This window comes from Dermacentor variabilis, chromosome 1, assembly GCF_050947875.1.
Source record: "Dermacentor variabilis isolate Ectoservices chromosome 1, ASM5094787v1, whole genome shotgun sequence".
Taxonomy (NCBI): Eukaryota; Metazoa; Arthropoda; class Arachnida; order Ixodida; family Ixodidae; genus Dermacentor; species Dermacentor variabilis.
Window position 1 is genome coordinate 236973769 of NC_134568.1, and position 62027 is coordinate 237035795.

The following is a 62027-nucleotide window of genomic DNA, read 5'->3' on the forward strand; positions in this document are numbered from 1 at the left end:
AACACTGTCAAATGCCTTAGAGGCATCCATAAAAAGGGCACATGCTACCCGGTTACGGTCTAGTGTCAAGTTTAAAAGATCAGAGAAAGCTTCTAACAGTGTTTGTGTACCCTTCCCCTGTACGAATCCATACTGATGTGGTGATAATACACTATGCTTATCTAGAAACTGTGTTACCGTAAAAGCCACATGTTTTTCTAATATTTGAGCTATACAGGGAATTATCGAAATAGGCCTGTAATTTTCAATACTATTGTGTGCACCTTGCTTGTGAAGCGGAATTACAATTGCGGTTTTCATATCAACTGGAATCGCACCACTTTCCAAAACAAAGTTTAGAAGGGATAGCAACACATGTTTAATTGCATCAAAATTTCTCTGAAGTTCACTGACAGAAATTTTATCGAAGCCAGGTGATTTGTTCGTCTTAAGATTGAAGACAATGGACCTTAATTCTTCAAGCGATAGTAAAGGAAGATATGCGGAATCTAGCAAGCTATCTGTTAAAGTACACACCGATGGTGGCCGTGTCCTCGATCCCGAGACACTTGAAAAGAACTGATTAAATAAGTTTGCCACAGTTTCGGCGTCTGCAGCAAAATAAGATGAAAGACGCTGTTTAGGCGTTGAAATGTTGCCGCCTCTAAGATTATTGATTAGGGACCATGTTTTCTTTATGTCAGATCGAGCTTCTTGAAATTTCTTTCTAAAATAAACGCGCTTCGCAAGTCTGATCATTGCATTCACCTTGTTTCTGGCACATTTATATCTTAAGCGCGTGTCGTTGCAGTTTGACGACCGCTTGGCCTTGGTCCACAACAAGTCTTTTTCCTTTATAGCGGCTAGGATTTCACTGGACATCCATTTCTGGCTCAGGTTACGTTGCCTGATTTTGACAACGCGTGTTGCCGCCTGCCTAAAAGCATCAAACGCAGCTACAAATTCGCGGTACATGTTTTCCGGTGGCACAGTGCATAAAAAATTATCCCAATCATTTTTCTGGACTAGTTTATCGAAAAGCCTTGGGTCAATTATACAAATTTGTTTGACAGAGTTAATAGCCTCCCATAACAAAGGATTCACAGTCTGTTTCAGTGAACAGCAGACAAAGTAGTGGTCAGAAAGCTTAACCTGTGCAATAGTAATTTTACTTCCAGATTATGGGCTCTAACATTTACATGATCAATGCAGGATGAAACAAAACGTTGAGATAGGAATTCTTCGCGAGTTGCTGCATGGATTGTCATTTCAATTCCCCATTTAGATAGTGTATCTAAATAATCAGCAACTATTCCTACTGTTGGACGTAACGTATCTATATTAATGTCACCTGTGAGGCAAATACAGTCAACGGTTCCTAAACGTGATAACACGGAGTCGAACTCAGCCAAAAAAAGACGCCTGTTACCACATGGGGGACGATATACAGAAAGCAAGGCCAATGAAAATCGAGGATTAGATAAGCGGAGAGTAACAGTTTCGGCGTGGTCGAAAGGCAAGTGTAGTTCGGAGACTGACCAAGTCTTTTTTACGAAGACAGCCACGCCTCCACCCTTCCGGACTGGACGAAAAAAGGAGAATGATTGATAGTCCGGTAGCGCGAAACGAGAAAACAGACTTGGCGAGATATTTATCTCAGTGAGTACGATGACATCAAAAAGCAGTGGAACAGAAGATAGAATGGCTACTAAATGGTCCCAGTGCTTACGAATGCTTCTGATGTTTACGTGAGTAACATGAAAAGCGTCGTTACCCGGATAACAAAAGAACCGCGAAACTTCTAAAAGGTCATTGCAAATCTTGAAAGTACTACCCATGACTAAATAATCCTCTCAATGTCCAATTTTCTATTAATTCGAATGAGTGGAGCGCCGTCTGCTTTCCTTGCAAACACCTTGCCATTTCTTGTCCAGACGTATTTGAAGGACATTTCCTTTGCTTTAGTGCGAGCTAGCCAGAACAGTTCACGATTAACCCGTGTGAGGTTGTCATTGAAATACAACCGTGGAAAATCATTATGAACTAATCCTGGCAAGTTTTTAGTGATCGAAGCCATTGTTCCTTCGCTTCAACGGAGCACATCTGGACAAGAATAGCTGGTGCAGTATTGTCCCTACTGGGTAGACGGTGGATAGCAGAGACTTGAGTTGCCGCAAAGTTAGGTACCTCAAGTTGTTGCGCAAGATCACTGAGGAAGGATTGCAAGTTTTCCTTTGGCTTGCTTGGAAATCCGTGGATCTCGAAATTCTTTCTCCTACTATACTGCTCCATTTCATTCATTTGCTCACTTGTTTTATCGATCAGGTCTGACTGGAACTCGACGGTAGAAGACAGCGAGTCAACCTTGGAACGTAATTCCGCCACCTCCGTCTGATTTTTGTTGACTTCGCCAATACCGAGTCATATTTTGTGAAAAGAAATTCTATTGAAGTCTGCACTACCTGTATCGCGTTCTCGATCTTTCCAACTGAGCCCTTAAATGTAAGAAGTTCCTGTACTTTTGTGGCGAGTATTTCTATGCTAGATGCAAGTCGGTCTAGTTTTTCATTTACAGCAATAAATTGCTGTGCAAACGATTCTTCTTTTGCTGTCTGTGTCAAGTCTCCTTGTGTGCTTTCTGCCGGTCGACATGTTTGGCACAACCAGGTTTCACGTTTAACTGCACTCATTTTTGCGTAGCTGTTTTCAACTACTGTAGAGCATCGTTTTCCAAGGTGCAAACCTTCTTGGCAAGCTGAACATGTTAAAAATTTTGCATCCAAAGGTAACGGCTTAGAGCAAGCAACACAATCAGAAGGCATTTCTGTGCAGTCAGTGGCAAAAACTTACAATGATAAAATAAGTAACAGCAAAAGGCTCACCTGCCGAAAGGCATGAAATGATTAGCTCCGGGAACGTATTTGCCGCTGACTGCAAAGAAGCCGAGCGATGCTGTTCCTTAAGTAGGCATTCCCAAGCGTCTGGGGTGCAGGCTAGGTGATGTGCTGACGAGAGGGTGATAGCTTGCGGACGAAAATTGCAGACGGAAACACGCTGTCTGCGCAGACCCTGCGCAGATCCAGGTTCACCGATGCCAGCGGCTGCACTGCCCGTGTCTCAGTGAAGCGTCCGATGACCGCATGCAGCACCTGCCGAAAGGCATGAAATGATTAGCTCCGAGAACGTAGTTGCCGCTGACGATATTCTTATATAATTGCTATCGCAATAATATAAGAATATCCGGCAACTGAAGCGTCCCATGGCCCATTACTTTCCGCAAAAGAAGTAACGAAATCGAACTTTCACCATGCGACAATTCGCTGCGCCGCAACAATGTGCGTTTTTGTGTGTGTGTGTGTGTGGGGGGGGGGGGGCACCGAAATGAAGAAACGCAAAGGAAAACATGTTGGCCACAATCCAATGCCTACTTTGGGCACCTAATGTGGCTACCGAAGGAATATCGAAGAAAACGTGAGACGTTTGGTCCACAGAGAACCATACGCATACTGCTCGGTATCCTACACCGGCGAGACAATTTAAGACTTTCCGGAGAGGTTGCGCTCAAGCGAACGGGTTGAAATACATCGAGTCCCCACAGTGATGGCGGCGAGCGACCATTGTTTCTTTTTCTCGTCTGCTAGTCAGAAGGCGTCCAAAACTCTGCCAGGCGAAAATCCACTCAGCCAGACAAAAGCGAACGCGCACCGAAGTGCGCCACGCGGTGGTCGGGACAACACGAGAAAAACGCATGCGCTCTGGCTGGCTCTGGCAGCCCGCGGGTAGCGAGAACAAGAAAATTGAAGAAGAGCTCAATGTGTACTCGCTAATAAAAGTCAACGTAAAAAAATAAATAAGAACGTAGTTACCTTTTGTGACTTTAGTGTCTTGACATGGATGCTTTGGCGCAGGTGAAAAAATTTTGATTTTTTTCTGTGACATGACGATGCTAATGAACCACCACAACGCTTCGTCTCATCGGACCTCGATGCGTGCTTTGTCAACGTGTCTGATAGTGTGTTGATTTGGCTTGTCTCGTTGTATGTTCCGATGTGGGACTTTAGAAAAGTCAATGCAGCTTTGGCGTCAAATGTATATAACATTAAATCCACAAGGTTCTGGAATTGAAAATCTGAAGCACGACTTTAGAAATGTCAGTGCAACTTTCGCATCAAAGGTTTATGAGAACTTTATACCCATAATGTTTCGGAATTTAAATCCATGCGCTCCGTAGATTCCGCGGCCTCCGCGAGGTGCCGCTACGAGCCCGCACGCCATCAAAACGCCCTTGAAACTTCTTGCTAGGATGGGGCTCCTTGCTTTATGTGACTCCCGGTGCATGGGCGTTGCCACGAAATCCAGCCCGAGTTCGCAATGTACGCTCTGAGATGTCTTTTCGAGCTTGAAAAAGACATTCTAGACAAGATCCAGAATGATTTCCGGCGCCGGGGGTTTTTTTGGTCGGCGGTGCATGGAGAGCAAGAAAAAATGGGGGGGGGGGGTGAATACCCCCCCGGCTACGCCCCTGCAGGGAGAATACCTAGTTAATTTACTGTTTCATTATCTATCATTTTACAAAATTCCAATTTACGTTAATTTCTTATTTATTAATTTACAAAATTCCAATTAAGTCGATTAAAATCTATTTCCTTCTGGCTCGCTTTCTTTTCAAAGACACGTTTTCCTACAACCGCCGGCTCTTCGGCCAATCCCCCACAGTGGGTACGCGCCATGGATGCAAGCAAGGAAGCAAGGCTGACGTGGATCGAGGTATGGAGCGGCGGAACACCACTGGAAGAGAACAAGCCAGAGGGGCGCCCGAAGACTTGGCGGAAAGGGGGCGAACCGGTGCCATCGGAACCGAAGACCTGAGCCAATGCCTTTCCTGAGCAGGAGAACACCAGTGGCATTGCACCAGTCTGGCTTTATCATCCACGCCCCGCAGCTGTGCCCGCTGTCTCTGGCAAAGGCTCGCTCCGAGGACATCGGCCCTGTCCTACGCTACGGGAACAACCTCGCCGGCGGCAACGCTCAACAAGCCAGGTCTACTCTACGAAGACAAACCCTCAGCAGAGATGCCAGTAGCCCACCGGGCCATACGAAAGGACTACCCCGAAGCAGACATATAAGTGCCCCATGCCACTTCACTTATTGGGACACTTAGCGTTAAGTGAGAACTGGATGGTTGAAGAACTCGTGAAAGATATTAGCGGGAAAGGAAGACACCAAATTCAAAGTGTAACCAGTTATGCGGGTTTATGTAGGTTTGATGTGCACTTATGTATTTTGTGGTAATGTTATAAATGTGTTTTGTGTGCCTTTAGCTGTATTCATGTCTCGTGAGCCGGGAACCGTGACACGTTGATTGCGCGTCTCGCCTGACTTGCATCTCGTCGTCTGCGCCAGCGTGCCTACGCAGAGTCGCAATTACCCTGGCGGCGCCCTTGCGGTTGCCGATTTCAATGCATGGGCGAGTTGTTTACATTAACGCTATGGTTGCGAACTCGCCTTTTGCTAGCAAAATACACAGCGGATATGAATACAGCCTGCCACCGCTGCAACGCCGCTGAAAAGTCCAGTTCCTATGTCGTCCTGGAACGCACGAATCTCCAACCCAAGGCTTCGTGAGAGGCAGACGACGACAATGCGCTGGCACTCGCGTTGGGCACTCTAGTTGGGATTTCACAAACCCAGCGATCAACCCGACTGGAATACAGTGGGGCTCTTTTTTATTATTTTTTTACCCAGACTTTGTGCAGGCTCGTGTAGTCGAGTGTAGTGCCGGTCAGAGGCTATGTGACGTTGTGTACTGCGCTTGGCTCGCTGGGCTGTAGCCAATCAGAGCGCACAGCGCGTCGTCTTCCGCATCAGCAGACGAAAGGCGCCCGACTCCGCACTTCTCGTGACTGTGAACTTACTGGCTGCGTATATCCACTTGCCTGAAACTAAACGCCAATGTACTACGAGTTTCCTTTCATCAACAAATATAGACAAACTGCAGCGAAATACATCGCGAATGCGCAGTGCACGAAGACAACTTCTCAATTCGAATAATACAGCGCGTAGTCTCAAACAGCGCGCACCATTTGTGAGTAAAATTATTTTATCTTCTTGGAAGATTAGTTCACCCGCGTAAGTTTCTTTAGGTTTTTTCACCGCGTAGTTTTTCTCATCGCGCGTGCGCGCTGCGCCAGCCATTGTGAACATGGAGTGCGGTGCGCCGTAGGTTCTTTTATGTGTTTGCACGCACGCAGTCTTGTCCATACTTTGAGTACGCAAGTATATGCCAGGACGTATATAAATTCCACTTGCAAGACAACAGGTCCTTGGCCTCGTTTTATTGACTTCCGTTTCCGAAAACACATATTTTCGCATAACTTGGTATGATTCACGCTCAGAAAATGAACAAAAGTGAAAAATGCATGACATGTACATGACTACTAAACAACACAAAAGTTCACAGACAGTGAAAAAAAAAAAACTCGCGAAAACGCGAAAGGAAGGTCGTTTTCATGTACACACATATAAAAAAAGATTTTATATAATGGCCGAAAGACCAAAGCGTAGAAGAGCTTCTGATATGCTCACCGAGATATTGCACAAAACTGGACGACCTGTATGACATAGTCATGACAACTAAAAAAAAAGGAAAAGTCACTGGTAATGTAACAAACAATGACACGGAACATACCTAAAATATAGAATAAAATGCTAAGATTGTCTTATTGACAGTCATACAAAAAAAAAGCAAGAATTTCAATAGTGTATGAAATGCGTGACACGTTTATTACTACTGAACAAAATTAAAAAGTCATGGCAGAACAAAAGTAACGTTGTACTAAAAACGGAAATACACATTATCACATTATTTTGCACTTGGCCACAAAGTGAGTAACGGTGGCAAGGGATAGCAGAAGGTAGTCAGCTTTTACAGCAGCACATAGAAAACATTTGCGGAAAGGCCTATTCCTCAATCAAAGACCAGGTGAAATAGGTGAACAACACGACTTTTCTTTCACCCCAAATGCAATGCTTAGCAGTAAAATCACGTCACTTAAGGTGAGTGAACTGCTGGGCTAGTTGGTTATCGGACATAATAAGCGAGTTTTGCGCCAAAACCACACAAACAAGAAAACACCCGTGTTGTCTCCTTTCTTGTGTGTGTGGTGTTGGCGCAAAACTCGTTTGTTATGTCACTTAAGGCACTACGTCATGCCTCATGGGCACTCCTTTATGTAATAAACACGAACTGCAAAAATCTGCAGACAGGACGCTTGCAATGCTCATGCTTTCAAGAAGAAAAAAAAAAGCGTATCATGCCTACACATGAAGGTTGTTCGCGCACTTTTCCTATCGGCAGTTACTGAGATGATACATAAACACGAACAGTAATTTTTCAGCTGTTAGTACGTGTGTAGAACGGTGGCACACAGAAAAAGCACTGAGAGCGGAATAGAAAGCTGGGCGAGTTACTGAAGTTGCAGAATGAGACTTAACACGTCTTCTTAACACGTACGTCTCAAAGACTTATGATACTGTCGTTCGGCAATGAACGCGGTTTCGGGAGAGCACGCACACTTTTCCTTTGTATCACAAATCCACTGGGCGACCGCCAATGACGAACACGAACAAAAGAGGCAAACAAAGCTATTCGCTCTAAACAAGGCTAGTTAGCAAGCACAAAATGCAGAGAGTTGCTTTCCTAAGATGAGTTTTCACGCTCGAGCCTCAAATTTTGTCAAAAGGAATGCGCTGAATATTCAAGGTTTCGTAATCACGTTTTCGCACGCAGCCTCGCATGCCTGCGAATTCAAGCCTGTTAACGTACAATACGATTAAGTGCACCAAATACGACCGTGTACTGCTTATATAAACAAAGTACACGTCACGTAGGAGTACATATATACTATGCGAGACTCGCAACTACCTCGTATAGTCGTGTGGAGAATGTTGGTCTGAAATTCTTCCTCCCAATTCGATGAATCCATGTCTTTCTTAACCCGTAGCTCTTACCGGACGGTGTTGAGAAGAGGTTCTTGTTTTTCTGAAACTATAGTGGCATACGAAGGCGTACCAGGTTATAGTGATAAAAAATGCCGTGAAGCGACGTCCCACTTACCACAAAACTTAGTTCAAGGCGTTCGCAAACCGAACAACACCGAGTAGCAACGGCTCCAACATGCACTCCTCGCCACTCCGTAGACACTTCTCAAGCGAAAATGGCGCTGAAGCGCGACTGTAAGCAAACGAAGCCGGCGCGAGGGCCCACGTGATGCCATTAGGCCAATAGCGACGCGGCGTCTGCCTCTGCCAGTGAGCGCGAGAAGGAGGCAGCATTATTCAAAGCGTGGCGCTACTTTACGAAGTTTAAGAGGTTTTAATGCCACCGAAGCGGCGGAGTTTCCGAGGCTGGGTAGCGCCGCTTCCTGTCAAAATACGTTTCGCGCACAGTATCTACACACGTCTACCCCAACTAGCACGGAACCTTACGCCCATTCTATCGCCAACGTGTCAATAAGTGAATGGGCGCATACTTGAATATATGCACACCATATACACACAATAAATGACGGACTACCCCGATAGCGCACTAATGGTCGAAACTGAGTGTTTTGTGACGGTCCACAAGAGTAAGCGAGTTACTGGCGACAATACCTCTTTGCTGGGTATTTCGATGTACACAACGACTGGGTTTAAAGCCTTGCGCGGAGCAAGATCACACCCGCGAGCGATTAGGCAGAAATAATCAGATAGTAACCGCAACAAGGAAATAGTAAATTTCCTTGGTGCGGTTACTATCTGATTATGGATGTGAATGTGACAAGCCGCTGCTTCAAAATATTTGCCAAGTAAAGAACGAAGAGCAAAAGACTAATCCTGACTCAATTCATGGGCAGGAAGTTTGGATAGCTTAGAATACACATTAAGCCTCGCTTTTAAGACAAGCACTATATACGCTGCTCTCGTCGTTTGGGCATAGTTTAAGCAGCTTCCAAAGCCCTTTTGCATGTCATATGAAGCTTTGGCCAAAGTTTCGTGTCGTCCACCCAGTCACCGCCTTAGCGATAACTCCCGAAACAGAGATTTGCTAAGGCGCAACGGCGTCATACACACCCATTGTAAACGCGGAGGCAACAGAGGCACTTGAGGCAAGCAATGCACGCGTCACCACGTGATCAAACATGGCAGCGCCCAAGGGATCGCCGCGAAGAGGGTCAATATCAGCGCCGACTGTATCAGACAAAATGGCGCCACGCGTTGGCAACGCCAGCCTGCTCGTTTGTCGACTGCTGCCTACACTCATCGAAACTGCAGTGTAGAAAGCATTGGCATAGCCAAGGGGGGGGGGGGGTCGAACCCCCTTTTTCCCAAGGTACAGTGGCTAGAATAGCCACTGTACCCAAGGAAAGAGTTTCAGGAAGTGGGCTCCGAAAGAACGACACGGATGAAAGGGAAATTCTGAAGGGGGAGGAGGAGGTTGTCATGGGGCGCTGAGCCGTGCTCCCTCAAGGGCTGCAGAAGATAGCACCAACTTTTCCTTTTCACATCGAACCACTTTTCCCTCTTATGTCACCGGACCTATAACTTAAAGGGACACTAAAGGTTAATATTAAGTCAACGTGGACCTTTCAAATAGCGTCCCAGAAACCTCGAAACGCTTGTTTCCTGCGAAGAAGAGACCTATATTGAGGGAAAATGCGTTCTGAAGCGTCCGCGTATCTCTGGCGCAGCTCAAATCGCCCGCCCTCCGATCGAGGAGCGGTGACGTCATGGTCTCATAGTGACGTTTCGCCATCGGTGAGTAAAACGGCGCCCGGAGATGGCGCTACGGCTTTTTTGCGCAAAACGCAAACGTGCGGCCAGAAACAGAGCCGACAGCCGCGCGAAAGCGGAACTATGGTGGCTAGCGAAAGGGAAAGCGCGCGGCGATAAGCTGGTTCTTTATTTTGTGGCGACACACTCCGCGCATACTTCTGCACACCCTCCGTCTTCTTATCATCTGGCCCGGCATAACACAGCTGCACGCTGGACTGCATGGTCGATAAAACATAGCGCCACCGCCACGTCACCCGAGGTATGCGTCACCGACGGTGGCTATAAAAACAGGCTGCCTGGCTGAGAAAGACCGCCTTCTACCTTCCGCTATACTGTGACGAACGTAGCGTTGGTATGCCCGTCCGCTGCCATCGTTAGTCGAATAAAGAAGGGTTACGTTTTTATGTTGGGATTCGTCCTTCGACAGACACGACATCCCACATCTGGTGACCCGGACAACGAACAACAACGCATCGCCATGGACGAACAAGACGCCCTTCAACGACAGCTGGAACTTCTCAACAGACAGCTTCTCACGCAGCAAGAGGTGATCCAGAAGCAACAGCTTCAGGATTGGCACGACCACCTCAATGGTTCCGTGCAGCAGCATCCTGCCGGCTCCGTCGAGGACGTCACAACCCCGGCAGATGGCATCCCGCACGCTGCCCCGCACGGCGTCTGGCGTGTCGCTGTCAAGCTTCCGCCGTTTTGGGCCGACTCGCCCGAGGTATGGTTCGCCCAAGTCGAGGCCCAGTTCTCCCTCGCGCACATCACACAAGACCGGACCCGCTATGATTATGTCGTCGCCCACCTCGCTGCCCGCTACGCCAGCGAGGTCCGGGATATCCTTGCCAACCCACCAACGGCCAACCTTTACGAACACCTCCAGACGGAACTCATTCGCCGCCTGTCACTCCCTAAAGACCAGAAGGTGCGACAGCTTCAGTCCGCAGAACTTGCCGAGCGCAAGCCTTCGCAGCTCCTCCGCCACATGCGTGCTCTCGCGGGCAACATGGAAGTCCAGGATTCCTTACTGCGAGCACTTTGGCTTCAACGACTTCCACCGCACGTCCAGGCAATTCTGCAGGCTCCAGCTTACGCTACCTCTCGACCAACTCGCCGAGATCGCTGATCGCGTTATCGAGATCTCTTTGCCGCCGTTGTCGCCCACCGTCCAGGCTGTCGCCGCACCGCTGAACACCATAGAGCTTGCGCGGCGTATCGACGATATCAACCGACAGCTAAGCTCCATTCAACGAGGCCTGGATCAACACTTGCCGACGCGCCACTCGCAAAGCCGTGGCCAGAACACTATCCCGTCGCAGCAGCCTGGTGACGACGACCGGTGCTACTACCATAGACGCTTCGGGGACAGAGCACGGCTATGTCGACCAGCCTGCTCCGCTAGAAATCAGGGAAACGCCAACGGCAGCTCGTAGCCTCGGCTGCGAGCTGCCGACCTGGAGGCCGTCGCATCTTCGTCACCGACCAAATTACAAAGCAGCGGTTCCATGTCGACAGCGGTTCCGACATTTGCTGCCACCCGCGAGCCCACCTTCAAGGTCCCCGTCCTTCTACGTCTTTCGAGCTCAGCGTGGCAAACCGGTCCACTATCATAACTTACGTCTCGCTCCGCCTGCACGTCCAGCTTAAGAACCTACGCCGTGACCTTCATTGGAATTTTGTCATCGCCGACGTCACAGAGCCAATCATCGGCTCAGACTTTTTGGCGCGCTACAACCTCCTTCCGTACTGCCGCCACAACCGTCTCATCGACGCGACAACGGGACATTCTGCGCCAGGACAGCGAACGACTACCCACCAGCTGTTACGTTTCGCCTACGACGCGCGGTAAAGCCGGCGCGGATGCAACGGACGCCGGGGCTTCGTTCAAAGCGGCAGACATTTTGGCCCGTTCGGCGCCGCCGCTACGCCTCCCTGCCAAGCGCGTCCAGGCATGTTCTAATGCCACGTGTCTTCATGTGCGTGTGTGTGTGTATGTGCATGTTGGTGCCCACGCTTGTCGAAGCGCGGCAGCCGGGGAGAGGAGCTCCCCCCCCAACTGTGAAGCGAGGGGTCTGACCGGCGCCGACACGACGTATGAGCCACCTTCTCTTCCCATTGTGCCCCAGCGGCGCCGGCACGACGGCTGCGCCACCTTATCCCATTGTGCCCGAGCGGCACAGTCACGTGCTCGTCTATAGAGGGGTTCCTTCTTGCCCTCAACTGCGAGAGTATAAAAGCAGCTGCCCCCGGACGCCAAGAAAGGGCTCCGATTTCTTCTGTTGAGTAACGTGCTCTCCCGTCTCTCTACTTCGGTAGACCTGACCGCCAACTCTTTGCGATGTTAGAATAAACAAGTTGTTTTGTTGTTACCAGTCGACTCGTGCTTTGCCGGGACCTTCGGATGCTTCCAGTTGTACCCCAGGCCGCCAGGCCAACGCTACCCTTGGGGCTTGCGACCCAGGTGCAACAACGGGCGTCAGCGCCGAGTTCCCAACAACTCGTACCAGCGGTGCGATTCCAATAACTGTCTGCCAGCGGTGAGATCGCGACAAGGGAGGCCAGCAGCGAAGATATGCAGTTGACTGTATGCTGAGCAGCTCAACGACCATCCGGGAGCAGTGCAACGAGCCCTGTGTGATGACTGGTTGCCTGCAGCGGAACGACTGCGCTGAATTCTTGGCTGCGAGGTTTGGTGAGTGCGGGACTTTCTTCTTCTGAGTTTTGCCAGGCTTTTGTTAGTGTCAGAAACAGAGCTGGTAATTGTGGTTGTCGTTGCTGCCGGGTTAGTTGCGGCAAGACAATAATAGGCAGTAGAGAAAGCAGCATTCAGAGCAGCCATGGATTTGGAGTCGTTGCGCAAACCGAAATTGCTGGAGCTTGCAAGAGAGTTGGGTCTGGATGTCTCAGACAAACTCAGAAAACCAGAACTGCTAAAGGCTATTCTTGAGTTAGAAGCTGAGGATGACGAGCTGTCGGAATGCCTTGAGACCATTGAGGAGAGGGCAAAAAGACATGAGCGCGAACTTAAAGAGCAAAAAGAGAGACAGGAGCGCGAACTTAGAGAGCAAAAAGAGAGACAGGAGCGCGAACTTAAAGAGCAGAAAGAAAAAGAAGAGCGCGAACACGCTTTGGAAATGAAGCGTCTCGAGGTAGAGATGGAACGCGCTCGTAATGGAAGACAGGCACACGGTGCAGGAGAACGCGTATTGTTCAAAATGACTGACCTGATGCGGCCGTTTAAGCTTGGAGAGGACATTGGTTTGTTCCTGGTTAACTTTGAGCGAACGTGCGAGAAGCAGGGGTTCTCTCGGGAAACGTGGCCACAGCGCTTGCTCACTTTGTTACCCGGCGAGGCGGCCGACGTAGTCGCTCGCTTGAATAGAGAGGAGGCAGAGGATTTCGACAAAGTGAAATCGAGTCTGCTAAAGAAGTACAGGCTGTCAGCGGAGGCGTTCCGTCGGAAGTTTCGGGAAAATGAGAAAGTCAAAAGTGAGTCATATACAGAGTTTGCGTACAGGCTTATGTCAAACATGCAGGAGTGGCTCAAAGAAGAGAAAGCGTTTGGTGACCACGATAAAGTTCTGCAGTGTTTCGGGCTAGAACAGTTTTATAGTCGGTTACCGGAGAACGTGCGGTACTGGGTCTTGGATAGGCCAGACGTTAGTACAGTGGCTAAAGCCGCTGAGCTAGCCGAGGAGTTTGTGACGCGTCGGGCTCGCGGAGCTAAGGACGGTCAAAAGGGTGAATTTGGCTCGAAGTTTGAGAGGCCGAAGTTCACGCCCATGAGAGAAAGGGGCGACACGCGTAGTGCGGATGAAAGGAGACGGCGGAGACGGCGGCAAAACGAACGAAAGGAGACGGCGGCAACCGAAGCCGAACGCAGAAAGCGGTTCGAGACGAGGCAAGCGCGCGTTTGTTATACGTGCCAGAAGCCGGGTCACTTTTCGGCGCAGTGTCCGGAAACAAAACCAAAAGTTGTGTTTTTGTCAATATGCAGCACTGACGAGAACATGAAGCTTCTCGAGCCTTACATGCGAGACCTCCTCGTGAACGGGAAAGAGTGCCGAGTGCTTCGCGATTCCGCAGCTACGATGGATGTAGTTCACCCCTCCTACGTAGAACCCAATATGTTCACGGGCGAGTGTGCATGGATCAAGCAAGCCGTGGAAGCTCATAGCGTGTGTCTGCCGGTAGCAAAGGTGCTTATCGAAGGACCTTTCGGAGCGCTTGAGACGGAGGCCGCAGTGTCATCTATGCTGCCTCCCCAGTACCCGTACCTATTTTCGAACAGGTCCGATCACCTCCTGCGCGAGAAGGGGCTTTTGTTTGGTGAGGCTAGCGTTCAGGCCTTAACCAGATCGAAGGTTCGGGAGCTCGCTGCAAAGGCGGTAGTTGCGGGGCCGACGTTATCAAACAATGAAAAAGGGTCAGAGGCGCAGCAGGCCGATATTCAGAGCACGCCCGAACTGAATAAAATTGAGCCTGTAGCGTTGAAGGCGCCAGATACTGGAGAGGAAATGCCCGATAAGGGAAAGTTAGAAGAGCTATCTGCAGATTTGCTCATCGCGCCTACGTCAGACGGACTTAATAGGTTGCTAAAAGTCATCCGGTCGGCTTTGATAGCCGAGCAAAAGAAGGATGGCAGCCTAGAAAATGTACGCTGCATTGTCAAGGAAGGTATCGCCAAGAAAAATGCTCGTTTTGTGGAAAGAGGTGGAGTCCTGTACCGGAAGTATCTAGACCGCAGAGGAGTGGAGTTCGATCAGCTGATCGTGCCTCAATGCTATCGTCAGGATCTGTTGCGCTTGTCGCACGGGGGTTCGTGGTCCGGACACCTAGGAGTTAAGAAAACTAAGGACCGTCTCTTGCAAGAGTACTATTGGCCAGGGTGTTTTCGGGACGCAGACCACCTCGTGAGGTCATGTGACACCTGTCAGCGGGTGGGCAAACCAGGGGACAAATCGAGGGAGCCGTTGAAGTTGGTACCTATCATTACGGAGCCTTTTAGACGGCTCGTTATTGATACAGTGGGACCTCTGCCGGTAACAGCCACGGGGTACAGACACATTTTGACTGTGATCTGCCCAGCGACAAAGTTCCCTGAAGCAGTGCCGCTTAAAGAACTCAGCTCAGTTGAGATAGTCAATGCACTACTGTCCATATTTGCGCGAGTTGGTTTTCCTGCGGAAATCCAATCAGATCAGGGCACAGTGTTTACTAGCGCTTTGACGACAACTTTTCTCGAAAGGTGTGGGGTAAAGCTGTTACACAGCTCAGTGTACCACCCACAGTCGAATTCCGTTGAGAAGCTCCACTCCGTCATGAAGCGCGTGTTGAGAGCATTGTGTTTTGAACATCAAACTGACTGGGAGCTGTGTCTGCCTGGGGTGATGTTTGCATTACGGACCGCGCCGCATGCGGCTACGGGGTTTTCGCCAGCCGAGCTGGTGTACGGTCGCTCGCTGCGATCTCCGCTTCGCATGCTTCGAGAATCGTGGGAAGGCAGGGGCGACGACCCAGTCGTGGTGGAGTACGTGCTTAAGCTCCTCGAACGCTTAAGAAGGGCACAGGAGTTGTCAGGTGAAGCAATGGCAAAGGCCCAGCAGAGGGCCAAGGTTTATTATGATCGGACAGCCAGGGCCCGTCGTTTTGAGGTGGGCGATGAGGTCATGATATTGCGCACATCGCTAAACAACAAACTAGACGTGCAGTGGGAGGGCCCAGCACGAATTGTTCAGAAACTGTCGGACGTTAACTACGTGGTGAGTCTGCCAGGAAAGCGGAAAGCACAGCAAGTTTACCACTGTAATCTGCTCAAACCTTATAGACAAAGGGAAGCAGTGGTGTGCATGATGGTAAACGTTCCTGAAGAGCTTCCGGTCGAGCTTCCGGGACTAGGCTCAGTGAGGAACAGGGAAGACACCGGTCAAGTCATTAGTGACCTTATCAGTAAAGCACCGCTGTCGCCTGAGCAGAAAACCGAACTACACCAGCTCTTACAAGAGTTTCAAGGTCTGTTCTCTGAGAGGCCTGGTAGGACATCTGTCCTTACTCATGACATAGAACTTACCTCCCCAGAGCCAGTACGATCCAAGGCGTATCGGGTGTCACCCCGCAAGAACGATATTATGGAGGCTGAGGTAAATAAAATGCTACAGCTCGGTGTTATTGAGGCAGGTGAGAGTGATTATACCTCCCCTTTGATTTTAGTTGAGGTACCGGGCAAGGAACCTCGTCCTTGCGTCGACTACCGCAGGCTTAATTCCATCACTAAGGATCAAATTTATCCGATCCCTAACATCGAGGAGCGCCTTGAGAAAGTTAGTAGCGCTCAGTTTATTTCCACCCTAGATCTTGTCAGGGGTTATTGGCAGGTTCCACTTACAGAAGAGGCTAGTAGGTATGCGGCGTTCATTTCACCAATGGGAACATTCCGTCCTAAAGTGTTGAGTTTTGGTTTGAAGAACGCGCCATACTGCTTTTCAAGCCTCATGGATAAAGTGTTGCGGGGACAGCAAGAATTCGCTTTACCGTATCTAGACGACGTAGCGATATTCTCCGCATCCTGGTCTGAGCATTTGGCACACTTGCGGGCAGTGCTAACCCGCCTGCGCGAAGCGGGCTTGACAACCAAGGCTCCCAAGTGCCAGTTAGCACAGGCCGAGGTTGTCTACCTCGGTCACGTGATTGGTCAGGGTCGTCGCCGCCCCTCTGAAATAAAGGTGGCCGCTGTGCGAGACTTCCCGCAACCGCGCACGAAGACCGATATTCGGTCGTTCTTAGGTGTCGCCGGCTACTATCAGAGGTACATCCCCAGGTACTCTGATATCGCGGCTCCCCTGACGGATGCTCTAAGAAAAAACAGAGCCCCAAACAGTCGTCTGGGACGAGACAAAGGCAAAAGCTTTTAGCGCCCTAAAGAGTGCCCTAACAAGCCAGCCTGTGCTACGATCGCCCGACTACACAAAAGGGTTCGTTGTTCAGTGCGATGCTAGTGAGCGAGGCATGGGCGTTGTACTGTGCCAACGGGAAAATGGAGAAGTAGAACACCCCGTCCTGTATGCTAGTCGTAAGCTGACCAGTCGTGAGCAGGCGTATAGCGCCACCGAGAAAGAGTGTGCGTGTCTCGTGTGGGCCGTTCAGAAATTGTCATGCTATCTAGCCGGCTCAAGGTTTATCATTGAGATGGATCACTGCCCTCTCCAATGGCTGCAGACCATCTCTCCCAAAAATGGCCGCCTCCTGCGCTGGAGCCTCGCTTTGCAACAATATTCCTTTGAGGTGCGTTACAAAAAGGGGAGTCTCAACGGTAACGCCGATGGCTTAAGTCGAAGCCCTAACGTAGGAATCAGCCTCAAAATTGTTTGTTACTGATGTTTTTCTTCCTGAGGCAGGATTTTTAACATATTGCTTTTGTTTAGTGTTTCAAAGTGATGATGTGCTTTCTAGTGGAATTTTCCAATTTGTGGACGCGTTCTGAGTGCTGCTAGACTACTGTAAGGAACTAGGCAGTGGTATAAAAGGGGAAAGAGCCTGGCAGGGCTTAGTGAGGGTTGTGCCGTGCTTGCTGACTGAGCGGTTGAGTTTCAGCGTAGTTCTAACGCTTGCCGGGAACGAGAACAAAAATGTGAACTCTCCCGAAGTCACTTTGCAGTGTCCTGTGCGAACCTGAACGAGAGAACGAGGCCTTCTCTGTGCGCTGCGCTCAAGAAACGTCGAGGGACGCCCGACTTCGGTTATGAGCATCATCGAGCGACATCCCTCCGGACAGCGGATGCAGTCCCCTGACCATCGGGATCTCCTTCCCCCGGCGGGGCGGTCTGTTACGTTTCGCCTACGACGCGCGGTAAAGCCGGCGCGGATGCAACGGACGCCGGGGCTTCGTTCAAAGCGGCAGACATTTTGGCCCGTTCGGCGCCGCCGCTACGCCTCCCTGCCAAGCGCGTCCAGGCATGTTCTAATGCCACGTGTCTTCATGTGCGTGTGTGTGTGTATGTGCATGTTGGTGCCCACGCTTGTCGAAGCGCGGCAGCCGGGGAGAGGAGCTCCCCCCCCCAACTGTGAAGCGAGGGGTCTGACCGGCGCCGACACGACGTATGAGCCACCTTCTCTTCCCATTGTGCCCCAGCGGCGCCGGCACGACGGCTGCGCCACCTTATCCCATTGTGCCCGAGCGGCACAGTCACGTGCTCGTCTATAGAGGGGTTCCTTCTTGCCCTCAACTGCGAGAGTATAAAAGCAGCTGCCCCCAGACGCCAAGAAAGGGCTCCGATTTCTTCTGTTGAGTAACGTGCTCTCCCGTCTCTCTACTTCGGTAGACCTGACCGCCAACTCTTTGCGATGTTAGAATAAACAAGTTGTTTTGTTGTTACCAGTCGACTCATGCTTTGCCGGGACCTTCGGATGCTTCCAGTTGTACCCCAGGCCGCCAGGCCAACGCTACCCTTGGGGCTTGCGACCCAGGTGCAACAACGGGCGTCAGCGCCGAGTTCCCAACAACTCGTACCAGCGGTGCGATTCCAACACAGCCAAGCATCAAAGTGCTCAGCGTCGAACATAATTCAATGTACCACGCCATCCTGCCGAATTTCCCGGTTTGACGCGCCCCAGCGGGTTGCCACGTGACGTGCAGCACACCACCTTGCACTACATCCGGACCACCCCAGGCCCCCCGGTTTTCTGTCGCGCCCGTCGCCTTGCCCCGGACCGCATGCGCATAGCCAAAGCAGAGTTCGCAGCCATGCTCCAGGAGGGAATCGCCCGCCCCTCCGACGATCCATGGGCCTCGCCACTTCACCTCGTCCCTAAGAAGACCGAAGGCTGGCGGCCCTGTGGGACAACCTTGCCCTCAACGCCCGCACAATTGCGGACAGGTACCCCGTTCACCACATACAGGACTTCGCCCATCGCATTTCCGGCTGCCACGTTTTTTCCGTGCTAGACTTGGTCAAGGCCTACACGCAGATACCCATCAATCCGCACGGTCGCCGTCCCGAAAACTGCAATTATTACTCCTTTCGGCTTGTTCGAGTTTCCCTTCATGAGCTTTGGCCTGAGGAACGCTGCACAAACCTTTCAACGCTTCATCGACGAAGTCGTCCGCGGCCTCGACTTCTGCTTCGTCTATCTTGACGACATATTGGTCTTTTCCCGCAACGCCGACGAACACCACTGCTTTTCGTTTGCTTTTCCAACGCCTCGATGACCACGGCCTTCTCGTCAATGTCCCAAAGAGCACGCTCGGTGCTTCAGTCGTCAAATTCCTCGGCCATGAAGTTTCTTCAGAGGGAACGCGACCCTTACCTGAACGCATCTCAGACATGCAAAATTACCCTCAACCAACCACCGCTAAAGACCTTCGCCGTTTCCTCGGCATGCTGAACTTTTACAGGCGTTTCTTGCCACACGCAGCCGAGTACCAGGCTCCCCTCCATGATGCCTTGGCTGGCCTATGAGGAAACCAACCCGTCACGTGGACACCGGCTTTAACGGAACTTTTCGAAAAATGCAAAGCTACTCTTTGCACCGCCAGACTTCTCTCCCACCCTGTGCCAGACGCTCCCTTGGGGCTCTTCACGGACGCCTCTAGCATCGCCGTAGGCACCGCCCTTATGCAGCACGTAGACAACACCTGGCATCCCTTGGCGTTCTTCTCCAAGAAACTCTCAGCTCGCAAAACGACCCCTTCTGCGGCCAGTCCCACCGATGAAACCATGACCCCCGCGCCGTCGAGTTCGCCAGCTTACTACAGAGAACTTCTGGCGATATACGAAGCAGTTCAGCACTTTCGCCACATTCTCGAAGTACAACACTGCACTATCTTCACAGACCATAAACCTCTGACCTACGCCTTCTCTCAGCGCCGCGACAAACTCCCGCCGGTCCAGCAGAACCAGCTCTCGTTCATCGCCCAGTTTACCGCCGACATCCAACATGTCAGCGGGAAGGACAACGTGGTCGCCGACGCGCTTTCACGTGTGGCAGCTATTAGCCCTTCGCAGATAACAGCTGATGTCCTCGCCGAGGCTCAGACTACGGACGCTGAACTGCAGGAGCTTCTTAAGGGCGGGTCCTCGCTACAGCTGCAGCAAGTCTCCATACCTGAATCGACAAAGACTATCTACTGCGACATATCAACAGCAAGAAGCAGGCCTTACGTGCCCCTTTCCCATCGCCATGGCCTCTTTAACCAGCTACATAATCTCAGCCATCCCGGCATACGCGCCTCTGCACGCCTCGTGGCTGACCGCTATGTCTGGCCCTCCATGCAGCGGGATTGCCGCACCTGGGCGCGCTCCTGCATTAAATGCCAGCGCGCTAAAGTCACCAGGCATGTCACTTCACCACTCGGCGCATTCCCCCAGGCCTCTGGTCGGTTTCAACACGTCCACCTTGACATCATAGGGCCCTTGCCTCCAGCTAGACGCTATCGCTACTGCCTCACCGCCATCGATCGGTACACTCGATGGCCTGAGGCATGGCCCCTCGAGGGAATCACTGCGGAAGACGTCGCCTCGGCCTTCTTCGCCGGCTGGATTGCCCGCTTCGGGCCCCGTCGCCGCGTCGCCACCGACCAAGGACGACAGTTCGAATCGCACCTTTTCCGGCTACTCGGGCTGACCATCGGGTTCGAACGCTCGCGGACCACCAGCTACCACCCATGCGCCAACGGGATGATCGAACGTTTCCACCGACAGTTCAAAGCAGCCATGATGCGCCACCCGGACTCAACCTGGCCTGAAGCCATCCCAGCCGTCACCCTAGGTCTTCGCGCCGCCTTCAAGCCCGACATTCAGGCTACACCCGCAAAGCTCGCCTACGGGGAACCCCTCCGCCTCCCAGGCGAATTTCTCGCTGCACCGCCATCCACCACCGCGACGTCAGATCCCACCGATTTCATCGCCCGGCTCCGACGCACTATCGCTGCCCTCAGCCCGTCACCTGCAGCTCACCACTGTAAGACCGGCCCCTTCGTCTTCAAGGATCTGGCAACGTGCTCACACACTTTTCTTCGCGACGACACCGTCCGCCGGCCTTTACAGCCACCTTACAGCGGACCCTACCCAGTTCTCCGTCGCGACGGCAGAACCTTCACCCTGCGCATTAACGGGAACGCCGTCCGCGTCTCTATCGACCGGCTGAAGCCGGCCTACACAGATTCCGCCGAACCAGGGAATACCAGTACACCCACAGACGTCCATCCACGACGGCCAACATCGCAGCCTGCTTCTGTCACTACACGTAGCGGACGTCGCGTACGCTGCCCATATTTTTTCAAGCCCTGAGGGCTCTCCACTCCGCGGGGGGGGGGGGGGGGGGTGATGTGGCGACACACTCTGCGCATACTTCTGCGCACCCTCCGTCTTCTTATCATCTGGCCCGGCATAACACAGCTGCACGCTGGACTGCATGGTCGATAAAATATAGCGCCACCGCCACGTCACCCGAGGTATGCGTCACCGACGGTGGCTATAAAAACAGGCTGCCTGGCTGAGAAAGACCGCCTTCTACCTTCCGCTACTGTGACGAACGTAGCGTTGGTATGCCCGTCCGTTGCCATCGTTAGTCGAATAAAGAAGCGTTACGTTATGTTGGGATTCGTCCTTCGTCAGACACGACATCCCACAATTTTACGACGCCAACAACAACGCTCGTTGGAAAGGACGGCCCTGACAACGACACATTGGCTCGCGCTGCCGACGTCGTTGCGTTCTACTACGACGGCAGTGTGCTTTGAAAGGCACTCCACACGACTTCAGTAAGTCGGTTTTGAACTCATAATCCTCTGGACGAAGGTGCAGCGAGCACACTATGCGATTTTTCGGCTCTTTGCCAACTCGCTGTGGCAGAGGTACGGCATTTAACCACTTCGAACGGAGAGGTTTACTCGTTGGCACACAGTGATAAGTGTCGCTGGATTCGCCGTTGCAACTGCCCTTGGCCAAGTTCCGCGGACCGCTCGCGCATCCCACGGCACCGCATGGACGTGCCATTCTCGCTGCACGTTCCAAATGCAAGTTTCGCAAGTCAGCAGAACCAGTGCAGCACGACGCGATAACGAAACGACTGAAACTCCAAAGCGCGCGCGGCGCAGAGTCCAGCGCACGGAGTCGAGCTAAAACGAAACCTTTCGACCACCCATACTACTGAAGGGTAATGTCAAAATGTTATTTTTTCTTAGAATCGAACAGAAAGACACGTAGCATTTTCTTCCGTCTTATAACCTAATGAAATTGTTTTTAATACGAGTATAGTTGAGTACTAGTGACATAAATTATGAGGAGTGCCTTCGTCATCGGGTTAGTACCGGAATGTCGCTGGGGGGTTCTCAAATCGTGTCTTGCATCTACCTCAATTTCTCGGTTACTAAAGCTCTGTTCGTGATTGTATTGACGCCTTAGATGTTCTAGAGCATTGCTTTGTCACTTATATTTAGCTTGACTTCATAGTAACCTTTAGTGTCCCTTTAGGTACACTCTAGTTTCGTTGCTGCTATGGAAGCCACGTTTTTCCTGGTTGAGTATTTGCGTCTGCTGAAGAACAAGCTACTATTGAGTGCGCATGTATAAGCAGCTGGCACAATTTGTAGCGATGAAGAGGTTGACGACGGTGGCGATCAAGTGGGTACGTGCCGTATGTTGAAGCGGCGTCCTTCTCCCGACCTGGATAGTGAGCAGCTTTTCCTTTTAAACGAATTGTGTAAGCGAAAGAAAAACAATGTTTATGAAGCTCCTAAGCCGCAGGCGCTGGTGGGTACGCCCTATTAAAACATCACTAAAACTGGCGTGCGACATTGCTCCGCAGATCTACCAACGCGCGGTAAAACAGGAAAGCGCCTATATTGACGGCGCTTTGTTTCGTCACACATTGCCCATCCCACATCGCGCTGATCGCTGCGACTCAGCGACCGTGCGACCAACTTGTTGGAATACAGTCGCGGAGAGCCCACCATATGGCTCTTTATTCTATGAGCCCACGACGTCGCGGCTGTCGCTGACTGCGTCATGGGAAACAGCCTATTCCTAATTCAGTGTTTTCACAGATAGTTTCCGCTGTCATCGAGCGATGTGTGTTCATGTTTACCTGTGCGCGCGTGACACCGTGCTGGTTAATTTCGTTAAAACACGTTGACGGGCTGGTTTGTTTGAATCCATGATAGTCCTGTACAAGGACGTAGAAAGAAGCAGACACACAAAGACAGCGCTGTCTCCCTGTGTCTGTTCCTTTCTACGTCCTCTTTGGGTCACGCTTACATATTCTATCATTGTTAATTAGTAAGCAGATGTTTACAACATTACACGGCCGATAAAACTGCCTTTACTTCGTACAGCTATCTACTAATTTGCTATCGCAATCGCCGTGCTTAGCCTTCCGGGCGGAACTGCGAATTTATTCATCCTCTTTCATTTTCATCAACTTATCATTTCCTTATTTCAATTAAGTACAAGTAATTTCCGCTGTGTTGTCCTTGGCGTCCTTGTTTGTTGGCTTCTTATTCTATGATTAATACATATCGGGCCCCTAGGATAACCTCCTTTCTTCTCGATATATATATATTGTCACGTGGTGGCGACGTTGAACACAGTAGAAATACTGTGAAGGACAAAACTAACTTTTATTGGGCGGACCTGTGCCCACAAAAACGGGCAACACTTACAGCACAACGATAGCGGCGACCACGGTCGGCAATCGTCGAAAATCTGATCAGCGGGTCCAGCGTGTCGGCTTTTATACAGCAGTCATCGAATGTTCCAGACTAATCGTTGGGACCCGCGTGCCTTCTACAAAGTTCTACACCATTCGCGTCACGCGACGAAACCAGATAACACAAGGTTTGGCGACAACAGACAGCGGATAGAAGCATCGATAACTTTCCAGAAACTTCGGATACATGCAGGCGCGTCCCGCGCTGTGCGATAAGATTTGTTAAGCGGCGAAACGTGGTCGCCCGATAAATATAAGTACACGTATATATATATATATATATATATATATATATATATATATATATATATATATATATATATATATATATATATATATATATTGTGTGTGTGTGTGTGTGTGTGTGTGTGTGTGTGTGTGTGTGTGTAAAAAGAGAGAGGTGAAGGAATGGTCGTTGTCGGAGGACCCCCCCCCCCCCCCCCCCCCCCCAAGTTCTGACTCCGCGCATCTCCGGTAGGATGAAACTTGGATATGAGCTCCAAATTATGGAGAAAAAGTGTAAGAAGAAAACTAGAAAACGCGTTTCTGGTGGCCTTTTTGCCCGTTTTCTTGGCCACTCGATCCACTCGGCTGTTTTCGAGTGCTCGAGTCGCTGTTTCGTAACCTCAACGGCTTTTCAGTTACAGTAGCACACTAGGGCTCTTTTTCTTTTTACCTACACTGGCTACACGAGCGTAAATAGTGTCATCATCATCATCATCAGCCTGGTTACGCCCACTGCTGGGCAAAGGCCTCCCATACTTCTCCAACTACCCCGGTCATGTACTAATTGTGGCCATGTTGTCCCTGCAAACTCCCACCTATCTTTCTGCCGCCCCCTGCTACGCTTCCCTTCCCTTGGAATCCAGTCCGTAACTCTTAATGACCATCGGTTATATCTTCCCTCCTCATTACATGTTCTGCCAATGCTCATTACTTTTCTTGATTTCAACTAAGGTGTCATTAACCCGCGTTTGTTCCCTCACCCCAATCTGCTCTTTTCTTATCCCTTAACGTTACACCCATCATTCTTCTTTCCATAGCTCGTTGCGTCGTCCTCAATTTCAGCAGAACTCTTTTCGTCAGCCTCCAGGTTTCTGCCCCATACGTGAGTACTGGTCGGACACAGCTGTTATACACTTTTCTCTTGAGGGATAGTGGCAACCTGCTGTTCATGATCTGAGAATGCCTGCCAAACGCGCCCCAGCCCATTCTTATTCTTCTGGTTATTTCAGTCTCATGATCCGAATCTGTGGTCACTGCCTGCTCTAAGTAGATGTATTCCCTTACCACTTCCAGTGCCTTGCTACCTACCGTAAACTGCTGTTCTCTTCCGAGACTGTTAAACATTAATTTAGTTTTGTGCAGATTAATTTTCAGGCCCACCCTTCTGGTTTGCCTCTCCAGGTCAGTGAGCATGCATTGCAATTGGTCTCCTGAGTTACTAATGGCGTTTTTCACTGGTCGATCTGGAGCGGCCGCCGAAATCCTGGAGCGAGCGCTCGGGTTGAGTTCCAATCAGTCGGCCGAAGTGAACGGACGTGTCGTCGGCGCGCTCCGCAACCACCGAGACCTTCACCGACCGCCCTTGACCGCCCTTGCCCGGGCCGCTTTCGCCGGGAGTCGTATGGGAAGCGGCTTTCTCGCCGTTTCCCACCGACCGGGGGAGGCCGCCAGGGGGCCGGCGAGTGCGAACGAGCTTCGCATCGGCTCTGTACAAACACGGTGATTTCGTTCGGATTTCCAACCACGCAGTGCCCATCTTTTCACTACACCGTTCGTCAAGTATGGAGGCCCAAGTGATCGGAGAGACCATCGACCCAAAGGACTATGATCCCAGGGACTGGAATCATATCCTGAGCCTACCCACCCGTGAGAAAGGAACACCGAAAATCCAGGACCAGGCGAACGCCGCCACCGGCTCGCGACCTGCGGATTCCGTACACCAAGCGTCCCAGCTGCGCGCGACGCGTCTCGCGGCCCAAAGGTCGCAACGCCAGCCGCGTTTGCCTGAGGATACCTACAAGATAGTGTTTCGTTCAACCGGGGGACTTGCCTTAACCGACCTTCAACCGCGCCAGCTTCGCCTGGCCCTGCTAACTGCAGCCAATGACCTCCAAGCACCAGACGCCACCAGCTTGATTATCCACCCCCTCAACAATACCTGCACGATGAGTACCCCGCATAAAGCCGACGCGCTACGCCTGGTCGCCATCCAGCAACTCTCCATCCGAACCCAAGTCTACGCCGTCACCGCCTACATCGCACCCCCGGATAGTGCAGCAAGAGGAGTAATTACTAACGCCTACTGGGAAGAAACCCCAGCACAGATTCTGGACGACCTCATCACGGGCAACCCTAGCATCCCCATCATTGATGCACGCCGCATGGGACAGACCCGTTCGATCCTTATCACCTTCCGGACGGGTCCGGTGCCCCGAACCATCTCCTACGGAGGCGGGCTCCACAGCTGCAGTCTGTACAGAGGACACCTGGACGCTTGCACAAACTGTAGAAAACCATGGCATCGCGCAGATGTGTGTACCCTTCAGCGTACGCACAACTGTTCAAGATGCGGTATCCCGCACCCCCGAGAGGACACCCCGACATGCACCCCAGCCTGCATACTCTGTGGAGGCGCCCACATGACCGGTACTAAAAGCTGCAAAGCGAGGGGACGCCGCTCACCGCCCGCGTCACGACAACAGCACATCTCCCGCACACCGGAACGAGACGCGGACCGCTCCAGCGTCCGTCGCTCCAGCACGTCTCGCTCATCGTCTCGTCGCCGCAAGGACCAACAGCCTCCACAGCTTTCCTGGGCGGACAGAGTAGCAGACAAAAGACTGAACGTTCCCAGCAAGGCTTCAATCCCCCCGCCCACACAGGAGGACCCCCGTGACCGGGAGCTCCAGGCCCTGCGAGAGGAGGTGAGTCGTCTTAGCTCTCTCATCAAGACTCCCACCTGTACCCCTCTACCGCTTCCGCCAATCGTCCCTCCCACCCAACCCACGCCGCTACCCCAAACACCCAGTGAAAACATGGAACAATCTGACTCCCAAACCGCCACCTCACCCCCACCCAAGAAAAAACGCACAACAGAGCACCCACCCGTCACCCAGACCGACCTTCAATCTCTAGAGGCCCGCATGGACGCTAAACTCGCCGAAATGGACGCGCGTCTAGAGGCAAAATTCACTCAGCTCACCGACCACCTATCTCAACGCTTTGAACAACAAATTGAAACGGCATTTACGCGCATGGTACACACCCTTGAGATGGGCCTTGCACGGTACGACACCCGCCTCCAAACAATCGAGCAGGCCCTTCCCTCGCTGCAGCTGCCCAATCGCCCCTATCAATCCCGCCCACCTACCCCACAGAACTCCCTACCCAACCCACCTATACTCACCCCACCCAAGCTACAGTATGGCGGGGCTACCACCTAATTCTTTATCAATTCTGCAATGGAACTGCCGCCGCTTCCGGGGCAAGCGCGCATCCCTCCAACTCCTCCTCCCCACACTTCCCACACCGCACATCCTCCTCCTTCAGGACACACATGCCCCTGCCACACTTCCCAGTTACACATCCGCGCACTCGGACGCAACGAATACACCCAGGGCTTCCACACTCATACATCGCTCCATTACACACCAAACGCATCAGATCACCTCAGAGACGCCCTGCGTGATCACAGAAATCATACAACATACACACTCCACACCATCTACTTTTATTGCAAACATATACCACTGTTGCGTTTCGCCTGCGACGCGCGGTTTTGCCGGCGCGACTGCGGCGGGGCGGCAGACATTTTGGCCCGTTCGGCGTCGCCGCAACGCTCCCGCTGCTGCGTTTCGCCTGCGACGCGCGGTTTTGCCGGCGCGACTGCGGCGGGGCGGCAGACATTTTGGCCCGTTCGGCGTCGCCGCAACGCTCCCCGCCAGGCGTTTCCAGGCGTTTCCAGGCATGTTCCGATGCCACGTGTCTTCATGTGCGTGTGTGAGTGTATGTGCCATTGTGCCCGAACGGCGGCGATGCGACAGCAGGGGGTCACCCTCTCCTTCCAGTCATTGTGCCCGACCAGAGGCGCTCCGAGAGCCGAAGTTACCTTCTCCTCCCAGTCTTTGTGCCCGACCGGCGGCAGTGTGCGTCACCTTAGCCCATTGTACAATCACGTGCTCGTCTATTGAGGGGTTCCTTCTTGCCCTCAACTGCGAGAGTATAAAAACAGCTGCCCCCGGACGCCAAAAGGAGGGCTCCGATTTCTTCTGTTGAGTAAAGTGCTCTCCCGTCTCTCTACTTCGGTCAACCTGACCGCCAACTCTTTGCGATGTTAAAATAAACAAGTTGTTTTGTTGTTACCAGTCGACTCATGCTTTGCCGGGACCTTCGGATGCTTCCAGTTGTACCCCAGGCCGCCAGGCCAACGCTACCCTTGGGGCTTGCGACCCAGGTACAACCACGGGCGTCAGCGCCGAGTTCCCAACAACCGATGCCATCGGTGGGATCCAAATACCACCCACCGTCTCATCCGATGGCTTCATTGGAAACGCTACTGCGAGATCTCCATCGTATTGCAGGCAAGCATCCATTGATAATCGGAGGGGACTTCAACAGTCAGCATACTGACTGGGGCTACCGCACCACCACGGCACGAGGACGACGACTCTGGTCCTTGGTACAAGAGCTCCGCCTCACAATACACAACTTTAACACCCCCACGAGAATTGGCAACAGTGTCAGCGCGGACACCAGCCCGGACTTGACACTGAGCCGCAACGTTGCGGGTATTACGTGGAACGCAACATATCACACATTAGGGAGCGATCATTACATCCTCTACGTTACAGTACCCTACAAACAAAGAACGACCCCTCACCTAACACACAAACTCACAAACTGGGATGCAGTCCGCGCTGCACGGGCGGCCCTTCCTGACGCTTCCATTACAAACATCGACCAGTGGGTGGCATCACTCATGAACGATGTCTCCGCACACACTCGAACCCTTGACACCACACCAGATACGCCCACCCTCGACACTCACCTGGCGCACCTATGGGAGGCCCATCATAGCATCCTAGAGCGCTGGAAAGGGCAAAAGCTCAACCGGACCCTTAAAAAGCGGCTAGCTGCACTGCAAACAAAAATTACTGAACACTCTGAGGAGCTCTGCCGATCCAACTGGGGACAGACTTGCGATAGTATGGCTGGCAATCTGTCTCCAAGCGCAGTTGGCAACTCTTCCGTCACTTAATTGACCCCACGCAATCTAAAACAGCCACACAACATCACGTCACAAGCCTTATACACAAGACCAACCTTTCTCCCGACGCACTCATCGACATACTTAGGAACACACACACAACTCCCGGTACCTCAAACCCCCTGCCCCCCTATGCAGGCACGCCGAATGCCAATCTCGACGCGGAGATTACGGAAGCAGAAGTCAGAGCGGCCCTCCTAACTCTCCGCTCTAATTCCACTCCAGGAGTTGACCGTATCTCCAATAGCATGCTCCGCAATTTGGACGATCGGTCGATTGCCCAGCTCACGGAGTACTTCAACACATGCTGGCAGGAGGGCACCCTTCCGCAATCCTGGCGTCACGCCAAAATCTTATTCATACCCAAGCCCCACAAACCCCTTACACCTGCAAATCTTCGCCCCATCTCCCTAACCTCATGCCTGGGCAAGCTTTTGGAGCATGTCGCACTCGCCCGACTCACACAACACATGTCGGAGCACGACCTCTACCCGCACAGCATGGTGGGCTTCCGTCCCCACCTGTCGGCACAGGAAGCCATGCTCCAGTTCACACAGGATATTTTCGACCCTCTCATACCGGGCCACACAAAAGCCGTCCTCGCCTTGGATCTCTCCAAGGCCTTTGATCGCGTAGACCATCGAGCGATAATGGCGGCGCTCTCCCCCTTGAACATAGGTGAACGTATGTACACCTATATTCAAGCATTCCTTACTAACCGCACAGCCGAAATTCACTTCGGTCCCCACACATCCCGCCCATACACCCTTAGTGGGATTGGCACCCCCCAGGGATCTGTCCTCTCACCTTTTCTCTTCAATGTCACTCTCATTCCCCTTGCCCGCAAACTACAAAACATCCCTCACCTTCGGCACACACTCTATGCTGATGATATCACTCTATGGACTACCCATGGCAGTGATGGAGACATAGAGAACACTCTGCAGTCGGCAGCTACCCTCACCCAAACACATGCACGGAGTATCGGACTCTCATGCTCTCCGGAGAAGTCGGAACTACTCATACTTCGCCCCACAACCCGAAACTGCCCCACCACCCCTATAACCGTGACACTGTAAAACCGGTACATCCCTGAGGTACACACTCTCCGGGTACTGGGCCTCCACATCCAAAATGACGGGAAAAACACTCTCACCATCCACAAACTCAAGCGGACGGTGGTGTCGATATCCCACCTAATCCGCCGAGTTTCTGCACGCCACCGGGGTATGAGGGAGCATGACTTATGTCGTCTCATTCACGCCTTCGTCCTCAGCCGCTTTCTCTTCACGCTCCCCTACCTTAAACTCCAGGGCAGAGAAATCTCCACCCTGGATGCCATGATCCGAACAGCATTTAAGACAGCACTACACCTACCCCTAAATACCTCCACCGAGAAACTCCTCCAGCTAGGCCTACATAACACGATAGGTGAGCTTATTGAGGCCCACAGACAGACACAATACATACGTCTCGCGAGAACCACCACCTGCAGACACATACTACACACCCTCGGTATCAGGATACCAGCCACGGATCCCACACAGCTCCAGGTGCCCCACCACATTCACCGCGAACTTCTCATTAAACCTCTCCCTAAAAACATGCACCCCACCTACCATGAACCCCGCCGCAGAGCTCGCGCACGGGCGCTCCACAAACACTATGGCACGGAACCGGATGCTGTGTGGGTGGATGCCGCATGCACAGGTGAGGACGCGGTTGTTGCCATCACGAACCCCTCCCTACAACCGATTACCACCCTTCACATATCCCCAACTGCCACTTCGGAGGAGGCTGAAGAGGCTGCCATTGCCCTAGCTATTACGCGCACGGAGGCCGGGTATATATTATCAGACTCTAAAACTGCGATACTAAATTTTGCTCGCGGGAGAGTTCACGTCCCTGCATTTCGCATACTGAACTCTCTCGCTGCATACCCGCCCCGCCACATGGAGCTCATATGGGTGCCTGCCCACTCTGGGAATCCTGGAAACGAGGCTGTCAACGCTTTAGCCCGAGGTTTTCTCAACCGGGCAACGGCGGCCTCCGATCCAGGGTTCTCACGGGAGCGCATGCATTCATTCACTGAATTGACGCAAGCCTGCAAAACTGAGCATCGGCTCTACCCCCCACCCCATCCCTCCCTCGACAATTATCACCAGACACATTGGAGGCGGCTCCAAACACGCACCTTACCCTCCCCTTATATACGCTCGCGCTATCACCACGTCCACACCGACCCCTCCTGTACCCTCTGCCACCACCCCAAAGCCACTCTCGATCACATTCTTTTCCTCTGCCCGGCGGATCCTCCCCCGCGGGGCCTGGAGCACCTTACTACTTGGGAGGCTTGGGAGACCCTACTGCGCTCCGAGGACCCGGCCAAGCAAGCCATCGCCACAGGCCGGGCTGCCAGCGTCATGAGCCTCCGGGACATGAACGTTTGAGTGCAGTGGGGCCGTGCGGGGGCCCAAGGACCTGCGTGTCCGCAACTCCCCTGTGTGCAATAAAGTTATCACCACCACCACCACGCTCGGGTTTCAGGAATCCGAATCGGCCAGCGGAGCGCAAAAACGCTCCGCGGCGGATCACACAGGAAGTCTGTGTACACGTCGCACGAACCGGTTCTGAAAACCACGACGTGCTGAAAACCATGCCCTACTTCCGTTCTGTACGTTTCCACGGCAACCAAACTCGCCGTCCCCCGTGTGTAATTTGACCGTGGCAGTCGCATAGCCCGTCATTTCCATGTCGCGCCAGCAGGGATTGTGCATGGACAACGTGCATAGAAGTCTTCGTACAGCACCTGCGTCACTTCGTAACCGCTGTCGTCGGCGCTCTCGTCACTAAACGCGAGCGCTGCAGCAGCACCGAACGCAGCCATCTTGCGAAGCAACACAATGTTGTGCGCACCATAGAGTTTCCTACAAAATTTTGTAGGAAACTCTATGGTGCGCACCAACCGGGTACCGATTTCGCTTGAAGCCGAAAGTGACGCGAACTATTTCCGCCCGAATCCGCGCCTCGGCGGCGGAGCAAGTCAGAGCGATCCGGCGCGGAGCGAGTTGATCCGAAACGACCAGTGGAACGCGCGAACCCGCTCCAGATCGACCAGTGAAATTCGGATTCGTTGCCACGGAGCAAGAAATCCTGCTCCGAATCGACCAGTGAAAAACGCCATAAGCAAGGCAATATCATCAGCGAATCTCAAGTTGCTAAAGTATTCTCCATCAACTTTTATCCACAATTCTTCCCACTCCAAGTCTCTGAATATACCTCCTGTAAACACGCTGTGACTAGCATTGGAGAGATCGTATCTCCCCGTCTGACGCCTTTCTTTTTTGGGATTTTGTTGCTTTCTTTATGGAGGACTACGGTGGCTGTGGAGCCGTTATAAATATCTTTCAGTATTTTTTACATATGGCCCATCTACACCCTGATTTCGTAATGCATCCATGACTGCTGAGGTTTTGACTGAATCAAACGCTTTTTCGTAAAAAATTAAGCTATATATAAGGGTTGGTTATATTCCGCACATTTCTCTATCTCCTGATTGATAGTGTGAATATGGTCTACTGCTGAGTAGCCCTTACGGAATCCTGCCTGGTCCTTTGGTTGACAGAAGTCTAAGGTGTTCCTGATTCTATTTGCGATTTGTAAATACTTTGTAGGCAACGGACAGTAAGCTGATAGGTCTATAATTTTTCAAGTCTTTGGTGCCCCCTTTCTTATGGATTAGGATTATGTTAGCTTTCTTCCAAGATTCCGGCACGCTCGAGGTTATGAGGCATTGTGTATATAGGGTGGCCAGTCTTCCTAGAACAATGTTCCCACCATCCTTCAACAAATCTGCTGTTACCTGATCCTCCCCACCTGCCTTCCCCCTTTGCATAACTCCCAAGGCGTTCTTTACTTCTTCCGGCGTTACTTGTGGAGTGTAGGAAGTCGCCATTCTTTTCTCTAGTCTAGCTCCGCCCACCTACACGAAACCATTTTTTTATAGCTGAACATTACGCTTCTACCAGTGCCCCGTTAAAAAAAGGGGGGGACGGTACAACTATCATCATCATAATCGGTGTTTTGATTTTTCGATTCAAAGGGGGAATGTGGCCGCAAACATCATCATCATTACACCAGCGTTGGCGCGCGGCATGCTGCGGCTAAAGCAGCTGTGTTCTGTGGTGCGGCCGTGACGTTTAAATTTCGGGAGCTGAAAAGCGCCTTGCGTGGAAACCGTTTTAACTTGGTTTGCTTGATGGTTTAACAAGCACAGCAAGACAGGCTTCTGCATGGATTTGGCTATGGAAGTTGCCATTAAGGGTAAGCTGTTCCCAGTGTCATTGAACACCTGACATTTTTGGTAACCACAAAAACGCTCTTACTCTGCTTTTCTTCCCCCCCCTTCTTTTTTACCGTTCTTTTGTTACTTTTTTTCTTTAGAACATTGAATCGCGGTGCTATGTATTCTTTGATGTAAGCTTCTTTTTCTTTCTTTTTTCTTGATAATTTCAAGTTTAGGGTGTTTAACGGGTGGTACCAGGCTTGCATGATTACGGGTTACAGCTTTTGGTGTCCCTGTTGCCCTTTTGATGTCTTGAAGGCGCTGCCAAATTATGCCTATACCAAATAATAACACGTTGTTTAATTGTACTTGCGCAAGTTCTCACTTCCCTCGGGGCATGTCAAAATACAGCTAGTTTAAACGAACACCCAGCAACGAAAAAAGCGCCCCGGGACTTGCACAACACCATTCAGAACCTTGCCCAAAAATGTATTCAGCAGAAAAAAAAATCCTCGTGCCACTAACTCCAAGGCTGTACATGTAAATCTACAAAAAACAAATCTTCCTGCGAGGATTTTCGATCTTGTTATTCTGTGTTTGTACATTGTACTGACTAATTTTCTCTGATGCTCTTTCTTACCTTCTGTTGTAGCTGTCACGCTCGGCTGGAACCCTGAGGACTTCGACAGCTCTGGTAATCAAACAGTGTTTGACGAGCTAAAGAAGTTAGCACCTCACTTTCTCACATCCAACACCTACGAGAAGTTGAAGGAGGTATGTCGCTGTGTGGGTGGGCTGCTTAATCTCCTTTATTCAGCTCACACATATAATAAATATTTGTTATGGTGCTCTGCGACCTCAGATGCCTTTGTGTCATAACATGTAATATAATCGATCAATTTAAGGGAAGACCATAGGTAGGTGAAATGTGAGATTCTCTTGGCATTCAGCAGCATTGATCTGCAGGTTCACAGCATGGTGCTCGGAGCACATAACAAAGAGCACCGTAACTGCAAGGATGTAAAATTATATTGCTTGTGACTTCGTACTGTTTGCTTAGTATTCATGCATTAAGCCAAGTAATACACCGAGTTGTGTGCCAGGCGAGTGCACAGGCATCAGAAGTACTAGCGCAAGGGCAACAGCAGTTACTTGAGATTGTCTTGGCATTCAGCAGCATTGATCTGCAGGTTCACAGCATGGTGCTCGGAGCACATAACAAAGAGCACCGTAACTGCAAGGATGTAAATTATATTGCTTGCGACTTCGTACTGTTTGCTTAGTATTCATGCATTAAGCCAAGTAATACACCGAGTTGTGTGCCAGGCGAGTGCACAGGCATCGGAAGTACTAGCGCAAGGGCAACAGCAGTTACTTGCTTGCCTGTAATGCCTGTATAGACAGTTGTCACCACAGGCATAGGGGCACTTAAGTAGCATGTTATGTAGACCACAGAATCTTGCCTGCTTACGCTTATGGTTGCGGAGGTAACCTCATACAGCGACCGATAATTATCAAAATGGGTGTCACAAGTTTAAGCTTCAGGTGACTTTGAACCTTTTCAAAGGTGCCCCACACTTACCCAGTTTTAATTATTTTACCCATGTTATTTTGTGTTTTAAAGGCTGAAGTTATTGCCACAACTGCAGAAGAACGATATCATCAAGCTTCTTATATGAGGACTGTGTGGAGAGACATTCGACAGTCTTGCCAAAGAAAAAATTATCCACTATTGCTGATCGACAAAAAAGTATGGAAATTAAACCATTTTCTTCTTAGCATAATGTGCATGGTAGTGCTACTTGCCTCTGCATAATGTAATGAGGGCATTAGCTTGAAAGAGTAATTTAATACGTAATAGTGTGAATTATTGAATCTATGCCTATATTCACTAGTGTTAGATATCTAGAGAAGCACATCACACTGATTGCTGCAATCTTGCCTTAAAGCAAGATTGCCAGGACAATGTGACAATATTATTCCAATCCCATTCCTTCTTGTGCTTCGTCAGTGGCCCAAGTGCTGCTTCACTCATATTCCCACATTGTCACTGGGATCAGCTTGGGTGCAGAAATGAGTAGAATCAAGTGAAAGGAATCCTTACATTATGCATATTGTCATCACTTCTCTTTAACATCGGCTTACGTAGAATGGTCCTAGACTTACAGAAAAACCGGGACCTTGGCTGCACCATATATACCGACGACATTACACTCTGGGCCTGCAAAGGATCCTGCGGAAACTGACAGGACACGCTTCAACAGGCCATCAACACCATTGAAAGCTATATGAGGCGAGCAGGCATCAGGTGCGCTCCAGCGAAATCTGAGTACATTCATATTAGACCTAGACATACCCGAGCGACCAGGGCTCCAGATCTGCAGCTCACCTTGGAGGGAGAGCCCATCAAGAGGGCATCCCACGTGCGCGTATTGGGAATGTGCATCAAAGAAACGGGCAGTGTCAGCATAACGCTCTCCAATCTCGGATGCACTGTTCGGAGCGTAACCGGGCTTATTAGCAGAGTTGCACGCAGCCGAGAAGGCATGACCTAAGCAGACACCATGCAACTAATAAACGCCTTCGTCATGAGTCATCTAACGTATGCCCTGCCTTTCCAAACCACGCGACATAACGACATTGAACATGCAGACAAGTTCATAAGAATCGCCTGTAAAGCAGCACTCGGCCTGCCTGAAAGCACAAGCACGATCCGACTACATGAATTGAGAATAATGAACACATTTGAGGAATATGCAGCGGCCACACTAATGGCGCAGTGTGAATGGCTAAACACGACACCTCAGGGACGCTCGGTTTTACAAAGACTTCACTGACACCACAATATTGTAGCGACGAAACAATACTACTGCCATCCGAACTCCGCGAAAGAATCCATGTGGCACTAATCCCCCGTCACATGCATCCAGTCCAACATGCGGCACGGAGACGCGCGCGGGCAGCCATCTTACGAAGGTGGCAAAGCGATCCAGATACTTACTTTACAGATGCGAGTTCTTATCACAGGAATACAGGCACCCACAATAGATTTGCAGCAGTCGTGACTAGCCAAGGACGAACAACTACAGCAGCATCCATACACACGAAATCAGTTGCAACAGCCGAAGCTGTGGCCATAGCGCTGGCCATACGCACCGCAGAAGCTAAGGGCCAATCAGCCTACGTGCTGACAGACTCGCAGAACGCCTGCTGCCTCTTCCTTGGGGGGGCTTTACCAGGCTGTGTCTTCCGCATCCTTGGAACGGAACTCACTATGGATCATTGCTTGACCTGGTGCCCGGCGCACACAAGGATAGCGGGGAACGAACAGGCAGACCGCTTGGCTCGAGGCATGAGAGGCCAAGCCGCGGGCCACACCGCCCAAGAGAACACCTCGACACCCGGTGCGCCAAGAGAAATCCTCGAATTACGACGACTAAGTAGGCGATCCAAAGCCCCTCCTCACTCAGACCTAGACAGGAGGCAAGCATGGGACTGGCGCCACCTCCAAACAAACACTTTCCCACGTTTATACAGGCTACACCAAAATGTACCCAGACAAATACAGCAACAAATGCCCGTGGTGCGAAGAAACACTTACATTGGAACACATAATATTAATGTGCGCGTTATGCCTGCCGGCTGCCACCTCGCCGCTGCTAGACAACACTCTCCATAACGGGTCGTGGGAGGCGCGACTCGCGGAAGTGGAATTGGAAGCCAACTGGCGACCCTTGACCAGGCCCTGCGAGCCGCTGTAAACAGTGGGGCCTTGGAAGAGGGGCTCCACCCACAATAACCAAACAACCTCTACTACAATAAACGTTTCTCTTTCTCTTACATTATGCATACCCAGAGCAGATATATTGTACATACTGTGCATATTGGAAAATTTTGTGCACAATTTTTGCAAAATGCTTTGTATATTGTGGAAGAGTACTGTGGTATGCGGACAGAATCTGTAATATCTAGCCTAGCTAACCACATATCTAGCCTAGCTAACCACGAGGGCTGTTATATGTCAACAGGTAGGTTTTTTTTTTCCTTTCTTGCATTTCTAATGCTTGTTTAAACCTGTGGTAGTAAAAAATTTTAGAATAGTTACATATGCTTTGTGAGGTCTTGTGCATTACAAAGTTTTATGGACGTGCCTGGCATTCTTGTCTAAGTGCATTCAGCCATCTGATGATCAAATTTTGTCTTATTGTCTGGGCTGCTTACCCAAATATTATGTTCTTTGTTTATGTGCCCCCTTAATATAACAATATAACAGCGTCGGATTGAAGAGTTCGCGGAACAAAAATATTTAGGCTGATGTTATATTTGTCTCCAGAGTGTCTCAGACTCGCCAGAAATCAGACCCGGTTGCCACTTTTGTTATTTGGACTTGCCAAAATCAGACATTGTTAAACTTGCTCAGACTTGCGAAAATCATAGTTGACAAGACTCACTCACACTCACTCAAACTCACAGAATGACAGGCTCACTCTTAGACTAATGGATTCACCGGCTCACTCGTACTATTTTGATTCAGATTTGGTGGCTTGTAACTTGTCTGGGCTCGGATTCACCAGAAGGGTACTTGCTCAAATAAAAAGCCAGATCTATACATAACCACGTCATAATTGCTGAGGTGCATTGGTTAGCTGCAAGTGCAACATATCTGTTGTGTGTGTGTTGGGAACTCTGGAGGCAGGGAATGCATATGTTAAGTACTGTGAAAAACGTATAGTATTGTTTCAATAGTATCTTTTAATTGGCGTGTTGAACTGTATTTATGCACTGAAATTCTTGCACAGCTTACTGTGTAAACTGCCACAAGTGTTTGTTTTATTCAGGTTACTCAGGTCTCTGGTTCCAGTGAATCCAGTGGTTCCACTAGTGAATATGTAGCCATATTCACTTTGGATATGGGCTCAGCCTTGCATGCAGTCCCTTGGACAAGAGAAACATTGAAGTCTTATGTAGTTAAAACTTGAATTCACTCAGAGTTGCACCAGCTATGATTCACTGGGTCTCACTCCAACTCAAGCTCATGCCCACTTCAACTAGTCTCGACTCGTCCTGAGTCAGACTCGCGCTACTCTTATATGATTCATTTGGGCCCACTCAGACTCGCAGGGCTCATTCAAGCTCAGACCCATGTTTGAGCGAGTCGATTCGAGGAAATTTTGGATGTGGGTATATATTCCTCTGTGTCTTTCCAATAAAACTCTTGAGTGCCCGTATTGTGCAGTCAGAGCTTTGTCCTTGTCAGAGTTGGAACTTGCCTTTACTGACCTCATTTAGCTAATATGTTAGGCAATGTGTTTTTTTCTTGGCAAGTGTACCAAGAACATCATTTATCACAGTTTTTGTTTGTCATTCTTATTATACTAGCATGCCGAAAATGTGTTAGTCATTGCTCACTGAAAGTGATTTTCTTTATAGTATTTTGGACAAGTTGAGAGGCTGCAGGCCAAAATTTTGCTTTCTCAAGATCCCTTGGGAGGTCTTCTGGGTTCGGAAGATCCTGGACTAGAGTTGGCAAGTAGATTTTATTTACACTTTGAACTTCTGTGCCATTTTGGGTTGTCATTGTTGGGCCTTGTCACATGCTGTGTCATATATGACACCGAACTTCTAACTTGACGAAAGTGAGAGGGAATGAAATGCTACAAATTTATCCTTAATCTGTGTCATATCTATACTCCATTCCATACGTAACAGTCAACACTGTGGAGGCTAGAGAGACTCCTTACAATGCGGGGGGCGGGGGGCTTTGTTTGCACTTGGATATAGTTTCGTGTTTCTTGACCGCAGTTGTGTGCAACAGTTTTTTATATAGGCTTGATATTGAATGAAACAAGTTTTAACCCTTAGAAACAAACACACTGTACTATACTACGGCTGTTAATGCATTGTTTTAGATAATGTTTTTTTTTCCTTGTTATTTTATTTGCAACCTGTCGCGAGGAGCCTCACGTGCATGCTCGCGTGAGCGAATGCTGCTCGAAGCATGGACGGAATGCTCAATGAAGCATAGTCAAAACGCACGGAGTGATAACTTTCCTTGATTGAACTTCTTGTGTAGCTTCCTCAGCGTTGACTGCTACGTATGGAACGGAGCATAGCAGTCTAGCGACATCTAGTATCGTATCCGTAGCAGCTAAAACTAGAAAGAATTCTACTTTCTTTTTCTAAAATGTGTTTGGTAGTAGCTAGGCATGCGAAAAGTTGATGAAACTTAAACTTTAAAGTATTTACAGCTGAAAATATTCCCCCTATGTTACTCTCACTGCATGTGGTTGCTCTTTATCTGTCTGTTGTAATATTTTGAATGCAGAAAACCTTTGACTATGCGAGACACGCATTTATTTTTATCACATATGGTGCAGCATACATTTGTGGGTAACTTTTTTTGGCACAGGAAACAAACCAGTTTTGTTGGTAGAAGGCAAATTTAGTAGTACAGTATAATGTATTTACATGATGTATCATCTTTAGAGCCGCTACTCTGCTGTTTATATATAAAGAAATATGGGCACCAGCAGTTGTGATGGTAAAATGACGTGTGGAACCCACCACATTCTAAAAACTGATAGCAGCAACAGAGAACTGCCATTGAAAATGATTTGTGCTCCAGCTTTTAAAGGCTACGCAAAGTTGGAAAGCCACATAAAAGAACATGTATTAGGAAGTCTAGCTCTGATATCGAAGCCATCTTCCTGGCAGTCAAGGCTGTCATCAATTTTTTTACAACTATGTACTAGCTGAAGCTGTGCAAAATAAGTGCCTTTTGAAGTGGAGCTTTCTTTGCCTCTTTCCCCCACCTCTCGGGTGTTGGCTGCTTGCATAATTGGCTGGTCCGAGGTCTAGTGCAAACCAGTACCGGTTAAAGTGCAAAACGAGGTGGCCTGGGGCAGCAGGTGAATTACATAGATACAGATGTGAGCTCCGACACAAGCACACCTTTGTCATCATATCACCATCATCATTCCTTGGTCATAATTTTGTTGCCTTCATTCCCATCATTTTGATTCCTTTGTTGTTGTGCTACTGCCATCATTCCGTCGTCTTCACTTTATTGTCATTGTTCAGTCATCAATACATGTTTTTGTCATTATGCTGTCATCAATTCATTATCATCCCATCGTCATTTGGCCGGCATAATTTTATCGTCGTCATTTCTATGTTGCCATGCTGTCATCATCCTCTTGCTGTCTTCATTCCATAATCATCAATCCATCTTCATCATTCCATTGTTGCTCTTCCTTCCTCATTATGCCATCAACATCATTCCATCGTCGTTGGTCCATTGTCATCATGCCTTGGTCATTATGCTGTCAACATTCTGTTGTCACCACTCCATTATCATCATGCCTTCGTCATTGTGCTGTCGTTGCCACAGCGTTGTAATCATGCTACCATCTTTCAGTCGACATCATTCTGTTGTCAGCAATCAGTGTCGTCATTCCGCTGTTGTCATGCCATCGTCATCATGCCGTTCTTTTCACATCATATGTTTCCTCTGGTGTGCCACAGGGCAGTGTCCTCAGTCCACTACCTTTCCTGATATATATTAATGACTTACCAAATAACATATCTTCTCATGTGCGGATTTTTGCAGATGATTGTATAATTTACCGAGTAATTGCTAGTACTGATGACCACATAAAAATTCAAAATGATCTTGACCTTATTAGCAGTTAGTGTAGCACCTGGCCAACGTCGCTTAATCCAGGTAAATGTGAAGTAATGTCTTTCACTCGCAAACATTTCCTTTCCAACTTTTCATAGTATATTAATTACAATCCTGTGTCTGTAGTTACTTCTTTCAAATATCTAGGCGTAACCCTGGCATCAAACCTTTCCTGAACTACACATATCAATAACATCTGCGGAACTGCCTCCCAATACTTGGGATATTTACACTGGAACCTCCGTGAGACGCTGACTAATGTCCGCAAGTTAGCCTATCTTACATTTGTTCGCCCTAAACTTGAATTTGTTTCTTCAATATGGTCCCCTCATTACATTTATTTAACCACTATGCTAGAATCTGTTCAGAATAGAGCCGCTCGATTCATCTCACAAAATTACAACTGCAACAAAAGTATAACGCAAATTAAAAACAATTTATCAATTCCTTCTTTGAACATTCGTTGTGATGTAGCACTTTTATTGCTGTTTCACAAGTATGTTCACGGACCAAGGCCATCACCAATAGTTCTGCAAGTTTCTCCAGTCACCTCACGAAAATTGCATAATCATCTTTCTTTAATGCGCATCTATGGTAAAACAGACTCTCTTAACTCATCTGCGCTTCTACGTGTCATCCGCTTGTGGAGCGACCTTCCCGATATCCTGGTAGCTGAAGCTAACAAAGAAAAATTCCGCCACGACATAAGCATTCATTTCTTACCTTAAATAACTTCTTGTGTGCATTGCTTCTTGTATGCCTTCTTTTTTTCTTTTTTGATCTGAGGATTCTAGAGTTATTGTAAACTTGATTCTTCCTTGTATCATTATTAACAAAGTGTTTTGTGTTCTCTATAATTGTATGCTCTTTATACTATGTAAGATTTTTTGAAGCTTCCCTTACCCAAGCCCATTATTCGGGCCTGTAAGGTATTTTGAATAAATAAATAAACAAATGAATATTGTCATTCCTTCATTGTTATGCATGGCATCTGCATATTGGAGCACCACAAGCTTACTATGAGTGAGGCATTTCCCAGTGAAAATAAGTCTACGTTGGCCGTGTCTTTTGTGCTTGGAAATGGTTGCTAAAAAAGAACAGTGTTCCTCGCAGATATCAATGAAAACGTCGCCTAAACCAATTCTCACAGGGCATGGGATCTGCATATATGTATATATTTTTTTTCTACACTTTTTTGTACAAACGTTTCTATTTTTGCAACTGTTATATATTTCACCAGTTTTCTATAATTAAATGTGTGTTTTTGTAGTCACTAAATATAATCATGACTGCTTCATGTGTAATAAATGATATGTGTAAATTTTGACTTGGTCATAACCGTGCATTTTATTTTTTGGAGAACTGGAAGTTTGGGCATTTTGTTCAAGTTTTGTCACACAAAAATAATGATTCATGCAGTATGGGGTGAAAAGACAAGCTGCAACTAAAGTAACTTTCTTACCTTTATTTTTTAGGTTTTCATAGATGAATTACATCATGCAATTTCAAAACATCTCGAGCACCATCAGTCAAGGTTGTTACACTGTTTGGATTATGGTGAGACCTTTTTCACAAATTGAGCTCTTGAAAAAAGAAAGTTGTGCCATCCACATAAAAGTAGAAATAAGCTATAAAGGAAACACATGGTAAGTTCCTTAGAAAATATATAAATATAAACACATTTGTGGGCTTATGCTTTCTTTTTATGTTCGTGTCAATTTCCTATATTGAAACTTCTGGTGAACTTCCTAAGGAACCTTTCTTGTTTAATCAAATATAGCTCAGTGTGATCTGATTTAAACATCTTGTGATACTCTCAAACTGCAAATAGTATTTGTTTACATAGCAGTGAAGCCTGGATATTTGTTTTTCATGGAAGAATGTTAGAAAAAATAGTCCACTTCTTTCATTTTTGTTGGATGCAGACATACGAGTGATGAGTGAATGAGGTAGTCAGGATGTTAAAGGCTTATTTTATGTCAACCAGGAACCTACACATCATATTCCTCTTTTTATTCTTTCAAGCTGTCACGAATGCAGGTGTGGGAATTGCAGTCCAGTCCGTGTGTGCACATGTTGATGGCATCAGAAGGTCAATTTTCATGCTGAGTCTCCAGCGTGTAGAGTGCCTTCGTAAATTTGAGAAGGTTTGTGCCTTTTATTTTTTTCTCATATTTTAGTGCTGCAGAATCAGTGGTGTTGGCATAAACATTTCACCCAGTTTGTGACTGCTGTTGTAAAAATAACACAGATTGTGCGATGTACTGCTGCAGTATGCTGAAAATGTTAAGGTAAAATTTTTAGTTTGCTTGCCTGTAGTATTGGAAAGTGGACTGCCTGCTTGTTTCTTTCCTTGTTTTAATAGCATGAAAATTTTCACTATTGTTTTTTGCTGCTGCTAGAAAATAGCAGTGCACACAAAAGTGCATGCCTGAGCCCATTGATAAATTAGTTGCAGAACCTTCATTTTCACCAGCCCTTGTCCGTTTATGGTTGTAAAGGTGCTGTGTAAAAAATCCAAATTAATGTACTTAATGCACATGTTCATAAACATTACCACTTGCAGAATTGTAGAAAAAAAAAGGAAAGGAATGTATTGTGGTCATGTGTCGGTCTTTTATTAATAATTGTGTTAAGATGGCAACCACAGGCTGTTTGTATAAGAGCTGCACCCACTTTACTATAGACCCTTTCACTGTTTATAAACATAAGCCCCGGACGGTTTCCGGTTTTGTTCATTGACTTAGCCTGCTAAATTTAGCGAGCAAGAAAGGCATTGGCTGCAATATTGACTAGCAAGAGTGCGTTAAAATCTAAGTCGCAGATTTTCAACACTTTCCCTCTGTACATAAGAACAATTTTACAAGTGAATGTTGCCCTAAGTTACACGAAATTTATGTATTTGTCTTGAGGCTAACGTGGATGTCTTTTATCTGACAACTTAAAAATAGACTTTCTGCCAGTAAAATAACTTAAAAACGCGCTTTGTGTTTTGGTGCATTAGGCTGATAAGGCCCGTGACCGGAAGTTTCTTGGGGGCGAGCTCTCGCTGCAGCTATCGCGCGAGTGAAACTATCTATACACAGAAGCAGTACCAATGCTGTAGGAAAATTGCTAAATTATCATTCTTTCTCCCTTATTAAGTGAAAATTTCCGTCTGCAAAAAACTGAATGCTTTGTTCAAAGCATTTATGGTGTTTCTGGTGTTTGGTTAACAGTAAAGCTTCTTGGCCTTGCTTACAGCATGGCATCTGGTAATATTAATAAACGGATGTACAACTGAAGGCAGTGGATGCCTTGTGAAGCCATTAGAAGGCCCATAATTGTATTTGTTCCTTTGCCATGTGAAATGGAATAATTTACTTTCGGAGAAAATGTGCTTATGTTGAAGCATGCAGACCTTGGGCCTATTATCAGGAACATGTGAGTGCATTATTATTAATCATTGAGAGGCTCTAATGCAGCTTTCTTGTCACCTATTCAGTGGACCATTTGCCTCAGTATACTAGTTAGTGACCCCGGAGGTAAGGATACAATGACTAATACTGCTTACATCAATGCACTGGTGTATTGTTAATTGTTTGTGATCAGTACAGAAATTTTTGATGTTCTTCTTGCAAAATAAATGCGGCACAACTAAATAAATTATTTTCAGTAGTGGCATCCTTCATTATATTCACATGCAATGGAATTTGTACAACCCTGGTATCAGTTATACTTGCATAAGCTGCCCTTTCAGGTGTTAAAAGCATTCAATACAAGAAGTTTGTCATTGCCTGAGCTGGATGAAGCAGAGCAATTATTTTTCTTCAAGCTGGAGATGGCTATCGACATGTACATCAACTTTGCGTAAGTAATGTGCGGGAATATAATTTCAGCAGGTTAGTAAAGTTAACTTTCTGAGCCATAAATAGACTGAAAATGTCCAGGTATCATTGAACTTTAGATATCTTTCCTCACAGTTTATGACCTAGCCTCTTGCAACTGTTGATACAATGTGGGAAATATTTTTACCCACGGTGTAAACTATTACATCAGATAAATAGTTGTAGCATGCTTTATAAATAGGAGACTAGTTTGAGGCTCTTCTGGTCATAAAAGAGTAACTGATTGCTGCGGTCCTTCATGTTGATTATGAAGTGTTTGCTGAATGACAAGTCATAGGCATGCCTCCTGTAGCATGTGGATTACTGCACTTCATTTTTCGCTGTACATTCATGTGACACACTTCTCACGTAAACGTTGTGCAAATAATAATATAGCAACTGTGTACCAGTGTGTTTTCTGCAGATATTCAGTGCACACAGTTGCATGTACACATGCCACATACGCAGTATTGCATGCACCCTGTGAAAGTAATTAGCTAAGGCATTTTGCAGGTTTGCTGTTTATGTTAGCCACATTGCAGTGGAACTAAACCACAATGACGCTTAAGTGCAGCGGTTTCGAGGCACTTTGAACAACCTCAACTATTTAGATGGAGGCCTACACCACAGTGTTCTTAAAGGACCCTTCACCAGGTCTGGCCATTTTGAGCTGACAAGTGCAGTGCATACAGTGCACGCCAATTATCGTGTATGCTAAGTATTACATCCCTACGCGCCACAAAAAGAGCCTAAATTTCAAACCAGATGCCGTTTGCCCTTCTCGCAGGCACAAGTGCACCTACATATATGGAAGTGCTGCGACGTAACTTGCAGTGACACGTGACCTCTAGAAATATTCAAGACAAGATCAGTTATTTGTTTAATCTGTTGCTTCAATAGATGAATTAAAGTTTAGAGAAGTAATAAAATCTACAAACAGAATGTCGGCATGTCTATTTTACTTCATACTGTAGCAAGAGAGATGTACTTCCATTTCATCTGCTTGTTGCCACGTTATGCAGTCGCGTGCACAGAGAACAAAACATGTCATTTTATACTGTGTTCCAGCACCGCGATCATGCTCTTTCATTCTCTCACATCTGCCTCAGTGCGTGTGATTGTGGCACTGACTTGTACTGCTAGTCAGGTGTTCTAGTGCAAAGTGCACAAAATTGTCTGCTGCGCGAAACGAGATAAACACAACAGCTCGCGCGTGAGACCATCACTGGAAGTGCGCTCCTCAGCAAAAACGTGAGTGAGAGAAAAAAAAAAGAAGGCGGTGCCCATCCTGCGATCCTCTGGCTCCGGTATGGGAAAACGCAGGGAAGGAATTTCGCATGCGGAGGCTAGACGGGGCAAGTGGAGAGAGTGTCCATGCTGGCGGTAATGCTCGCCTCCTGAAATTATGGGTTCGCGGCACTACAAATATTTTTGTCTCTGCTATTAATGAACTAATTTGAAAAACTATTGAGGTAGAACACTCCTTAGAAGGCACATAACGGCTTGCAACTTATAGCCAAAATTTGCTATGTGTCCTGGTGAGGGGCCCTTTATACAGGTATACCTGTGCGTGTGTGCATTTGTGCATGCGTTTTTGCAGTGCAGTGCCATCTGCACTGCTAAAGCTGCCTCATTCGACAAGATGAGAGGTGGGCAAGGTGAGGGGCATCCTCTACGTTCTCGGAGAAGTGATCTAATCTGGGCTTATATTGTGTGGAATGTCAAGATGCACAGTGCGAGGCAGGAGGAAGCTCGATGTGCACCGGCATTCAGCAACATGGTCATGGTGTAGCCTTTATCTATGGCACTGGTCTAACTGGCATGCACATCAATGGTTTGTGATACTATGCGACCACCAACACAGATAATTGTGATGTCTTCTGGTACCTACTTCAGGGTTGTGCGTAGCACACGTTTCGAATTGTCATATCATAAGAAGCCAACAAACACTGACACCAAGGACCACATAGGGGAAATTACTTGTGCTTAATAAATGAAATAAAGAAACGATAAATTAATGGAAATTAAAGTGGATGAAAAAACAACTTGCCGCAGGTGGGAACCGAACCCACAACCTTCGCATTTCGCGTGCGGTGCTCTACCCATTGAGCTACCGCGGCGCCATTTCCCCATCCACTTTCCTGGGGTAGTTATGTGCCCTAGTAGAACCCTGGGAGTGTTAGCCAGCGCCACCACTCACAGACCTTGGCGGCGGACATGGAACGTCCTTTGCGTCCAAATGTCCGAAATGCGTCCGAACGTCCAAAATGCGAAGGTTGTGGGTTCGGTTCCCACCTGCGGCAAGTTGTTTTTTCATCCACTTTAATTTCCATTAATTTATCGTTTCTTTATTTCATTTATTAAGCACAAGTCATTTCCCCTATGTTGTCCTTGGTGTCAGTATTTGTTGGCTTCTTATGATATGACTAATAAAAATCGGGCCCCTCTGCTAACCCCCTTTCTTCACGTTTCGAACTGGTCACATTAAAATTAAATCATTCGCTATTTGCTTACATACTCAAAAATTTGAGGCTTTCATGCTGCTACTACAGAATCAACAACAACATAATAAAGCAAAAAGAGTGAAGCACAAGAATTTTATGTTAGTCAACCTTGAAAAGTACATTATACCAATATGGCTAGACTTGATGTTTTGATTTTGGGGCCATTTATAACTCGTAGATCCCACTGAAATCTAGTTGAACATACATCCTACCACAACAATATTAAAAGTCAGCTATTAATTGCCAGCAACGGCTGGCTGGCCTGTTCTTTTTCATGAAGTAGTGTACAATGTGGTGCACTATTAAATGGAACCCCAGCTTGTGTTTGACTATTTAGTAAAGCTGAAATATGGTATGAAGGCCTGCAGGTTATATTTTTTTACATGGATGTCTGCCTACTGCATCAGCAAATTTGCTTAAGATAAATTCAAGGAAATGTTTATACTGGATGTATTGCCGCTTTGGTGTCCCCTTGAAGAGTTGACTGTATGGTGTGTAGGTGTGAGAACATGACATTGTGCACTTATTGGTCTGAAAATGATTCTTCAAGAACAGTGCACATAGTAACCATGCATTTCATCTATTTACAACTAAAGTTTTCTATTACATTTTTAGAGAACTGCTAGAACTGGAATATTATTCCACATATGGAGATAGCCATAAAACAGGCAGGGGCATGCAGGTGGTCATCCCTAATATGCAGTGAGTACCTTTGAAGATATCTTTGGTGATGAACTTTATAGCAGTACTACACAACATGTCGCAGCAGGTTTGCTGTTTGTGGTAACCACATTTCAGTGAGACTAAACCACAATTACACTTAAGTGCTGAGTATTCAGGGCACCTTGAACAATCTCAACTAGTTCTATGGCTTGAAAGATGTGCAGTACGTTACTGAAGTTTCAACATGAAAGGGGTCACATCCACTTATGTAATGTTTGTACCATGCCTTAAAGGTCCCCTTAACCACCCCTTTTTTTTTTACTCGTTTCAAATAAACGCATATCATCTACAGGATGTCGTGACTATCATTTTTGGCAAATGCGGCAGTGCCATGGGGACACCAGAAATGAAAAAAACAACCTCGTGCTCCTCTCCTCGCCTTTCCGGTGCCTACTTCTCACATTATTATGTCAATAGGGTGGTGCTCCAGGCGGCGTCACAAGGATAAATGCTGTCGATTGGTTGGTTGACGAGGGGCAACAGTGCCAACATGATGAGAGCCGACTGTGTGCTCGAGAAGGGAGGGGGCTCACCCACTGTGAAGCTTCCATTCAGTCAGGGTCAAGCGGAGGGCAATGAGATGTGGACGAAAGAGGATCCTTTGTTATGTTGTGTTGATGTGACCCGTTGATGTAAGTAGGTGAGAGAGTGCCAGTGGAAAGGTAGCGAAGGGGAGCGAGAAACAGCTGCAGCCACATAGTCAATCATCAAATGGCTGTAACTTTGCTATCACTGCACCATGTCAAAAATTATTTCAGCGATATATTTATTGTAAACTAGGACACAGCTGGCCACTATGTAACAAATTTTCGAGCGCAGGGTAGTTTGGGGCCCTTTGAGGCAGCCCTGCTTGAATAAAAAAGAAATGCTGTGAACTCCTTACACTATTTCGCCAGCTAGGCAGGCGTGCATGCATGTTTGCCTGCTCATTCACACACATACGTGTACCGGCATTGTAGAATTTCACCTAACTTACTGCTGGAAATTCGTTCATTCACTGTTATTTGGCAGCAATATTTGGGATGTTGATTTATGTCAGTCACTGAATGTGAGTGAGTGATGTTTTGCTCTTGGTGCTTGTAACAATCATTATTAAATTACAAAACTTATTTCATAACCTATATTTACAAGTGCACATTTTTCAAATTATTAAATGTTGTGTTGGCATTGTGGTGTAAGTTTTATAGTGACATTCATTCAATGTGAATATATAAGTAAATTGCCGAGTGCACCAGGTATTTGAGGACATAATGAAAACTTCAAGAATGGCAGCAATATTTCTGTCATTGTTGTTTTCTGATGCTGTTGAATAAAACCATCTTCACACTCACTTACTGAATTCAACCTCATAGCAGCTACGTGTTCAGATCTCATATTGTGTGTCAGTTTTGAGCAGTGCTTCCGCAATTGTAGTGTTTAGTGAGTTTCTAATATTGTGTGACTACTTATTAGTCTTCCTCTCAGTGATGCTACACATATGTATCAGCATAGCAGGTTTATGTTGGGTACTCGGGATGCTACATTGAGGGTGATGTGGCTGCAGATGTTCACAGCCTCTTGGGTCATGGGCCCTGTGCCCATGACCCAAGGCCCTGCGGGAGCTAGCAAATCCATTGTTTAGGAGTAGTGAGTAATGACATCATGCACAAAAAGTTTTGCTGTTGACTCTGCCTCTTGAAAATCCCTGGCAAAGGCCCCTTTGGTGTTCTCACCCATTATGACCTCCAACTTCTGGAGAAACTCGACTGCCATTCTGAATGGTGTCTGACCACTGGTAGCGCTTACTCTCTGTCTCGGATGATAATTGGTCGTAAACTGTTCTCCCCCAAAAAGAGAGGATTTGGCGACATTCAAGAAGGTCGGGATCTCCCAAGTTGCTACAATCTGCATATAAGGCGACTAGGACAGCATTTGACTTCATCTGCGTCGGACTGGAAGTTGGTACTTTGGAATAAGTGTGCCAGATGGGTTGGTGAAAACAAGGTTAAGCGTATAGACAGATGGAATGAGAATGTTGATGGGTGTGGCAATAGTACCTTGTGTTTGTATACCTCTGCTGAAAACACTTCTACAAGCTCATAAGTATTGTAGCGCTGCTTTATGGTATCGCCTTTGATTAATATGCATTCTATGTATAACTATCATGTGTGCCACAGGCCAATTAGCAGATGTGCCTCTGATACAGAAAATGTTTTTTTGGAATACAAACAAGACAGAGGTTCACAGGTAAGATGGATGCCCGATGCTGGAGCCAGCATTTCAACAAGGGCTCTGTCAGGGCAACAGCTGGTTATCTTGGCAGCACTTGTACCGTGTGTCCCAGCTAATGCTAGCCAAGCAAGAGCGTCTGTCCTGTTCACTCCGTTTCTTCCCACCCGTATTTTCGCTCAACGACTCTACATGGTACACCAACTGGCCCTACAGTCTACGCTTCTAGCCAAGCTAATCAACGAAAGTAAACATATGGAAAACATCTCGCTTACCCTAAAGAGGCCATTCGAGAGTGCGCAATATGGCGCTTTAAAAACACTGTGCATGATACAATTATAAGACCTACAATGTTCAGCGGTCACAGGTCTGATGACCAAACACCATAGGTTCTAAAATCGTATTTTGCACCATGTTTTTTTATTCTCTTTTCTCCGTTGAACAGCTTGGCTAACGTTAGCTGGGACACCCTATATTTAATACTCTTCCTTAAGAATAAGCAGCTGCGTAAAGTGAGAAAAGTCGAAATGTTCGAAAGGAAGGGGGAGAGAGGGGTTGTGACGCTGGTTCTTTCAAGAAGTAGAGTTGACATAAATAGAAAATATACCTTCGCATGTAAAGGCATTGCCAATCCATAGTGTGTATTTCAATTCCCAATTGACAATGGCTACTTACACGTGAATGTTCTTTTTGATTTATATCATCCCGACTACTTGGAAAAAAACCTGCAGCACTGCACCTCCCCCCTCCCCCTGTCTTTTTTTACATTTTGACATCTCTCACCTTACTCTGCAGATCCACTTATTCTCCTCCTCCCCTTTGGGGTGGGAGAGATGTACAAAAATTCTGCCAAGGAAAGGAGTTGTGCCCTGACAATGACAAGTCCCCTTGTAGAAACGTTGGCTCCAGTCTGAGGCATCACATTTTTCACCAGTGTAGATCACCGTTTTGGAATAGGTGCTTAGACCTAATTTGAACGCCCTACATGTAAATGTGATAATCTGGAGCTTATTCAGCTGAGTATTGTACAAGACTGCACCCTGCCTTCTAGCATATTGTGACGTTGAATGCTAACAGTGTCTCATTATTTTGCAGAAATGAATTTTTACATCAATTTCTGGAGGCTCGAAAAATACTGAAGGAAAAAGAGGCATTACTTGAACAATTTGAGAAGATCTGGTCTCCGAGGGTTGAGTCAATGATCAAAGAGTACCACACGAAAGTTCAGGAACTCCGTACCCTGAGTCTGGCACATAATGTAAAATAAAGGTGATTTTTTTATTGCTAATAATGTTATTTCGCATTTATAGATGGAAAATGTAGATATTTTTTGTAGTTTTTATAATAAATACCACTGGAATAACATTCTGAATCAGTCATCGTTTGAGTAAAATAAGACACTTTATAGATAGGATACAACCTTTTATTACTAAATGGGTATCTTTTGTTTCTGTAAGTGTCATCTTTGTGATTACTTGATGTGCTGTTACTACTTAATGCCCTTTAAAATTCTATACGCTCATTCATTTCTAAAGGGACCCTGAAATGGTTTTGCACAGATGTATTGAGTCGTTAGGGTTGGCCCTTCTGATCATTAAGTGATGCATTTAAGTGCTCTGTGTAAAGACTGTAGTTACAAGGTTTTAAAAATGTGCATCGCTACCAATTGCACGGCAATGAAGACACAGTAGCCGCTGTGAGGGGTGTAGGCACACTAACCACACAGGTCATGCTCTGCTTTTTATTGTACATCGTGCACCCCCTGGTGGTCAGTTACCACACTTCCTCCCCCCTTAACAGCTTAACAGCATATAAGCAATTACAGTTCACGGAGAAAACCGAAGCACTGGACTGCATTCACTAGTGCTTTGACGAAGCCGACTTGTGGAAGAAGGCAGGGAGCAATCGGCGCGCGTTGATGATATGGTGTTACTGGCCTCCAGTTGATAGGGCTCGCCTGATAGTAGTAGCTGACCCTCCGAGCTTGTCGCTCCTTCGGGTAAACCACTGTCAGTTGTACCTCCGGTCTCCGAGGATAAAGTCAAATGTGGTTCCGAACGTGCGGTAGAAGGGCTGGAGCACTGACGGTTGTGCTGGTTGGGCATCGACTGTGGCCTTACATGGTCGAGATGCCGGGTCCATTGTCGCCCATCATCCAGTTGTAGCTCCACCTGTGAATTGTGTTGCCTGGCGACTACAGCGGGAATCCAGCTCGGACCTGGCCGAAAATTCCTGCTGAATACTCTGTCTCCTGGTTGTGCTGGCACCCTCAGTTTCATTCTTTGATCGTACTCCATCTTCTAAGCGAGTTGTTTCTGGAGGACTGTTTTCCTTAGGTCTGGCCGCAGCAGATCCAATGCAGTCCTGAGCCTTCATCCCATCAACAGTTCAGATGGGCAACACCCGGTGACCTCGTGGGGTGTCAACCTGCGTGATAACGGTATTCGTGCAATTTGTGCACGAAGGTCCCCTGGGCCAACTTTCTGTAATTTTACTTTCATAGTTTGAACGGCTCTCTCCGCCGCATTGTTCGAAGCAGGGTGATAGGGCAGTACTAGCATCCTCCTCACGCCGCTCTTCTTCAAGAATGTCTCGTATGCTTCACTCACGAATGCGGGTTCATTGTCCGATACCACCATGTCTGGGAGGCCCTGATTCGCAAACATGACCCGCATGCACGCAATTGTACATTCCGCTGAAGGTGATGAAACGGGAAAACCTTCAATCCATTTGGAGAATGCATCAATTGCAATAAAAAAAAATAGGAATTCCGGTAAGGTCCTGCATAGTCCACGTGAATCCTAGACCAGGCCGTTTGGGAACGGCCACGGCATCATAGGCACTGGTCTCAATGGTCTCTGTTGTTGGCAGGCGAAGCACTCTTGAACCGTGGTTACGATGCCGCTGTCTAACGATGGTCGCCACACATGTCTTTGGGCGATGCCTTTCATTTTTGTGACCCCAGGGTGGCTCTCATGTAGTAACTTGAGGACTTCCCCTCTGAGGCTGGAGGGTACCACAACACGGTTTCCCCAGAGCACACAGTTCTGATGCACACTCAACTCATTGAACCGGGACATGTATGGCCCCCCCTCTGATGTCGATTCTTGAACATGACCAGACCATAAATCTTGTAGCACTCTTAACACTGGATCTCTTGCAGTGGCTTCGGCAACCACCTTTGATGAAAGGACACGGGGATAGACACCTTCAAGCATGAATACCTCCGCAGGTGTCCCTGGAGAGCAATCAGTTGTTGGCAAGGGGAGTCTACTCAACCCATCTGCACGGGCTATCGGGCCTCCAGGCCTATAGCTCAAACTGTAGCTGTACCCTGCCAGCAGCAACGCCCAGTGAAGAAGCCTTGGCGAGCATGTTTCCAGAGTAGGCCTTCCAGCACCTAACAGGCCCAACAAGAGTTTGTCGGCGGTAGCCGCTTCAAATTTCCGTCCCCAGAGATACTGCCTGAACTTTGCGACACCAAACACAAGACTAAGTGCCTCTTTATCAAGTTGGCTGAAATCCTTTTTAGTGAGTGTGAGGCTTCTTGATGCAAAGGATATCGGTCGCTCTTCTCCAGTAGGCTCTCTCTGTGCCAGGACTGCCCCCAGGCCATGAGGGGAAGCATCAGTGATCAACACCGTGGGTTTTGAGAGGTCATAATAAGCCAAGACACGGGCAGATGAGAGCAGCTCCTTGCTTTTCACAAATGCACATTGCTCAACTGCCGTCCAGTGCCATTTTGTTCCAGTGGTAAGCAAGCCGTTCAATGGCTGCAGTACATCTGACAGGTTGGGGAGAAACTTTCTATAGAAGTTCACCAAACCCAAATAGCTTTGCAACTCTTTCACATCTCGAAGTTTGGGAGCATTCCCTACTGCTTCAGTCTTGGCGGAATCTGGATGTAGCCCGGTAGCACTTATTATGTGGCCCAAGTACTGGACCTCAGGTAACAAGAACTTGCATTTTGCAAGTTTCAGCTTCAAGCCCACCTCTTGCAATCGCTCTAGTACCTTGCAGACGTTTGCCCAATGTTCATCGTTACTGGCGCCTGTTACCAAGATGTCATCAAAGTAAACTGTGCCATGATCAAGACTTTGCAGGAGGTTTTCCATTTCGCATTGATATATGGCTGGGGCGGAAGCAACCCCGAATGGCAGCCTCGTGTATTGAAACAAGCCCTTTGGGGTATTGATAGTGACGAACTCTTGTGACTGTTCTACCAGCTCGATCTGCTGGTAGGCGTCCTTTAGGTCTAACTATGTGAACCTTACTCCTCCCTGGAGCTTTGCGAACAATTCCTCTATGCAGGCACAGGATACATTTCCACGAGTGCTATGGGATGAACAGTCAGCTTGAAATCGCCGCATATGCGCAGCTGGCCATCTTGTTTTAGCACTGGAACGACAGGTGCTGCCCATCTGGCAGTCTTCACTGGTTGAACCCCGCCTTGGTGGAGCAGTCTCTGCAACCATTCCTCAAACTTGTCTTTAAGCTCCGGTGGATGCCCTTTGCTTTGAAATAATCTGGGTTTGGCGTCTGGCGGCACCAAGATGCGAGCCTTAACCCCACGGAACGTGCCTAAACCATCTGAAAACACCTCTCGAAAATGGTACACAGCTTCTGCAGACGACACAGACAAATAGATTGCGGCTTGCTTATTCCCTATTGGAATTCCTTCATCCAACTTCTACCAAACAATGCTGGGCACTGTCCCTTTATCACAAGCAGAAGTAGCTGTCTCTCCTCCTCCCCAAGCTTTACAGAGCCACAAACTTCCCGATGACTGGTCGCGTGTCTCTGCAAAAACTCCTCAGCTGTATGTCGGATCGTTCGAAGGTGGCCGATGGGAACAGTTGCGTGAACTTTGTTTCACTTATGGTTGAGACACTGGCACCCATATCAAGTTCCATCTCTAGTGGAACGCCTTTAATGATAACCGCATTGCGCATAGGCGCCGGCCCAGCCGCCTGAAGTGCCCGAAGGTTGTATGCTGCCAGTGTTTCGCTCGCTCCGGGTGCCCCAAGCACTTCATCCATGGTGTTCACGCGCCTCGAATCTGTGCGCTGCGCCTGTCTGTTTACGAACTCACTATCACTTTTGCAAGCTCTTGCCAGATGCCCTTGCGGCCCGCATTTGTAGCCAACTGAGTTGACGTGTTGGCACTGGCGCGCTTGATGGGTACCGCCACAGTGGAAACACCCGCGTTTGCGACACGCAGGTTGCACTACATTTGTTGCCCCCATGGCAGTTTCGACTGTCAATTGGACTGACTCCGATTATGGCGTGGGGTGAGCGCTTAGCATATGGGAATCCTTGCGAGCAGCTTCGATGGCCCTTACCGTACTCATTGTGGTTTCCAGGTTTAACTCGGCTGTTTCCAGTAATTCCGTTTGCATTGGCACGTCATCAATGCCAATGACGATTTGCAGTCGTCGGCCAGTCGCCTTAACAACGCGAAGTACTTGCTCACCGCCTCTCCGTCCCGCCTGTGTCGTGAGAAGAACTTGAAACTTCTGACACCTTTGGCGCGAAGTGATTGTTGAGAGCCTCAAAAATTGCTGCTAAGTTCGCCGTGGCAGGTTTCTCAGCGGCCAATAGGCTTTGCAGTAAGGAGTACGTTGCGGCCCCGCAACATGTTAGAAATACGGCCGTCTTACCGTCTGGCACGTCGTTTACCGTCGAGAATAGTTCCACCCGCTCTTGGTACTCGGTCCAGTCTGCAGTGTCCGCGTTGAACTCTTCTATCTTTCCAATGACCGGCATGCTTGTTCTTGCGTCACTGGTGTCGTTTACTTGAAGCATTTTCCCTCGTCGCCAGTTGTGGTGACCGGACCCACATCCATAGCGCACGGCAATGAAGACACAGTAGCCGCTGTGAGGGGCGTAGGCACACTGACTGCACAGGTCATGTGCTCTGCTTTTTATTGCACAACGTGCACCCCCTGGTGGTCTGTTACCATATGCCACTCCACCGAGTTTTCAGCTGCTCCTGACCAAGTGATGTGAGGTGACCATATGACACCAGCAAGACAAGCTATCTGAATGGCTACCCAGGGCACGTCATCAATAATTTTTCCAACCTTGTGGGGAACAAATGTTCGTAATAGTTGGGATATTAGTTAATTTGTTTCTATGTGAAAGAAAGTAACAGGAAGAGGATGCACAAGGACAACTTATCACTGCACTCAAGCCTTTCTGACACACAGCAAGTGTCATCTGCTTGTGTTACAACACGCTCCAAGTTGACGCGAGCTGCACAGTCAACTTGGTCCTGATCTGTTTTTTCGTGAGCACCATGCATTCACCTTTGCATTGTGGGCTACAAATGTAGAGATCGGCGACATGTCAAGCTGCGACATCGTGTCCCTCTGCAAGGCAAACATGTGACCGGAGTGGCCGACAGTGCTGGTTGTCGGCATTCGATCAGCACCAGCATCTACACGTTTGTGGCCATCGCTTCACGTCGAGGGGTTACTAGATACTACAATAGTGTTTTGCGTGTCCAGTATTCGGGTAAACGCAAGCGTAAGTGGACTGGGCCTGGGAATCTTTTGAGAGAGAGAGAAACAATTTTATTGATCCATAATCAAATGGAGTGCGTTAGGCGCCTCATGGGGTGGCTTTCTCTTCACGGGTTCCATATGCTTCCAGGGCCGCCTGGCTCCTGTGGATCAGTCAGAGCTGGTCTTCCAGGACGGGGCTGGATAGCAAGATCTCGCATTGCTCTTAAAGGGTAGGGATAGTGAAGGGTTAGTTATGGGTCTAGGTGGGGGGTGGTCTTCGGAGAAAGTGCACTCTCCTATGACATTCCGGAGGGTGCCTAGTGCATTGCAGTGAGGACATGTGTTGTATCTTTCTGTGTATATTCTGTTCTGGTCCAGGGGTGGGAAAGGATCCTGCCTGGATTTGCCTGTATATTGTTTGTTCGGCTCTGGTCAAGGAGTGGTGGGGGTGTGGGAATGTCTTCCTACCATCCCTGTAATACTTGATTATATCTGTGTGACTGGTGATGGGTTGCCATCCTCTTGCCTCCTCCTCGGCGGCTCGGGAGTTCAGTGCTCGGGCCTATTGATGAGCACATTCGTTGTCCTCAACTGAGAAGTGGGCTGGGACCCAAACTAGTTCGATTTTTGTTTAGGAGGCGTAGGATTTTTTTAGATGAGCGGTGGTGCAAATGTGAACGGCCTGCATGGTGCAGCCACCTGGTGGCACAGGGCCCAACCAAACATAGAATATAGCAGTAACCAAGTGTGGTTCTACTTTGCTGCTGGTGTAAATTTTTGGCAGGAGCGTAATCATGAACACAATGTTTTTCTAAATGTTTAAAATTATTTACACTTGGGACACTATAACGTAAAGCTATTCCAAACTTTCCTCTTCCAATTCTGTAATTAGCCCTCAATAACTGGTAAAAAAATTTTCGGGACGCCGCCATTTTGCTAGTCTCTCACGCGACGTCACGAAAACCGCAAAAACTGCCCCATCTGATATGATGTGTGCACATTGATTATGCATGATTAGACCGAATGAAAGAAAAATAATTCAATGCCTTTTTCAGCATAATACTCTGCCATTGATCAAATGTTTTCGGGCTGTGCCCACTGCACCTGTCTGTCAAGCTACATCACAAAACCGCAAGAACTCACCGTGTCAAAGTGACGGGTACGCGTTTAAAGATGCATTAATGTGCCAAGCAAAACTTAATTTTTTCTGAATAGCTGGAGACTGCCCCGTTCCAAAAGGAATAGAATATGGCTGCTCGTCGATTGCTCTGGCACTAGCTACTCGAAGTGACCAGGGAGCATGGATTTATTTGCATGTAATAAAAGATTTTGCGTGGCAGTATAACATTATCGAGACCTTTCGGCACATACACAACATCACTTTGCCAACTTTTGTTTGCTGAGGATCCATTCTAGCGACATTTTTAACCTTCAGTTGCATGCCGCCGCAATTTTCGACCAGCCACCGCAAGCTAAGTAAAGGGAAACGGACCAAACACAGAAGCTGGCACTACCCTCTTCATCCGGTTACCTACTTTCACTGTGCTGGCTCTGCCCCATCGAAACCCTCACCTCTTGCTAGCTAATTCGATAAGAAAACCTACTCAATGTTGGCAATGCTATTCACTTTGAATGGGGTTAGGCTGCTGAGCACGAGGTAGCGGGATCGAATCCCGGCCACAGCGGCCGCATTTTGATGGGGGTGAAACGCGAAAACACCCGTGTACTTAGATTTAGGTGCACGTTAAAGAACCCCAGGTGGTCGAAATTTCCGGAGTCCTCCACTACGAAATCATAATCAGAAAGTGGTTTTGGCACGTAAAACCCCATAATTTAATTTTTTAATTCACTTCGAAAGCAAAAAAGTGACCTATAAACAAGGAGTGCATTTGATTGTGTTTTTCAAACAACGATGTGGGTTATTGCCCGATGCTTGCGTCTTTGGTTACGTAAATTTGACATCAGGAGACCGAAATAAATACAGATTGGAATAGTTATAGGGCCCCTGGTTATTACAGCAATATTAGCTCTTTGTTTGGCTGGTTAAGCTCTACGCCACCAGGTAGCTGGACTGTGCAGACCGATCAGGCCGATCATGTACATATACGCTATAGCTCCTTCATTACAGCAATAGTAGTATGGAGGGGCTTCAGTTTACGCCTGCACCCATCCATCGTAACGCCCGGCTTGTCTGTGGTTACCGGAATACTGAAGCTGGTACCCTACACATGTACAAAATTTGTCCGAACCATTTCACAGACCCTTTAAGCTGGCCTGTCTACAACTAAACAGGATATTGGAATTTTTGTGTGGAACATTGCTGTTAAAGGTGCCCTGAACCATCGCTTGGATGCGTGGAGTTAGCAAGTAGAATTTGCAGATAGCTGCCATTTTTTCGCCATATTTAGAACTACTTGCAGGCTGACAGTTGAAATCATGTGGCAGCTATTGGGCAGTCATTTTTGATCATAAATTGTGTGCACATGCACACCCTTCCACACATTTAGCAATTACTAGGAAACACTGTCTCCACATTTTTGTCACTCTTGGGCACCTTGGTCAGAGGCCCATCTTGAAAGGTCACCATAGGCGCACCATGGAAAGAAAGGAAACAGTTGTCATAGGCAGAGAATTGATCTTTCTACAACCCCGACCGAGGGGATGGAGTGAGGGGGAATCAAAAAAGTAAACTTAGCACTTCTAATGACTCTATTCATATTAGGTTCCTGAAAATTATTTTGGGAATATGTTTTCTTAACGGTGTCACTCTTTATCCATGAGCTGGTAAGATCTTAGAGAAAGTTGTTTTGGGGCCCTTTTAAAGTAAGGCATTTCCTTTTTGCTGAATTGTACAGATGTGTTGAGGCAAACAGAACATAATTTTTTATTTGTCGTAGAAATGCAGCACTTTTTGCAGGCAACTTCGCTGTTTTTGATTCATTGCCGACTTTCATGGACATTGTTCAATGACACTGTATTATGGGCACTGAGCTGCCATTGCCCTTGTGGCAGTGGAGGTAAGAGTAGCTGTTTTAAGGACTGTCTAGGTGTACTTGCAATGTTGTATCTGTTTGCTTTAGGCTGTTGTCCTATCTGTAGTAGCTCCTTGGTAATGATGATCATTTTTTCAGGTCGTCAAGAAGACACTTCTGTTGGTATTGCACCTGTGAGCTTCCCTTTCGAAAAGCGACACTCAAGCCACCTATTCCAGCAGGACATATTTTTTGTACTACATGGAAATATTGAGAAATCCGAAGCTGTAATTTTTGACAAAATAAAGATGTTAAAGTGCGAGTGTTAAAAGCACCTATGACTTGCTAGCACGTTGTAAGAATATTATAAGAGGTGTGCGAATGGCAGCACGTTGCCATGCTGAGAGCATGTCAACAACTTGCATTTGTTTTGACCATCCGCCGAGGGGCGGCGCTATATGTTAGGGGCCGCCAGCTCATTTTAGAGGGTGAAGTGACATCGCATCGTTGTTCGTGTTCGTCGCGCGTAGTTGCGAGTACTTCTGTGTGTTGTGCTGGTATACGTGTGTTGGTTTTGCATGGTTTCCTGCGGTATTAATCGTTCTGTCAACCTGTTCACCCATTTCTATGACAATCGAAACAAGCGAGAACGAGACCAAACCAAACAAGTGCACATGGTACTGCATAATGGTTCACATAATGCCAGTTTCCCGCAGGCACGTCACTGCAAGGGCTGCTCTCATTGGTCTCCACCGTTCGGGGCTCACGTCTTGTTCATTGATGGTTCCAACGCGAGTGTGCCATCTTACGGAAACTATTTGAAGCGTACGCAAAACCAGTATGCTGGGACAGGTGCCATTCGCATACCTCTCATAATATTCTTACACTGTGCTTGCAAAGCAGCTGTTACAGCGCACGAGCTGCCAAGAACTAGCACTAAGAAGTTAAGCAAAGCTGACAGCGAGAAATGGGACACAGGATGAAAGGAAGCGAAAATTACTGAGGCTCCCCAAAAGAGCAGAAAACAACTTGCATGACTGAAACTCTCACTGTGCAGAGCACTAACACTCTTCATCATGGTTTTGGCACGTAAAACCCCATAATTTAATCTAAGATTCTTGTATGTTTGATGTTGCTGCTGCCGACGTTTCATCTAGCTTCATTTTCTGAAATGCATAGGGTTCATCAGCTTGGTTTTTAAATCAACATTTTCCATTTGGTAATTCCGAGCTCTTGTTGCTCCTGCTAAAGTGATGTTGAGCTTACTGTTCGATATGCACTATGATTTGAAGGCCTTGTCGTCTGCACCACGGGGAGAGAGTCCCTGGAGGGCCTGCTACCTTAGGAAGGCCAATGCTTGGCATTCCCACAAAATGTTCATCAAACATTCATTTTTAAGGCCATATAAGAAGAACTTTGGCCATTCTGGACATTGATATAAAGAAATGAGTGTTGGCTATATTACAGGCAAAGTTATTGAAAAGCCATACTCTTGCACAGAAAAAGTATCCACCACGTGAAAAATTCCAGGAAGTGATTCTTTAAATAGTCCTACTACTGCGCATGCACATTAAAAGCCACTGCAGCAAGATTTACTCCAGTAAAGTGCTTGTTTCTATGATAGGATTCAATCTGTCAGTAAATTTTTGTTTGTTTGTTCAAAAAGGCACTATATTATTTCACATGGAGAAGTAGCTTAAGCCTCCTTGAAGCCCATAGCTTGAGGCTAAGATAAGTTTATTTATAGTGTTTGACATCCCAGAGCTAGGCTATAAGGGCTGCCAGAGTGGTAGATTGTGGATTGGCAAACCAAGAACAATTGTATATGATAGTGGAATGTTAACGTGGCTGCTTTCCAAGTTGAGCCATAGGCTCACCTTTCACCCCAAACTTGTCTTTAAGAGTGTCCCCAACATTATTTTTATTCCAGTTAGTTTGTTTAGTTCGGACACCAAAATTCTGTGAATAATTAGGTTTGATTGCTGGCTTCGTCCTCAAGGTCTATTAGTTTCTTAGCTTAAAAATCCATTGTTTCCCTATAGATTGCAATGCAAAATTTGTTTGTTTGGCATGCCTTGGAACCGCTGAAGATTTAGCAAACTTTGTTTCCAGCTGATGAACAAATTGATGCAGGTTGTGAGCCCTCTTGCTGTCTTAACTCATTTTTAAGTCAAGCATTTTGCTGCAACAAGAGGCCTGACCTTTAAGCAGTTGTTCTAATTTTATTTTTGTGTTGAACCAGGGTTAACTTTGACACTGCCGCAAGAGAGCAGTTTGAAAACAACAAAGCAGTCGTCCCATATCAAAGCATTGCCATAGGATGAGTTGCAGAACAAATGTGTCAAACAAGCAGACTGCCACCTGCAGTGGGTAGTGACATGGTACAGCTTAATGCACATAACATTTCTAAATAAGAAAAATGCAGGAAATGTTGAACCATGACCCTCGTATCAAAGTTATTACAGGCACATGGTTGCACAGCTGATGTGGCAGAGAGAGTACATTTCA

General features: G+C 48.0%; 1 protein-coding gene across 5 annotated transcripts; it reads left to right on the top strand.

Moving 5' to 3' along the window:
• The first annotated feature begins 32913 nt into the window (after window positions 1-32913).
• LOC142560015 (uncharacterized) lies at window positions 32914-59841 on the top strand. 5 transcript variants are annotated; one of them, XM_075671763.1, is made up of 10 exons: window positions 32914-33097; window positions 33712-33833; window positions 34684-34809; window positions 38490-38585; window positions 42216-42297; window positions 42766-42887; window positions 44480-44589; window positions 47726-47812; window positions 51137-51310; window positions 59679-59841. In XM_075671763.1, the coding sequence occupies exons 1-9, from the start codon at window positions 33067-33069 to the stop codon at window positions 51306-51308; spliced, it is 948 nt and encodes a 315-aa protein (XP_075527878.1). In that variant the 5' UTR covers window positions 32914-33066; the 3' UTR covers window positions 51309-51310; window positions 59679-59841. The 5 variants fall into 5 exon arrangements, with proteins under 5 accessions (XP_075527878.1, XP_075527903.1, XP_075527886.1 ...); XM_075671788.1 differs by having other exon boundaries at window positions 33712-33753; XM_075671771.1 differs by lacking the exon at window positions 51137-51310.
• Window positions 59842-62027: the final 2186 nt, after the last annotated feature.

Coding starts and splice junctions, on each gene's coding strand:
- LOC142560015 (XM_075671763.1), top strand. CDS start 33,067: ATGGATTTGGCTATGGAAGTTGCCATTAAGG. Junction 33,834..34,683: donor CCTACGAGAAGTTGAAGGAG/GTATGTCGCTGT, acceptor TGTGTTTTAAAG/GCTGAAGTTATTGCCACAAC. Junction 38,586..42,215: donor AAGATCCTGGACTAGAGTTG/GCAAGTAGATTT, acceptor TTTATTTTTTAG/GTTTTCATAGATGAATTACA.